Genomic DNA, 72089 nt, shown 5'->3' with positions numbered 1-72089 from the left:
CAGTAGGTACACTCTGCATTTTTGGAACGGCTATCCTATTTCAGCCTTATTGCCTTTTAGAGATTTAACAGTTTAAAATAAGTTATAAAGCCTCTTTCTGCTATTTAGTATTTTTACTCTTTTTACTGTGGGTCAATCTGCTGTTGGGAACTTTTAACCAAAGGACTCAGTTTTTTCAGTCCACAGGGGTGCTACTTTTATAAATATTGGTTTTGTGGTTTTTACTCTCTTTTTCTGCACCGGTGCCCAATTTTGGGGGCACCTGGTGCATCTCCTTTTACTTTTTATTCGGCAGCCATTAAGGTGCCATTCTCCGGCAGCCATCTTGGTTGCCGGTCTAGCTGTTGGTGCTGGAGCCAGGTCAGGCTTCCCCCATGCTCTTTTTAAATGTGGGCCGCCACCGGCACCAGTAAGTATACTCTCCATTTTTGGAACAGCTATCCTATTTCAGCCTTATTGCCTTTTAGAGATTTAACAGTTTAAAATAAGTTATAAACCCTCTTTCTGCTATTTAGTATTTTTACTCTTTTTACTGTGGGTCGATCTGCTGTTGGGAACTTTGAACCAAAGGACTCAGTTTTTTCAGTCCTCAGGGGTGCTACTTTTATAAATATTGGTTTTGTGGTTTTTACTCTCTTTTTCTGCACCGGTGCCCGGTTTTGGGGGCACCTGGTGCATCTCCTTTTACTTTTTATTCAGCAGCCATTAAGGTGCCATTCTCTGGCAGCCATCTTGGTTGCCGGTCTAGTTGTTGGTGCTGGAACCAGGCCAGGCCTCCCCCATGCTCTTTTGAAACGTGGGCGGCCACCGGCACCAGTAAGAACACTCTGCATTTTTGGAACGGCTATCCTATTTCAGCCTTATTGCCTTTTAGAGATTTAACAGTTTAAAATAAGTTATAAAGCCTCTTTCTGCTATTTAGTATTTTTACTCTTTTTACTGTGGGTCGATCTGCTGTTGCGAACTTTTAACCAAAGGACTCAGTTTTTTCAGTCCTCAGGGGTGCTACTTTTATAAATATTGGTTTTGTGGTTTTTACTCTCTTTTTCTGCACTGGTGCCCGGTTTTGGGGGCACCTGGTGCATCTCCTTTTACTTTTTATTCGGCAGCCATTAAGGTGCCATTTTCCGGCAGCCATCTTGGTTGCCGGTCTAGTTGTTGGTCCTGGAGCCAGGTCAGGCTTCCCCCATGCTCTTTTTAAATGTGGGCGGCCACCGGCACCAGTAAGTACACTCTGCATTTTTGGAACGGCTATCCTATTTCAGCCTTATTGCCTTTTAGAGATTTAACAGTTTAAAATAAGTTATAAAGCCTCTTTCTGCTATTTAGTATTTTTACTCTTATTACTGTGGGTCGATCTGCTGTTGGGAACTTTTAACCAAAGGACTCCTTTTTTTCGGTCCTCAGGGGTGCTACTTTTATAAATATTGGTTTTGTGGTTTTTACTTTCTTTTTCTGCACCGGTGCCCGGTTTTGGTGGCACCTTGTGCATCTCCTTTTACTTTTTATTCGGCAGCCATTAAGGTGCCATTCTCCGGCAGCCATCTTGGTTGCCGGTCTAGTTGTTGGTGCTGGAGCCAGGTCAGGCTTTCGCCATGCTCTTTTTAAACGTGGGCAGCCACCGGCACCAGTAAGTACACTCTGCATTTTTGGAACGGCTATCCTATTTCAGCCTTCTTGCCTTTTAGAGATTTAACAGTTTAAAATAAGTTATAAAGCCTCTTTCTGCTATTAAGTATTTTTACTCTTTTTACTGTGGGTCGATCTGCTGTTGGGAACTTTTAACCAAAGGACTCCGTTTTTTCAGTCCTCAGAGGTGCTACTTTTATAAATATTGGTTTTGTGGTTTTTACTCTCTTTTTCTGCACCGGTGCCTGGTTTTGGGGGCACCTGGTGCATCTCCTTTTACTTTTTATTCGGCAGCCATTAAGGTGCCATTCTCCGGCAGCCATCTTGGTTGCCGGTCTAGTTGTTGGTGCTGGAGCCAGGTCCGGCCTCCCCCATGCTTTTTTTGAACGTGGGCGGCCACCGGCCGCGCAGCGGACGCGTGCAGCAGATGCGCCTAAGGCAAGGCCGTCTGCGCCCGTCCGCGCCCTGACGAGCCAGGGCCCAGAGATGCTGCTCATTTTAGGTATTCAGCTTCACATCTTTCTGCTTTTAGAAACACCCAGAAATGTTCCACTCCTGTGGGGCCTAACCAGTCGTCTGTTTGTCCCCCCTGTTCTAGTTGTTCTTGGGCTCCCAATTTCATCTCGCCTTCTAATACCTCCTCCCATCAATTAGGTAAGCTATTACTGCTTAACTGCCGCTCCCTAGCGGCACACTCCTTACATGTTCACATGCTCCTTGAAGAGCTATCACCAGATGCCTTGTTTCTCACTGAAACCTGGCTGAATGGAGATTCTTCAGCAGATTTATGCAGTACCTTACCCCCTAACTATTCTATAGTTCATTTAGACAGACTTCATATGAGAGGTGGCGGTATAGCTATTATTCACAAAATCTCCATTAAATGCTCAACATTCCCACTGGAAATTCCAGGATGTGAAAGTATGTTCTTCTCTCTGCACTTGTCGTCTACTTATACTTTCTCAGGAATCCTTCTCTATCGCCCCCGACCAGTGTGGAGTCTTTTTAGAAGTTATCCCGGAGGCAGTGGCCAGTTCTATTGGGAAGGCTTCTAACTTAACCGTCCTTGGTGATTTTAATATCCACCTAGACAATCCTAACTGTCCATCAGCTAAATCATTATTAGCCTCTTTTACCTCTATGGGTATGGACCAGCATGTTACTGGTCCAACTCATACGAAAGGCCATACTTTACACCTTTTTTTTAGTAATATCCCTAATCTTACCTTCTCCTCCTCTCTACCTCTACCCTGGACCGATCACTATTTAGTGTCACTTACGTTTCCCTATGATGCTCCTAGAGAGACACAGCCCAGGTGCACCACAATGGGTCGTGCTTGGTCGAAGTTGGTACGTAGCACTTGGCATATGGCACTCTGTGCTTCTCTCTTAGCCAGTGACCATGCCTCCATTAATACGGTGGACCTGTTTAACAAATGGATTTCTACCTCTTTAAACTCAGTTTTGCCTTGCAAACAGAGGGTGAAAAAACCTGCTCATCAGTGTAGTCCCTGGTTTTCGTCTTCTCTATTGGACCTTAGAAAGAACTGTAAAAAATTGGAGAGAATTTGGAGAAAAGATTATAATCCTTCTGCTAAAGAAGCCTATAGATCAGCTATTAGATCTTACCATCATAATATTAAGACAACACAAGCTCTATATTACAGCAGTAGAATAGAGAACTCGTCCACATCTCAGAAAGAAATCTTTCAGATCTTTAAGGAGCTCACTATACCTCCATGCCGCCCTCCCCGGTGGAAGCTTCTATTATGCATAGTAATGTATTAGCGGCTCACTTTCAAGACAAGATTAACAAGATATACTCCGGTTTTCCTCCATCTCCCTCTCAAAATAATCTCATGGGGCATGAGATGAATTCTCCTACGGGTATGACCCAGTTAACCAATTTTTCCCCCCATACAGGTACTCTGATTGGGAATTTTCTTGCTAATATCAAATCGGGTTCTCCCTTTGACCCGGCCCCTCCTTCTATTCTTTTGAAGGCAGCAGATATTGTTGTTTGTCCTTTGACAGAAATACTTAATAATTCCTTGTCCGCTGGTATTCTTCCCAGTTCCCTCAAACATGCAATCATAAAGCCTCTCTTAAAAAAACCTAAGCTGGATCCCTCTGTCTTGGATAATTATCGACCCATTGCCCTTCTTCCTATATTGGCAAAAATTTTGGAGAAGCACGTGAACCTGCAATTGACCAGGCATCTTGAGAGCCACGATCATTTACATCCTTCTCAAATGGGTTTCAGAACCCATCACAGTACAGAATCGGCACTCCTTACTGTAACTGAATCTGCTCCGCAACTTCTAGATCAAGGTGGTCATGCTGCTATTATCCTCCTTGATCTTAGTGCAGCATTTGACACTGTCGATCATACTCTTCTCCTTGATAGACTTTCCAAGATAGGGTTAGGAGGTCCAGCCCTTGCCTGGCTCTCCTCCTTCCTCACGGGAAGATCCTTTCAAGTCTTGGATCGCTCTTTTTTGTCTGACGTCAGGTCTCTATCTTGTGGAGTCCCGCAGGGTTCATCTTTAAGCCCCACCTTGTTTAACATCTATCTGTCATCCTTGGCCACAGTAGTCGCTCCTTATAACCTCTCTATGGTCACTTATGCTGATGACACGCAATTGGTGGTTTCCCTCTCTAGTAGTAGGGACTTCCCCTCTGCCAACCTGGCCGACTGCATGAAAGATATTGGGGACTGGATGACCCTCTCGAAACTGAAATTTAATGACAACAAATCAGAGGTTATGATTATAGGTAATGGCGCCCCTACCACCCCTCTGGCTATGTACTCTGAGGCTTTTAACAGCCTGCCTCCTCCAATAACACAAGTAAAAAGCCTCAGCTTTCTGCTTGACCCACGCCTAACTATGGAGCCACAAGCTAAAAGAATCTCCTCGATCTGCTTCGGCTTAATTAGAAGTGTCAGGAAGATTCTTGGACTTCTGCCATTCGCTGCCAGAAGAATTCTTGTACAAGCCCTAGTTCTCTCCCGCCTGGACTACGGGAACTCTCTATATCTTAGTTCTCCAGATTATGTAATGAAGAGGCTGCAGGTTACGCAGAACGCGGCAGCTAGACTTCTCATGAATACTCCAAGGCAGTTTCCGCTAAACCAGCACTTGCAGCTCTTCATTGGCTCCCGATTAAGCAGCGCATTCAGTTTAAGGCTCTGTGTCTTGTTCACAGAGCCTTACACAATAAGGGTCCCTTTTCCCTTAGAAAACGGATCTTTCTTTACTCGCCCCTTAGACCTCTTAGATCTCGTTCTTCTCGACAGTATTACATCCCTTCGGTCAAGAGATCATGGGGAGGTAATTCGTTCTCCATCAGGGCTGCTCGGCTCTGGAATGCCCTGCCCTTTGAATGCCGTCAGGAATCCTCTGAACTTCTCTTTAGGAGGAAGTTGAAAACCATTCTCTTTCCCAGTTAATCTGCTTCCCCTGGCTCTTCCGACATTCATGGTGTACTTTAGCGCTGGGATGCCCCCGGGTAGCCATGCGCTCTACAAATCTATAAACTAAACATCCTTCTTATCTCCCCACAGCCAAAATCTTTCCACCACTCCCATAAATATGCAAACGTACAGTGGAGCAAGGTGAGCTCCTGTCGCAGTCCTTTGTAATTGGAGGTAGGAAAAGGAGAATTCTTGGTTTCCAATTGTAGTAGACAAATTACTGAGTCCAACCAAGCCTGTACTTAATTGCAGCCCTCGTTCAACCGGATATGTACTGTATAATCATGTTTAATAAGTGGTTGGATGAGGGCTGTAATTAATTACAGGATGGTTGGACTCAATAATTTGCCTCACAGTAATGTTGATAAATGTGCCGGGGGACAAATATCTACTAAGGAACTATCAACTTGCATATGACTTCACAAGCACCCAGGCATGTTATTAACGTGATGATCTCAATATGCAATATGACACACTGTGATGGCAGGGGGCAAACTGTTGAACTCTGAAGTGAATTCAGTCCACTTTCAGTGGCTACTAGATTCTGGCCAATGAGTGGAATAAAGAGTCCATATAATTTGCTATGAAGTAACGCTTGTGTTGTTTACCAGAATTGGAAAAGGCCAATGTGCCAAAATGTATCTTCTGGAGGCAATAAAACTGCTATTGGAACAAAAGAGTGCTCCTTATCCTTAGTGGATGTTTATTTAGAATTAATTGACATGAGGCAATGCTCATGGAAAATGCACCTGCCCACTCAAGTATTCACTGGTAATGTGTGGCACAAGCAGAGGTAGGAGAGGTATGCATGATACAAATACAGCTACTAGACATGTATCTCAAATGTGTCTGTTTGTTTGCACATGGTGAATAAATAAACAATTGAAGGAAACCCAACAGAGTGCAGAGTGCAGAGTGCTCGGGGTTTTATTGAGAATTGTGGCTATTTTATGTGGGAATCCACTCCAACGCTACAGAGCAAACACCTGGGGCACAATTGGAAGTCTCCGAGGATAGGATATATATCCATATATATCTATACATGTATTTATATGTGTAATATATATACATAGCTTTTCCCTGTCGATAAGACTTCCAGGAGTTGCTCAGAACCTAGCGCTGAGCCAAGACGATGACATTGCATCACAAGCTGGTCTGAAGAGGACTCATGATCGATGAAGAAAGAAACAGGTCCAAAAAGCAGACTAAGGCCCTCATTACGACCCTGGCGGTCGGTGATAAAGTGGCAGTAATACACCAACAGGCTGGCGGTAACTACTGCCAAAGTATGACCAAACCGACACCTTTTCTGGGGCAATGACATCAAAAGCCTGGTGGAAACTGAGCTCAGAAGTCAAAGGACTCATCATTGGAGACACAGGGAAGAACCACGCCACCATGGAACCCGAAGCGCATGTTTTTCCTATGATATTCTATGTTCAGCTCCACCACGGACACCAACGCTGGCAAAGACGACGACGGTGAGTACAGCCACCTAGCACACAAGGAAGGGGGCGAGGAAAAGTGACACACACACGCACAACACACACCCCACACACACACACCATACACACAACCAGATACATTAAAAAACAATTTGACCCCGTAACTCAGCTGACTAATGCAAGGACAAAATGATTTTGCAAAAGTGTTTGTAATAAGATCAACAGAGCAGAAATAATAAGTTAGGCAATATAACAGATATATACATATTTACAGAAAAAGGGACACAGCCAAGTCCTCAATTTGTGTGGGCCACATGGCCACAGACCAAAGTCCAAGGCCACACATGTCACATGCTTCAACAGGGAGAGAACAATGCAGGGGCATCAGTTGGTAAATAGGCAGGCACCTCAGGGGGACGGGGGACAGGGGGTACCTCAGCCGGGAGATGTAACAAGACCACTGGTTGTGGAGGTGGCACCGTGCCCTGTGCTTGATCCTGGGTAGTGATGAGCCACAGTCTCACAGTTGGGTGTCATACCCACTGGTTCTGGAGGGGGGCAACGTGCCCTGTGCTCTTTGTCCTGGGGACTGCAAGGCCACAGTCTCACAGGTGGGTGCCGTACCCACTGGTTCTGGAGGGGGCAACGTGCCCTGTGCTTGATCCTGGGGAGTGATGGGCCACAGTCTCACAGGTGGGTGTCATACCCACTGGTTCTGGAGGGGGCAACATGCCCTGTGCTTGATCCTGGGAAGTGCAAGGTCACAGTCTCACAGGTGGGTGTCATACCCACTGGTTCTGGAGAGGACAGGCCGCACAGCAGCCCATGGATGCAGGATTACATACCGTCCGCCAGCAGTGACAGCTGCACAGTGGTGGTGCTGCTGGTGGGGGGAGGCTCCTGCCCATCTCCTGCAACCTCGGACAGCTTCACAGTGGTGGTGCTGCTTTTGGGGAAGGCTCCTGCCCATCCCCTGCAACCTCGGACAGCTGCACAATCATGGTTGGTTGTGGAGGCTCCGTCACAGTTCCTGGTGCAGGCTCCTTGCTCTTCCTGCCTTCTGGTGCAGGCTCCTTCCTCTTCCTGCCTGCTGGGGCAGACTCCTTGGTAGGTCGTGTGACAGGTGCAGGCTTCTTGCCCTTCTTGCCAGCTGGGGCTGTCTCCCTCCCCTTTGGGCTGGCTGGTGCAGGCTCCTTCCCCTTTAATACATGTGGCCTGGATCCCTTTCCACCACAAGGGGGTGCGGTTAGGACTGGGCCCATCAACTGGGTGGCTAAGGTGCTTGGCTGGGTTTGTGATACCCTAACCATACGTGCAGAACGGGGGGAGGGGGAGGGAAGAGGTCCATGGTGGATAGGAACCGTTTTTTAGGGACATTGGGGTGGGAAGAGGGAGAATGTGTGGGAGTGGAGGATGAGGGAGTGGTTGTTGGAGGTGTCTGCTGCTTTTGGGTGCAAGTGCATAGGCTGTATGCTTTTGTGAGGTGGATAGCTGTTGGGTGTCTGAGTGCTTGCGTTTGTGTACTTTAGGATGGGGGTCAGACACGGTGGGAGAAGACACAGGAGATGTGTGCATGGCTGTTGTGGAGGTGTCTGCCAGTGAGGTGTGTGTTCTGCTTGGTGTGGTGATGATGCTGGTAGTGGATGATGATGTAGTGCATGCAGGTGTGAGCGTAGACGTGGCTGGGAGGGAGGTGGTGGAGTGGGAGGAGGGGGATTCAGTAGAAATAGTGGATGTTGGTATGTCTTCAACTGTATGGTGTTTGTGTGAGAGTCTGTTAGATGTAGTGTGGTGCTTGTGTTGCCAGTGACACTCTTGGGTGTTGCCTTGTGTGCATGCTTATCTGTATGTGTGCTTGGGATAGGTTGGGGTTGAGGGGAATTAGACTGTGCAGTGGAAGCTGGAGGGGGGACGGTAGAAACAGAGACAATGGCTGCCATCAGAGAGGAGGCCGGAGGCTGAATCGATCTCTGTTGGGCTGCCAATCCAGTGAATGCCCTCCAGGAATTACTTAGATTGTTGCATCTGGGCTGCCAGCCCCTGGATGGTATTCACAATTGTTGACTGATGGATCTCAGGAGGTCAATAGCCTCCTCACTCAGGGCAGCAGGGCTAACTGGGGCAGGGCCTGAGGTCCCTGCGGCGAAGGAGATGCCCACCCTCCTGGGTGAGCTGGCACTGGAAACTCGATGAGAGGCTGCTGGGAGGGCAGTGCTGGTATGGGAGTGTCTGCCACTACCAGGGAGCTTCCATCGGAGGAGGTATCTGTGTCATCTGTGTCAGAACTGTCCCCTCCAGTCTCTGCCGTGGTGCTCCCCTCGCCCTCCGTCCCACTGGTGCCTTCAACGTTGGTAGACTCTGCCTCCTGGGTCCTGTGGGATGCAGCTCCTTCTGTCGCCGGTGCCTCTGCTCCTCCGCTAGATGATGCTAATGCACATAAGGACAGGATGACAAAACAAAAAAGGGGGTTAGAGAGATAAGGGATACACTGGGTCAATGGCTGCACCAAAACCACCTTTGGCGTACACGGCACACTCACACACAGGGAACAGGCCTACGCAATATGCATAGCACTACCAGCGAAATAGTTAACCACCAAGGCATGGGGAGGGGCACATGCCACCAAATGCAGCACACCTGGGACCCACGCAGCCCTGACCAGTGGTGGATGCCGACGAACTAGGTAGCAACATTTTCCCTCCTAAACCCTAGCCACCAGGGGACCTATGCTGCAATGTCAGGCCTGGCCTAGGGGCACCCACTGACACACATACCCCACCGGATACCACCATATCATGCGTAAGTTGTAATGATGGGCACTGTACTCACCCCCTTGTGGCTGCTGTGATGCCCTCAAGCGCCCATCCAGCTCTGGATAGGCTACTGCCAGTAAGTGGGCCATCAGGGGGGTCAGGGCTCGACGGGCACCCCTTCCTTATTTGGAGGCCATCCTCAGCTGGGCCTCCACCGTCTTCCGTGCCCAGCGTCTCAGGTCCTCCCACCGTTTGCGACAGTGGGTTCTCTGCATGCCATAGACCCCCAGGGTCCACACCTCTTTGACGATGGCATGCCATATACCCTTCTTTTGATGGGTGCTGACCAGCAGAGGCAATACACACAGGAAAATAGAATAGATTTATACAAACAGTCCTGCCTCTTATACCTATGGCCCACCACACCCCTTCACATCACCATTTACACTCACATGGCCCAGCACACAACCTGTACGCCGCCAAGAGGACATCCACCCACCTCCCTTAAACGAGGCCTTCACACACACAATTCCATACATTCATGCCACATGCATTGCGCTCATAGTTTACTCACCTGTTGACCTGGAGGCCCATACAGCAGTCCGTACTGGGGTAGGACCCCATCCACCAGTCTCTCCAACTCCTCCAAAGTGAAGATCGGGCCCTTTCCCCGGTCACATGGGCCATGGTTGGTAGGTTCCAGTCACAGGTCACATCAGCACATGCAGTGTAGGTCCTCTACTATGGAAGGTCAGGTAATAAGTGAGGAATCAGATAGAGAATGGCGGTCACGTCTGCAGTGGTGCATAACGTCACCACCGGCATAGATCACCATTGGCCACAGGTCATTAATCTATGCTCATTCTCTGTACAGTTGATTTGCAATGTTTGTATCTGTTATAATGAATACATGTTTGATATACATGACATACTCCAAGATGCATTTTAAAAAAAGGGTATTTATTGAAGTGCTAATATATGGGGGGGCAAGTGCAATGGGATGGGGTGATGATGGAGGAAAGTCTAGGGTATTGTTCCAGTCTGTTTGTAGCACAGGTGCATTGTCCATGGGGACATAGGAAGAGGAGCAATTGAAGTTCAAGTTGGACAGAGTGAAAGAGTGGGACACAAGGGGGACAATCAAGTAAGTCTCATTTCCTGATGGGGTTTTGGCAAGTGTCTCTGGCTTCTGTCTGGATCGCAGGGAACGTTTGTGGGGTGGTTCACTTTCTGCAGGGGGAGTGGTGCTGGTGACCTGTGAGTCCTGTGGCAGGGCCTCCTGGCCAATAGCGGCAGCGTAAGTGGAAAGTTGTTCAGATGTCTGGCTAGTGGCAGGGGCCCACTGGTGTGAGACTGACTCCCTCATAATGTTGGCCATGTCTGCCAGCACCCCTTCAATGGAGATTAGGGTGGTTGTAATGGCCTGCAAGTCCTCCCTGGTCCCCTGGTACTGCTGTACCTCCTGCAGCCGCCTGTTATCCTGCACATTGTCCAGTATCTGACCTATCGTGTCCTGGGAATGTTGATAAGCTCCCAGGATCTCTGCAAGAGCCGTGTGAAAAGTCGGTTCACTGAGCATCCCCTCCTCCTTGCGCACAGCAGTCCTCCCAGTGTCCCTGTTGGCCTGTGCCTCTGTCCCATGAACTGTGTGTGCACTGTCACTGACCCCAGGTCCCTGATTTTCTTGTGGGCGAGGTGTGCCCTGGGGTCCCTGTAGAGGTGGACACACTGCAGATTGACATGTCCTGGGGACAGAGGTATGGGTACGCTGGGTGGGTGATGCAGTGGTGTTTCCTGAGGGGGGAGGCTCTGTGGTGGTGTGTGACTGGGCCTGGGTAACCGGCTGTCCAGTGGTCCCTGATGGGCCAGGTAGGTCATCCAGATCCTCAAGACCAGAGTTGCTGTCATCAATGGGGGCCTCTTCAGTTGGTGTACTGGATATTGCTGGCACCTCCTATCCGCTGACATTGGCTGGGGTACCTGTGGAGATGTAAATGATGTGTTATTGTTTCTGTGTCTAACATCTTGTACATCTATGGCTTCCCCTCTTTGGTTGCATTTGCCCGGACAGCTTTTACTTGTGTGTGTTAGTGTATGATGGGATTGTTAGTTCTCTATGGTGTGCATGCTTTAGTTCTGAGTGTCCATGCAGGGCTGTGAGGGGTGTCCATTCATTGATAGAGCATGCAGGGCTTGGCATTGGGATTAGTGAAATGTGATGGTGGGGTGTGTGGGAAGTGGTGGAGTGATGGACTGATGGGAGTGACGGTGAAGGTATCTGGTGGTATGCAGGTAGGGGGGTAGTAGTAGTAAAGAGTTGACTTACCAGAGTTCAATTCTCCTCCAACTCCGGCCAGGCCCTCAAGATGCAGGATTGCCAAAACTTGCTCCTTCCATGCTGTGAGTTGTGGGAGAGGAGGTGGAGAACCACCACCAGTCCTCTGTATAGTGAGCTGGTGTCCTGCTGGAATAGATTGTACCTTCCCCCGTAGGTGTTTCCACCTCTTCCGCATGTCATCCCTAGTTTTTGGGTGCTGTCCGACGGCGTTGACCCTGTCCACGATTCTCCGCCTTAATTCCATCTTCCTAGCTACAGATATCTGCTGCACCTGTGCTCCAAACAGCTGTGGCTCTACCCTGACAATTTCCTCCACCACGACCCTTAGCTCCTCCTCTGTGAAACGGGAGTGTCTTTGTGGTGCTATGGCTGTTCTGTGAGGTGTGTTGGTGACATTGTGTGGGGTAATGTGTTGGAGTGTGTGATGTGTAGTATGTGAGGGATGTATGAGTGTGAGTCGTGTGTGGCTCTAGTTGTGTCATTGGTCTTGGTGTCAATCTCCTGCCAGTAATTGTTGTTTGTAAAGGGTTGAGGGTAATGTGGGTGTGTGTTTTATAGTGGTGTGGATGTGTGGGTATGGTTTGTGTATGGGTATCAGGTATGTGTAGTTTGAATTGTCCAATGTTATGTTGTTTTGTAAATGGGTGTCCAATGGATTACTGCTGTTGAATGTCCGCCGTGATGATTCGTGGGTCATAATGTGGTGGGCATAGTTCTGTTGGAGTGACGGTGTGGGTTCTGATACCACCAGTTTATCACTTACCTTTGGTCTGGCAGATTTGTGCATGTAGCTGAATACTGATGGATTGGTGTGTGTGTGTCATAATATGGTGAACGGATTTCTGCCACTGCGGTGGTAAGTTGGTGGCCGTCAGCATTGCGGTAAGTGGGATTTGCCGACAATGTCATAATGAGGGCCTAAGTCAGAAGGTTGCATTTTGACCGAGGCCTGTCGCTCAGTGTGTCTGAATTGGGCTTCATGGTGGACTTCCTCAAATATTACCTCATTAAGTGAGACCAGCTGTCTACAGCTGTCACTTTTTGGCCCATATTTATACTTTTTTTAGCACCTTATTTGCATCGTTTTTTGATGCAAATCAGTGCAAACTTGCAAAATACAATTGTATTTTGTAAGTTTGCGCTGCTTTTGTGTAAAGAAATGATGCAAATGCGACGCTAAAAAAGTATAAATATGGGTGTTTGTTTTTAGGCACTAGAAAGCACATTTTAGGGTTAATTTGTAGAAATTCAAATCTCTGGTTCCCTAAATTGGATTTTTGTTGCTGCACCTACAAAGGTGAAAGACTTTATTACTTTTTGAATGGACTACGAATTTGACTGCCTTTACTATGATGCTTTGGAGTCATACTTTGATGCTGGAGTGTGGGCAGTGTGCTCCCTTTCTTTGAAACTGTCTTATTGACGGCCCCCTTGAGCCACGGCTGACAAAGCTTGGGAGGCACCTGTGCGCCATAAGTGGTACTTATACCAGAGAAGATATTTGGCAGCATTTCATGCAAGCCCCTATTCCATGCTGCTCCCTGCTGATGATGGGCTAAACTCAGAAAAATGTGTACAGGGATATACAGCACTTGCTGTACTTACAGAGGTGAAAGACTTTATTACTTTTTGAATGGACTACGAATTCGACTGCATTTACTATGATGCTTTGGGGTCATACTTTGTTGCAGGAGTGTAGCCAGTGCGCTCCCTTTCTTTTAAACTGTCTTATTGATGGCTCCCTTGAGCCACAGCTGACGAGCCTTCCTCACTGTGCCATTGGAATCAAGCTAGCTTGGCTGATGAAGGGTGTTACCCTGAAACAGGTCCCAGGATGCTTGTTTCCGATCCAGGGAGGACCTGGCCTGGCAGTTTGGGTTGGACTGTTCCCATGAGGGACAGGGTCAAGACTGATTTGCATATGGGTGGGCCCAAACAGGGGTGGCATGGTGAGAAAATGAATGATGGATTAAACCCAGATCTGTGACTAGGGGTGAGTGTTTGTATTTTCAGCACTCTGTCCATCATCCTTTTGTGTTGCTAAAGTTGCCCTAAGTGGGAAGGGTATGCCCAGACATGGGTCTCTTCCTCACTGTGCCATTGGATTCAAGCTAGCTTGGCTGATGAAGGGTGATACCCTGAAACCGGTCCCAGGATGCTTGTTTCTGGCCCAAGGAGGACCTGTCTTGGCAGTTTGGGCTGGACTGTTCCCATGAGGAACAAGGTGAATACTGATTTGTATATGGCTGGGTCCAAACTTGTGTGGCATGGTGAGCAAAAGAACAATGGAGTGTTTGCATTGTTCAGCACTCAGTCCATCATCCTTTTGTGTTGCTATAATTTTGCATCATTTGCAAAATATTTGTGATTATGGAAATATTTTAAATAAAAATCACCGACTCATTCATACACTAAATAATTCACTCATACATGCACTCAGAGACTCAGGCGCCCACTCGCACCCACTCAGACACTCATGTACCCACTCATAGACTCAGACATCCACTTTCAAACAAACTCAGACTCTCACATACCCACTGACAGAGACAGGCCCTGTGGCAAACCTGTCCTGTGCACGGCTAAAGTCAATGCGTGGCACGGGGTTGGGTGGTTATAACGGCTTTGCTGTAAGGGCTGGAATAACATAGTAATTACAATTACTTTACTTCTAAAAAAAACATAGCAAGTCACTGAAACATGCAAAGGTTACAGGGATGTTATAGTTAGGTTCTGAATCTCGTACAAAACCATAGAAATTCAGCAGTTATAGTTAAAGTTCTTTCAAGTAACTATGAAAATATGTATTATTATATTGATAATGTGTTGGAAAACTAGGCTTATTGCAGAAGCCCCCTAACTTCTTGTCCCTGTTTTTCACTCAAATTGGTGTGTTCCTGACTCTGATGGTGCCCTTGGCGCTGCTAAACAGTCCCAGGGCATGTGCTCCGATTAAAATGACAGAGGCACATTGGGCTAATTACAATTGGCTGTACCAACCTACCTATAAGTCCCTAGTGTATGGTAGGGCATGTAGGTTTAAGGGCCTCAGTATAGATTGTACACCCATAGGTGTACTTCTGAGGAGCCTAGTGTCATTTTTACAAGCAGGCTTGCCTTGCTGGCTGCTTTTAGGATAAAGTTAAGACTTTGGAATTAAAAGTACTTCCAAAGTCCTAGGCTACCTTATTTTTTACATATGTCACCCCCTAGGGTATGCCCTAAGTGCCCTCTGGGTTGTTAAAATATGTTTATTAGCCCTGAGGAGGGGAAAACACCCACATTTGTTTTTCCTCATTGTAGTGAATGGGCATCATAGGCTAACATGGACAGACTTTATTTTAAAATAATAAAGTCTTATTTTCCATAGGAAGGAGCTAAATATACTACATTTGTTACCAAGTTAAAACTTAGAATAAATCCTACAACTTGCCACTGTTGCATTTAATATAATTTGGGCAGGGAAAGAGTTTTAGAATTCTTCCTAAAGGTTACCAACTTGAGCCCTGTAGTGCCCTTCTCTGATTGATCAGCCTCTGGGATCCTGAGCCAGGCTGCCTTGATGAGGCGTCAGGTGGCCTGGGCTGAAACAAAGGAAGCATCTGGTGGGAGAAGAACTGCCTCACCAGATGTTAGAACATGATGGGGGAGAGTAGCCAAGCTGGACTTCAAAGGAGGGAAGGACATTTGGAACAGCAACTGGACCTCCCTCATTTCCTGAAGCACTAGGCAGCCAGGTACCACCGATTAGATTAAGGGATGGGCTGAAAAGGGGTGTACTAAGGGAAATTTAGCCACACTAATGGGGCAACTCAGCCAGATCTAAACTCTAAGATTGTATTTTTGCCATCTTGGATTTTAGAGGAATGTAGCTGCCTGGGATTGACTTTTGCCAGACTTCCCAAGAAGTGGTCACTCAAGAGGGTGGTGGCCTGCACATGATTAGACAGGAACACTCACCCACTTTTCACCCCAGGAGCAAGGACTGTAAGAAGAGACAAAAAGAAGAAGGACTGCCTTGCTAGACCCTTGGCCTGCACCTTGACCCTGCACTCAGAATGTTTGGACCAGTTGTCACTTTGGACTTCACATAGAAAAGGACTTTGTCTTACTTCTACAACCCTAGGAAGGGACTCCCTATAAGCAACAGGTACAGAGGAGCTGACCAGCATCCCCTGCATCAAGTTTTGAAAGAAAAGCACAGGATTTGGTTTGAACTATTGAATTGACAATGTGGTAATCAGGTTTCAAATGAGTTATACTTCTAAGATGGCCACCACGAAAGCCCCTTCTGTTTTCTTGCAGTGTCTTTGTTGTATATTTTTTATGTTTGTAGTAAATCTTGTCTGTTTTCAATGTTGATGAAGATTTCATTTAAACTCTTGTGGATATTTCATGAATCACTCATGATCAAGGCGTTGTGACCACTGAAATGCGTTGGGTGTGTTGTGGTTTGATATTCACCAATAAAGGAGATTGAATAGCATCATTGGATTAACTGTAATATTTTTTATAGAGTGCCCCTGCTCTGGAAGTTGGAGTGGTGGTTCATTACATTACCAGGAGCCTCGCCCAGAGGTGCACCATCGCCAGATATATGTGTGTATTTATTTATATATATATATATATATATATATATATATATATATATATATATATATATATATATATATATATATATGCATATATAGATATAGATATATATAGATATATGTGTGTGTATATATATATATATATATATATATATAGAGAGCGAGAGAGAGAGAAAGAGACATTTCTTTAGAGTGCCCCTTGTTCTGGAAGTTGGAGTGGTGGTTCATTACATTACCAGGTGCCTCGCCCGGAGGTGCACCATCACCAGATATATATCTATATATCTATATCTACATATATATATATATATATATATATATATATATATATATATATATATATATATATATACACATATATATATATTTATAGCTATAGATACATATATATATATATATGTATATATAGGGAGAGAGAGATAGAAATAGATAAATATATCTATCTATATATATCACCATTGCTGGTATTTATAGTTCTTCCACACCAATGAACTGGGAATCCAGCCCACTGGTGTGGAAGAACTATAAATACCAGCATGCTGTGTGAATCATGTGATGGTTGAAACCACTTTGAAGAAGACGGAAGTCGAAACCCGTCAGTGGGACCTGATTTTGCCTCTTCCATGAGCAGAATAAAAGTTTTAATGGTTTCAGTTTCCGGGAGTGCAGCGTTTTGCTTCTTGGTGATATATTAGGGCTTGGTCCTTTGCCCTCACGCTGCACCAGCAGTTAGGCACACCACTGCTTAGGACCGTCTGCTTGGATCTATCTATATATAGATAGATGGATAGATATATATATATCTATATATATATATATATTTATATATATATATATATAGATATATATATATACATATATATATAGATATATATATATATGCATATATATATATATATATAGATATATAGATATATATATAGAGAGAGAGGGAGAGAAAGAAAGAGATATAGATCATTGATATATATAGACATAGCTATATATAGATTGGAAGTAGAGGAAAGTATGATTGTGGAACACCTTGAGAAAGAGGGAGTATGGCTCTCAGAGGAGGGAGGGGTCACCCTTCAAACCTAAATCTATATATATTCCTTAGGGAGGAGGAGATCAAATTGATCTAGTCTCCGAGGCAGGGATCAAAGATCTTAAAGAACTCAGTGTGACCCTTTCCAAAAAATGCCATGAAAGAACACAAAGAGTACCTTGGAACACTCCACAATGTCATGTCTAACCAAGAACTTGTAATGTACAGTGCAGATAAAGGGGGAACTATTGTGATCTGGCCATAAGGGACTATATGAAGGAAGCTTATCTCTAATTGTCCGATAAGGACTGCTTTAGAGAGATAGACTATTCCCACTATGAAGGGAAGATGAAGGAATTGACTACCCTCTTAAGGAGTTGGAAGGATACAGGGCTATTGAGCTCAGAAGAGTATAGTTTCCTTATGAATGACACACCCAGAAGGCATGTTTTTTATCTGATGCAGAAGATTCATAAAAATGGCAATAGACCTCCAGGAAGGCCCAATGTTGCTGCTCAAAATTATTTCCTTGAGAATGTCTCTCAATATATAGATTCCTTTCTAAGGTCATTTGTTGAGAGTCTGTCCTTCTTCCACAAAGATACTAGTGATTTCCTTGGACATATTTTTGATATACCTTTGGAGGAGGGATCACTTTTAATAATGCTTGATGTCACCTCACTCTATGCTAGTATCAGGCATGGTGATAGACTCAGGGCAACCAAACACTGTCACAAGTCACCTTTCTCTTACTGCCTCTGTCAGATGCAAGTGGATTATAGCTTCGGATCTTGCACATCTTGTTCTGGCCAAGATAAATGCGACCCCTTTGGGTAGCCATGTTGCTGCTGGCAAGATGCAATCCTAAGCAGTCCGTGCCCTCCAGAAGGAGCTCCAGAGGAAAAACCACCAAGGAAAAAAACTTCAGAAGGGAGCTCCAAAAGATCAGAAAGGCATAGTAGAATTCAGGACTCCAAGAACTGGAACATCAGGACCCTACAAGAAAAAAGAGACAAGAACAATACACAGCAGGAACACACAAGAGCAAAGATCAACACCAAACAGAAGGTTGCAACGCAAAGAAGAAAGAAACTCAAGCTCCTAATATATTAGAAAACAGAAAGTGAGCAACAAGAAAAAGGCAAAATGCCATATTAAGCTGGGGAAATGACATAGGAAATTTAGACAAAACACCATCTTGGAAAAGGACTAATAAAAGGAAAGCATGATGGGAAGAACTGGCATTCTGGAACAAAGAAAGCATGGCCCCCAAGACCAAAGAACAAACAGCCCAGAACCAAAGGAACAGATAAGTATTATATATGCATCATGGGGACCACCCGCGATGCAAGAACAGAGCATGCAGAGACAAACGGTCCGACATTAGGCTGCCCGAACTCACCGTTGCACAAGAGAAGGATGTTGCAGGCGAACAAACGGCCTGCGGCAGGCCCTACAAGCTGAAACTCAGACCGTGGGCCTCCCTGCGTGATGAGAATGGAGTGCTGCAGGTGGATTACCAACTTGCGGCGCAACAGTAGGGCGTCCCCCCCCAAAGCCCCAGGTTTAGTAGGAAAAAGCTGAACAATTCTACGAACAAGAAGGGGAGCATGGACAGAAGAGACATCTTCCCAAGAACAGTCACTAAGAGGGTATTCTTTCCAATGAACCAGAAAATGAAGAGTGTTCTGAAAGAATCGTGAATCACGAATCTCGTGTACCTTATACTCAGGCTCACTATCCACCAGCAGTGGAGGAGGACAAGCATGTTGCCTATGAAAAGGATCAGAAACATATGGGTTCATCTGTGAAACATGGAAAACATGGTGTATGTTCCATGTCCGAGGCAATTGCAGACGGAAGGACACCAGATTCAGAATATGTACGATCTTAAAAAGACCATAATATTGAGGTTTAAACTTGTTTGTAGACAAATGAAGAGGCAAAAATGTTGATGAAATCCAGACCTTATCCTGAACCTGATACAAGGGAGAAGGATGTCGTCTTACATCAGTAGCATTCTTCATTAGTTGCTTTACAGCCAGCAAATTAGAACAAATCTTTTTTTGGACACTATGAAGGTGACGGGACAAAGAAGTTACACCTGGAACAGGGGAAGACACGATGTTCACTTAGGAAAGGTCTTGGGATGATTCCCATACATAAAAAAAAAGGGTTGCCTTCGATGCACTATGCACCGTATTGTTGAATGAAAACCCTGCCAAGGATAGATATTAGGACCAGTCACTTTGAGTTACATAAAAAAACAACAAAGATACTGCTCACGATCCTGATTTAGACTTTCTGTCTGTCCATTAGTTTGAGGATGGAAACCAGAAGATAATAATACCTCAATATGCAATAATTTACAGAATTGTTTCCAAAAAAGTGAAACATACTGGGGGTCTCGGTCAGAAATGATAACTTGAGGGAGACCATGACGATGACAAATTTCCAGTAAAAAAGATGTGGCTCAACTCTTGAGCAGTGGGCAGTTTCTTTAATTCTGTAAAATGAGCCATCTTTAAAAAATAATCCACAGTGACCATGATCATGGTATGACCTACAGAGGATGGTAGGGAACATAAAAAATCAGTAGATATAGTATGCCATGGAAATGGTAAAACAGGCAAAGGCTGTAATACTCCCACCGGTTTGGTACGAGGTACCTTAGCTTGTGCCTATAGTGGGGAAAAAGAATCATAAGTCTTAGGGGGTCATTCTGACCTCGGCGGTAAAATGCCCTTACCGCCGGTCATAAGACCGCCATAACACCGCCGCGGCCGGGGTCAACCGCCACGGTCATTCTGACCCACAACGGCCAAACCTCCAAAAATCCGTCCTCCACTGCAGCCCGCCACATCGGCGGGCAGCGATAAACTGGAGATGACCAAACCTCCACCGTCACGCCAACAGAAATACGCCCATGCCATTACGACCCACGAATCCACACGGCGGTCATTCAAACGCGGTATTTCATTGGCGGTACACACCGCCGCGGTCAGAATACACACACATCAGCAAAACACAGCCACATTGGACAATTTGAAATACACACACCTGATACACATACACACACCACTCCCACACAATCAACCAACTATAAAACACACACCCACATCACCCACAAACCCCTGCGACCCTAATTACTGAGAGAAGGAGAGAGAGACACAGCAGACAATCCATAGCAAGACACACTGAGGCACACTACACCATCACACACACCACATAGTAGCACAAAGCACCACTCACCAACACACTCCTCATCACATACACCACCCCACACCTCACCCACACCACCCCATGGCACCCCAAAGGCACCCACGCTTTTCGGACCAAGAACTCCGGGTCATGGTGGAGGAAATCCTAAGAGTGGAACCCCAGCTCTTCGGCTCGCAGGTGCAGCACACCAGTATAGCCAGGAAGGCGGAGCTATGGCAGCGGATCGTGGACAGGGTCAACGCGGTGGGACAGCATCCCAGGAATAGGGAGGACATCCGCAAAAGATGGAACGACCTACGGGGGAAGGTCCAATCGATGGTCTCCAGGCACAACATCGCGGTCCAGAAGACTGGCGGCGGACCCCCACCCACCCCTCCCGAATTTACATCGTGGGAGCAAGAGGTCTTGACCATCCTGCATCCTCAGGGCCTCGCAGGAGTAGCCGGAGGAATGGACTCTGGTAAGTCCAATCTCAACTACTATATCCCCCCCACCCCACCAGCATGCCAACCCACACCCCCACCCTCACCCCCAACCCCCCAGCACACATCCTCCCTGACAATGTCTCACCAGCACAACCCACCCATCCCAGCACCAACTCCTGCATGCCAACACAAATCATGGGCACCCATCACCTAAGCATGACCACTGCACTAACCCCCCCCCCACTAACTACCCTCACAACACCTCCCTCAAGGGAATGCCTGCACTCGGGGACAAGGGCACCCATAACACGCACGCTATTGTACACACAGAAACAATAACCAAACTCTCTTACCCCATGCAGGACCCGAACGACAACACACCAGCCAGGAGGGTCCAGAAGTGTCCATCCAACCACCGGAACAGGCCCACACTGAGGATAGCAGCTCTGTCGACAGTGAACCTGATGACCAGCCCGGACCATCGGGGACCTCTGGGCAGTCGGTTCCCCTCAGGCAGCCACAGGCCACACCAGACCCGACCCCCTCTGCCGACACCAGCACAGCTCCCACCCAGCGGGCCCATGCCTCTGTCTCTAGGACAGCTCAATCAGCGGTGTGTCTGCCACTACAGGGCACCCAGGCTAACCCAACACCCCAACAACAACAGGGACCTGGGGGCAGTGGTGGCGGGCACACCGTCCAGGGGACAGAGGCCAGGGGAAACCGGGCAGCTCGGAGGGCTGCTGTGCGACAGGGGGGGAGGAGAGGCCCAGGGAACCCACTCTCCAAGAGGCCCTCACCACCATCATGGGGGCATACCACCACTCCCAAGAAACGATGGCGACGGTACTGGCCAGGTTCACTGAGATCCAGGCACAGCAGGAGGAACGCTACATGGGTTTCAGGGAGGAGCTGAGAATCATCGGGACCGCAATGGGGACCATCGTCCTGGCCCTCCACAGGATAGAGGACGCGTTGCGGGACCATAGTGCACCACACAGGGCCCCTGTCACTAGCCCGGACCAGGAACAGCCTACCACCTCCGCCGGCGCTAGTGGACAGGAGGTCCCAACACCTCGACAGCCCCCCAGAACCCCACCTCCTGCTGAAGAACAACCACCCCGTAAGAGGAGCCTGAGACCAAAGAAAAAGACAGAGTAGGATGTCAAGACCCCCGCCTGCAGGACATACCCCCTCAAGTCTTCCCACTGTCCCACATTGCCACCCTGTCCAACCATGAACTGCCTATGCTCCATCCTTCCACAGGCAAAAGGACAATGCACCTGTGAGACTGAGAACTGGACTCTGCCATGGATATTCCTCCACCCCCACCCATCACCCTAAGAATCACATGTACCGATATCTAGCACTGTAAATAAATCACATTTTGCACACAAATCTGTTTTGAGTCATGCTGTATTATTGACAAATGTATTACATATTACTGTTCGATTTCTGTTCTGTCAATTAGTCATGACAACATACCAATGTCAATACGCTGTATTTCATGGGCGAACCAAGCAGAAGTCAGGTACTGAGTCAGACAGCACTGAGAAGGGAAGGGAAAGGCAAAAATCAATGACAAACATCTGTGGGGAACTACAGAAAGTACAGATGCAGGAGGCTATAAGCAATTGTGAAATGGCGTGGGTGATTCTTACCTGGGTGTTACTGGAAATACTGTTGTATCACTCTGTCCCTATTGTCTGTGTCGTCCTCTGAGTCTTCCTCCTCTTCACTCTCCACAGGCTTCACGGCTTTTACAACACCACCATCTGGACCATCCTCCTGCAGGAAAGGCACCTGGCGTCGCAAAGCCAGGTTGTGAAGCATACAGCACGCCACGATGATATGGCACACCTTCTTTGGTGAGTACATTAGGGATCCACCTGTCATATGCAGGCACCTAAACCTGGCCTTCAGGAGGCCAAAGGTTTGCTCAATCACCCTCCTAGTACGCCCATGGGCCTCATTGTAGCGTTCCTCTGCCCTTGTCCGGGGATTCCTTACTGGGGTCAGTAGCCACGGCAGGTTGGGGTAACCAGAGTCACCTATTAGCCACACACGTTGTCTCTGTAGCTGCTCCATCACATAGGGGATGCTGCTATTTCGCATCACATACGCGTCATGCACTGACCCTGGGAACTTGGCATTTACATGGGAGATGTACTGGTCAGCCAAACAGACCACCTGGACATTCATCGAATGATAATTTTTTCTGTTTCGGTACACCTGCTCATCGTCTTTTGGGGGTACCAAAGCCACATGGGTCCCATCAATGGCACCAATGATGTTGGGGATATGTCCAAGGGCATAGAAATCCCCCTTCACTGTAGGCAAGTCACCCTCCTCGGGGAAAATGATGTAGCTCCGCATGAGTTTCATCAGGGCAGAAAACACTCTGCTCAAAATCTTAGAAAACATAGGCTGAGACATTCCAGATGACATGGCCACTGTGGTCTGGAATGACCCACTGGCCAAAAAATGGAGGACTGACAAAACCTGCACCAGAGGGGGAATCCCTGTGGGTTGGCGGATGGGGGACATCAGGGCTGGCTCCAGCTGGGCACACAGTTCATGGATAGTGGCACGGTCAAGTCTGTATCGAAGTATTATATGGCGTTCTTCCATTGTCGACAGGTCCACCAGCGGTCGGTACACGCGAGGATTCCTCCTTCTCATCGCAAGTCCCAGCGGACGGTGCCTAGGAAGGACAACATGGAGCACAGAGTCAGGCAAACCACAGGTACGTACAGACAGCTTGCACAGTTAAAGAATGGCAATGGGTTGAAAGGCGTGTATGTGTGGCAATGCAAGGCCTAGGCCTGTGTGTCGCAGTCAAAATTAAGCCATGTGGGCCCTTGAAATGGCGGCTGCCTGACCTGTGAAGTGGGACAATGGGATGTGAGGTCAATGCGCTGGCGGGGCACACCGTGGCGGTAGGCGGTCGAAGACCGCGGCGCAAAGCCGCATTGGTTAACATTGAAGCCTATGGGTTTCAGGAGCCAATGACGAAGTGCGCCGGCGGTCGCGGTACGCACCGCCGCGGTACGCACCGCCGCGGGCGTGACCGCCATTTTCTATCTGCTTAATCACTCGAGACCTGATCATCCACAGGAGAGGACCTATATTGCAAGTGCTGCTGTGACCTCGGTCTGGAAGATACAATGGCTGCTGCGCCTGGGGAAAGGGCCCCTGCCTTCACGTCTGAAGAGTTGGAGAAGCTCGTGGATGGGGTCCTCCCCCAGTATGCGCTACTCTACGGTCCTCCAGACCAACAAGTGAGTACACCGGGTGCTAATGGAATGGGCTATGCCTGTGTGGATTGGGGTGGATGTAAGTTGGTGGGGTGGGGGGCGAATGAGGAGTGCAACGCCCGACAGATGAGAGCATGTGCCATATGGCAAAGTGGGTGGGTGGGGGCCAATTACATCTAACATGCAGGTCATTGATGATTTCCTCCTTTCCACCCTGTACATGTCTAATAGGTCAGCGCCCATCAGAAGATCGAGATTTGGCGTGCCATCGCCAAGGAAGTCCGGACCTTGGGGGTCCACAACAGACGGGGCACCCACTGCCGCAAGAGGTGGGAGGACATCCGCCGCGGAACAAGGAAGACCGCAGAAACACTGCTGGGGATGGCCTCCCAACCTAGGAGGGGTGCCAGTCGCACCATGACCCGCCTGATGTCCCGGATCCTGGCGGTGGCCTACCCTGAATTGGATGGGCGCTTTAAGACATCACAGCAGACACAAGGGGGTGAGTATCAGCACATTCTCCTATCTTTCTGCGCAGTGGAGGCGTCTGGGTGGGGGAGGAGGGCTGTGGGTGACATTAGGCCAGGGCGCTTTCTGTAGTGTAGTCCTCTCCCTTAGGCATGGCCCTGTGCCCCCGGCCCCCACCTCTGTAGGGTGACAAGTACAGCCATTGAAGGTCCAGCATCTCCCATGTGCGCATTTGACGTCTCTTGGCCTGTTGTCTTAGTCAGTAGTACTGAGTAGTGTACCCCGAATGCGCGGCTTAGTGCATTAGGCACCTGTGTCTGTCCTCTCTGCCAACGGTGTTGACATTGCATGCACTCAACCTGGTCTTCTTTTTTCTCCCCCCACCCTTTCTCTTCATCTTCTTGTGCATGTGTGCATTAGCATCATCAGGCGGAGGAGATATGGCATCGGAGCACGAGGGAGCTGCAGGACACAAGGCCCCGGTGGGCCCAGGAACAGACACCGAGGGCACCAGTGATCCGGAGGGCGAGGGGAGCACCACGACGGGGACCGCTGGTGAGAGCAGCGAAAGCGACACATCCTCGGATGGGAGCTCCCTAGGGGTGGCGGCAACATCCGTGCCCCCCGCCTCTACAGGTACAGCCGCCACCCAGCGCACCAGCCCCGCCCTCCCAGCAGCCCCTCAGTCTTCGCTCCGTGCCGGTTCGCCCAGGAAGGCGCGCGTCTCCTTCGCCCCAGGCACCTCAGCCCCTGCCCCTGTTGCCCCTGCTGCCCTCAGTGCGGAGCTCATTGACCTGGTAAGGACGCTCATTGTTGGGCAGACGACCCTTTTGAATGCCATCCAGGGTGTGCAAAGGGAGGTGCAACAGAGCAATGCGTACCTGGAGGGCATTCATTCGGGTCAGGCTGCCCATCAACGAGCGTTCACTGCTCTGGCCTCAGCACTGACGGCAGCCATTGTCCCTGTTTCCAGCCTCCCTCTTCTGACTGCCTCCAGCCTGTCTCTGTCTCCTGTTCCTCAGCCTATCCCATCCACACCATCAAACCAGCCTGTACACACCTCAACACCCAAGAGCAGCTCATCCAAACACAAGCACCACAGATCCCGCAAACACTCACCCGAGCAACACCCAGATGCAGACATGCCAACAGCCACTGCCATCCCTGTGTCCCCCTCCTCCTCGTCTCCCTCCTCCCTCCCTGTGACGTCTACACTCACACCTGCATGCACCCCAACATCAGCCAGTGCTTCCATCACCACCTCACCCTCCAGTACAGTCCACACTCGTGCAGTCACCACCCCCACTGCCATGTACACGTCCCCTGTGTCCTCTCCCACTGTGTCTGTCACCCCCTCTTCCAAGACACACAAACGCAGGCAGCCACCCACCCAACAGCCATCCACCTCACGACAGCCTACAGCACAAGCACCTTCACCCAATGACAGCACACCTGACTCTCCTACAACCACCTCCTCTACCTCCACTTCCATCTCCACTTCTCCTACCCTTTACCTTGGCCCTAAAAAACTTTTCCTGGCTAACCTTAACCTCTTTCCCCCCGATGACCTCCCCCATCCATCTTCAAAGAGTCCCAAGAGCACCGCAGCCACCACCAGCCCAGCTTCGGGTGTCACTGTTGTGCCTGGGTTCTGGAGCCCACCCTTTGCCAGCAGTGACACATCGATCAGCAGCAAGGACACGTCCAGCCCCCCCCCCCGGCAAGAGGACCCGCAAAACCAAGGACCGCCGTGCGAGGACCGACAGGGCTGCCCCCAAGGAGCAATGTGCGGCCACTTCACCCCCGACACCATCTAGGGGAGGCAAGGGCCCGAGAGCCCCATCAAAGGAGCGGAAGGCCAGCAGGAGCGCGGAGAAGGTGGACCCCACATGCCACATCCCAGCTGGGAAGGAGGACACTAAGGAGGCCAGGAGTCCGTCCCCGAAGGGTCCAGAAACGTCACGGTCCGAGGGCGACTGAGCAGGGAGTCGAGGCCAGGTCTGGCTCCCTTGACCTGCTGGATGAGCACCGCTGAACAGGGCCCCGCCGTGGAGAAGAGCACCGCTGAACAGGGCCCGCGGTGCAGAAGAGCACCGCTGAACAGGGCCCTGCCGTGGAGAAGAGCACCGCTGAACAGGGCCCGCGGTGCAGAAGAGCACCGCTGAACAGGGCCCCGCCGTGGAGAAGAGCACCGCTGAACCGGGCCCCGCCGTGGAGATCGGCACCGCTGAACCGGGCCCCGCCGTGGAGAAGAGCACCGCTGAACAGGGCACCGCCGTCTCAAGCACCGCTCCGCTGGGCCCTTCCTCTGAGGCACCGCTCCGCTGGGCCCTTCCTCTCAAGCACCGCTCCGCTGGGCCCTTCCTCTCAAGCACCGCTCCGCTGGGCCCTTCCTCTCAAGCACCGCTCCGCTGGGCCCTTCCTCTCAAGCACCGCTCCGCTGTGCCCTTCCTCTCAAGCACTGATCCGCTGGGCCCCGCCGTCTCAAGCACCGCTCCGCTGGGCCCTTCCTCTCAAGCACCGCTCCGCTGGGCCCTTCCTCTCAAGCACCGCTCCGCTGGGCCCTTCCTCTCAAGCACCGCTCCGCTGGGCCCTTCCTCTGAGGCACCGCTCCGCTGGGCCCTTCCTCTCAAGCACCGCTCCGCTGGGCCCTTCCTCTCAAGCACCGCTCCGCTGGGCCCCGCCGTCTCAAGCACCGCTCCGCTGGGCCCCGCCGTCTCAAGCACCGCTCCGCTGGGCCCTTCCTCTCAAGCACCGCTCCGCGGGGCCCTTCCTCTCAAGCACCGCTCCGCTGGGCCCTTCCTCTCAAGCACCGCTCCGCTGGGCCCTTCCTCTCAAGCACCGCTCCGCTGGGCCCTTCCTCTGAGGCACCGCTCCGCTGGGCCCTTCCTCTCAAGCACCGCTCCGCTGGGCCCTTCCTCTCAAGCACCGCTCCGCTGGGCCCTTCCTCTCAAGCACCGCTCCGCTGGGCCCTTCCTCTGAGGCACCGCTCCGCTGGGCCCTTCCTCTCAAGCACCGCTCCGCTGGGCCCTTCCTCTCAAGCACCGCTCCGCTGGGCCCCGCCGTCTCAAGCACCGCTCCGCTGGGCCCCGCCGTCTCAAGCACCGCTCCGCTGGGCCCTTCCTCTCAAGCACCGCTCCGCTGGGCCCTTCCTCTCAAGCACCGCTCCGCTGGGCCCTTCCTCTCAAGCACCGCTCCGCTGGGCCCTTCCTCTCAAGCACCGCTCCGCTGGGCCCTTCCTCTCAAGCACCGCTCCGCTGGGCCCTTCCTCTCAAGCACCGCTCCGCTGGGCCCTTCCTCTGAGGCACCGCTCCGCTGGGCCCTTCCTCTCAAGCACCGCTCCGCTGGGCCCTTCCTCTCAAGCACCGCTCCGCTGGGCCCCGCCGTCTCAAGCACCGCTCCGCTGGGCCCCGCCATCTCAAGCACCGCTCCGCTGGGCCCTTCCTCTCAAGCACCGCTCCGCTGGGCCCTTCCTCTCAAGCACCGCTCCGCTGGGCCCTTCCTCTCAAGCACCGCTCCGCTGGGCACCGCCGTCTCAAGCACCGCTCCGCTGGGCACCGCCGTCTCAAGCACCGTTTATGGTTCACTGTGCCCACCATGCCTCCTCCTTGACCAGTGGACACTGTCATCCACCTGATGGACTGGCAGCCCACCCACTGTAGAGACATTGAGAGACTGTGGCTTTGCACTCCCCAGGATGGTCCAGTGGGCAGCCCACCCACTGTAGAGACATTGAGAGACTGTGGCTTTGCACTCCCCAGGATGGTCCAGTGGGCAGCCCACCCACTGTAGAGACATTGAGAGACTGTGGCTTTGCACTCCCCAGGATGGTCCAGTGGGCATGGTGGCTCCTCGTGGATCTGGCGTCGTGGACTCATGTGGCTGTGGTGCCCCCCCCTTCCCTTCCCCCTGAGGTGCCTGTAGTTTTTACATCTGATGCCCCTGCAGTGTTCTCTCCAAAGGACTCAGGTCTCCTGTGTGGGCTTTGCCCTTGTTTCTCAAGACTTTGGCCCACGGACATGCTGAATTCGTAGGATGTGCAGGACTTGTTACTTCAGTTATACACTGATGTGTATGTCATTAGTTTTGTTGTGGATATCTTTCATGGTTGTACTCTAATTTTCTGGAGGTTTTTGGTACATAAATATTTATTCCAAATATGATTACGTCCTGGCATTTTTCAGGGGTGTTTGGGTGGTGTCACTGTGACTTGGTGCTCTGCATTGGTGAGTACATAGTTGGGGGGGGGGGGGGTCGCATATGTGTGTGCCCGTGACCTTTCGTCCTCCCCCTCCCGTGTGTCGTAGGTGCAGTACTCACCGTTGTCGTCTGCGCCGGACTTCGTACTCGTGGTAGATGAGAAGGTAGACGAGAGCAGGTAGGATGTTTAATTCGGGTTCCATGCTGTCCTCCTTCCTCCTGGAGTGCGTAGTGGTGAGCGTTTTCCCGTCCGTAGTCTGTTTCCGCCGTGTTTTTATCGGCGGTGCTCCCGCCCCGGAAAAGGTGGCGTATTGGTGAGTTGGAATAGTGTGGGCGGTACATTGTCTCCCGCCTGTCTGTTGGCGGTGACCGCCGCGCTGTTTGTTTGTACCGCCGTGGCGGTCGGAGTGTTAAGGTGGCTGTCTGTGTTGGCGGTTCCCGCCAGGCTCAGAATCCCATTTTTTTTACCGCCAGCCTGTTGGCGGGTTGGCCGCCGCTTTAACACCGACCGCCAGGGTTAGAATCACCCCCTTAGTGTCTTTCACGACTGTATGCCACTAAAAAGATCGAAGAATTAGTTTTTGAGTTGCCTTCACTCCATGATGACCCACAACAAGTGAATCGTGACCCATCTGTAATGCTTCTATTTGCACCTTTTTGGAAGGAAGGATTAATGCTTTTTTGTGATGATAATGTCCCTTGATCTTCCTCAGTTGGGGATTCAATGTCCCCCATTCTTCTTTAGTAAGCACAGCGTTTTCAGATAACACTTGGCCCACAAAAGATTGTACCACTCCAATGATACAGTGGGGATCAATAACGTGCCGTTCAGGAAAAGGCCACCCTCTGGATAACGATGGTTAAGGCATCTGCTAAAATATTCTGTGATCCAGTGACGTAAGTAATGAGGAAATCATATTGACTGAAGAAAAAAGCCCATCTTGCCTGTCGACTGTTCCGACATTGAAAGTTCCAAAGGCATTGTATGATCAGTCCTGACCTCAAAGAGTTTTTTGGTTCCCACTATGAATTGCCTCCTTTCAGATGAGGCCAAATATAAAGCAAGTAATTTATGCTCCAATACAGAGTAGTTATGTTCAGAAACCACAACAATATGAGATAAATAGAAAACCGGATGGTCTAATCCACCTTCATCGTGTCTTTGTAGGAGTACCGCCCCTAGCACTCTTTCAGATACATCAGTTTCAACTATAAAAATGTTCATGGTTTCGCATGTCATAAACTTGGAACCCGTGTAAGGTTTGTTTCAGATCTCGAAAGGCTGTCTCAATAGATTCAGTACAACAGAATCCATTCCAGAGATGTTCTTTCTTTAAAGTGCCTGTGAGAGAACTTGTTTGCTGAGCAAAATCGTTAATGAATTTCAGATTCAGCAATGCAGAATCTAAACTGAAATTTGAGCACACTGTCTGAGGTGGTGTTTTATGTTCAACAAAATATGTGCAGGGCTTTTCCAGCAATATCTACCCCTTTCTGTGGTCCTACAACATCTAGTCCAACTTCACCTGCCTCAGCCAAAGAAATGGAACCCCTGCCACAAGAGATAACAGCTGCACCAAACTCAGTTCCTACAACTGTGGATTCCTCCACCCCCTCAGGAAGGAACATTCATCTAGACCACCAGGAGAGGATGGGAAGACCACCACCACCAACAAGAGACACAGAAACTAATTTCCTCTGATTGGTGATAACCATTCACTCTGTGGACTATTTTCGAGACACATTTACCTTTTTGATGTCAGTAGTATTTTGTGCCTTGGATTAACAATATTACTTCTACAATAATAGTTTCAATCACCATGATTGATTTTTTTTTTTGTTTTTTCTTTGATTATTTGTTTTTATCCTGTTTCCGTTTATTTGGGTATGTACAATAAACTCAAAACCAACAAAGTCAAAGACTGGTGTATTTTTTCCGCTGCTGATGTTTCATTTATTTCCTTCCATCATACATTTTAAAATGCAAATAATTAAAAAGATAGTAGTAAAAAATGTAATTTAAAAATATAACAATCACAAAAAATCTAAAACTCATATTTTCAGACAATTGTAATAAAGAATTGTTTCTCATAGTTTCCAAAAAATTACAACCCATGCATACCCCAAATGCTCTATGCCATTTTTACATTTACAGGTCCAGACCTTGCCATCATGGAAGAACAGGAAAATATTTCAAAAAATCAGATTTAATAGGCAAACTTTCGTTGATCAGCTGGAGCCAGAACTTCTGCCACACAGTGGGCATCCCACATAAATAACACCAGTAGTCAAAATCATGGAGTACTTCATTTTGTGGCCACAGGATCATGCCAATACTATGAATATTCTGAGCTTATTGCAGAAGCCCCCTCAATTTGTGCCCCATTTTAACTGATACTTGTGTTTTTTTACGCTGATTGTGCCCTGGGCACTTCTAACTACTCCCAAGGCCAGTGCTCTGTTTACAATGTTATATGCAAATTAGCCATAATCATAATTGGCCATGACAAATTACCTATAAGTCCCGAGTATAGTGTAGGCTGTGTAGGTTATAGGGACCCCAGTGTAGTTAGGACACCCCTGGGTTCACTGCTGTGGTCCCTGGTGTCATTAAAAAAGCAGGCCTGCCTTGAAGGCTGCATTTAAATTAAAGTTAACCCCAAATTCGACTTTCGAATTAAAAGTAATTAAAAAGTCCTAAACTACATTATGTTTACATATAAGTCACCCCTAAGCTAAGGTTTGCCCTAGGTGTCCCAAGGGATGGCTGTGGTATAAATATAAGCAGGGGCTTTATAAAATATGTTTTATGAGCCCTGGTGATGGTAAAACTTCCAAATTCATTTTACCCACTGTGTTTCATTAGCTCAAAAGGCTAACATTGGGAGGCTTCATTTAAAAATAATAAAGTGTAATTTTCACTAGAAAAGAGTTAGTGATGTCAAGTAAGACATCAAATTAAAAGTTAGAAATAAATCCAAAATCTTTTCAATGCTGGATTTATTATAACTAATAGAGGGAAAGAGTTTTAGAACGTTTTCTGAAAGTTACCAAAATCAGCCATGTACTGCTGTTTCCTGCTTGGCCTGTCTCTGGCAAGCTGAACCAAACTACCTTGACTGAAACATATGAATCATCTGGTGGGAGGAGAACAGCTGCAGCAAATGTTGGAGCATGAACGGGTGGGGATAGAGTGAGCAAACTGGTTTTCAAAGGACAGAATGTTACCTGGGACAGAAACTGGACCTCCAAATTTCCTGTTCCCCTAGGCAGATGGGAGCCCCAGTAATTAGATTAGGAGAGGGGCTGGAAGGTGTGTGTTAGTGAAACTTAGCCACACCAGTCAGATGTAACCTCCATGGAGAGAGTTTATCCATGTTGGATTTTTAAAGAATGTTGCTTTCTGGAATGTTCTATCAATGGAAGTATAAACAAAACAGCACAACTATCACATTGAACCCCTTCTCTGCCAGGCCTTTGCCCCCTCATGTGCCAGACCTTTTTTTGGCAATTTGGGGCAGTTTGCACTTAGGCCCTCATAACATTTTGTCCACATAAACTACCCACGCCAAAATTAGCCAAATTAGCCAAAATTAGCCAAAATACAGCAAAACAATTGTTTTTCAAAAACAAATGAGAAAAAAAGCTGCGGAAGAAGGCTTGTGTTTTTTCCCCCTGAAACCGGCATCAACAAAGAGTTCACGGTGCTAAAATCACCATCTTCAAAGGCTTTCAGGAACAGGCAGACTTGAATCAGAAAAACATATTTTTCAACACAATTTTGGCATTTTACTTGGACATACCCCATTTGTAATATTTTTGTGCTTTTATCCTCCTTCCAGTTAGTGACAGAAATGGGTGTAAAACCAATGCTGGATCCTGAAGAGCTAAACATTTCTGAAAAGTAGACACACTTCTGAATTCAGAAAGGGGTCATTTGTGTAGCTCCTACAAGGTTTTCCTACAGAAAATAACAGCTGAAATAAAACAATATTGAAATTGAGGTAAAAAACAGCCATTTCTCTCCAGGTTTTACTCTGTCACTTTTTCCTGGGATGTGAGATTTTCAAAAGCAATATATCGTGTCTGCTGAGCTCTTATGGTTGTGGTATATAAAGGGTTTTTAGGTTCATCAAGACGCCTAGGTACCCTGAGACAGTAAAGAGCTGCACCTTGCAATGGGTTTTCATTGTATACAGAGTACACAGCAATTCATTTGGTGAAAGATAAAGAGTGAAAAATAGGTATCAAAGAAACCTTTGTATTTCCAAAATGGGCACAAGATAAGGTGTTGAGAAACAGTGGTTATTTGCACATTTCTGAGTCCCGGGGTCCCAAACTAGCATGTGAATTGCAGACCATTTCTCAAATAGACAGTGTTTTTTACACATTGTCTTACATTTGAAAGGAAAAAATGTAGAGAAAGACAAAGGGCAATAACACTTGTTCTTCTATTCCGTGTTCCCCTAAGTATCCCAATAAAAATAGTACCTCACTTGCATGGGTAGACCTGATGCCCTTGATAGAAAACGCAACATGGACACATCAAATTTTTACATTTAAATCTGACATGTTTTTTGGAAAGTGCCAAACTGTGGATTTTGGCCTCTAGCTCAGCCGGCACCTAGGGAAACCTACCAAAACTGTGCATTTTTTAAAACTAGACACCTAGAGGACTCCAGGATGGGGTGACTTGTGTGGCTATCACCATATTCTGTTACAGAGATTCCTTTGCAAACCTCAAAATCCGGCATTTCGATGATAGAAACTTCTGGAATCTGAGAGGAACGACAAATTTCCTTCCATCCTGCATTACCCCAAGACTCCTGATAAAAATGGTACCTCACTTGTGTGGGTACGCCTAGTGCATGCCACAGGGAATGCCCCAAAACACAACCTGGACATATCACATTTTCCCAAAGAAAACAGACCTGTTTTTTGTAAAGTGCCTAGCTGTGGATTTTGGCCTCTAGCTCAGCCGGCACCAAGGGAAATCAGGCAAACATATACATTTTCAAGAACTATACATATAGGGAAATTCCGAATGGGGGGACTTGTGGGGCTCTCACCGGGTTCTATTACCCAGAATCCTTTGCAAACCTCAAAATACAACAAAAAAACACTTTTTACTCAAATTTCAGTGATAGAAAGTTCTGGAATCTGAGAGTGAGCCACACATTTCCTTTCACCCAGCATTCCCTCAAGTCTCCCAATAAAAAATGGTACCTCACTTTTGTGGGTAGGCATAGTGCCCGCGACAGGAAATGCCCCAAAACGCAACATGGACACATCACATTTTTACATTGACAACTGAAGTGATTTTTGGAAAGTGCCTAGCTGTGGATTTTGGTCTCTAGCTTATCCGGAACCTGGGAAAACCTACCAAACCTGCCCATTTTTTAAAACTAGACACGTAGGAGAACCCAGGATGGGGTAACTTGTGGCACGCTCACCAGGTTCTGCCTTTGAAAATCTCAGAATTTGGCCAAAAAAACACTTTTCCCTCAAATATAAGTGATATAAAGTTCTGGAATCTAAGAATATCCACAAAATTCCTTCCACCCAGCATTCCCCCTAGTCTCCCAATAAAAAAGATACCTCTCTTGTGTGGGTAGGCTTAGTGCCTGCGACAGGGAATGCCCCAAAACAGAACGAGGACACATCACATTTTCCCAAAGAAAACAGGCCTGTGTTTTTCAAGGTGCCTAGCTGTGGATTTTGAGCTCTAGCTCAGCCTGGACCTAGGGAAACCTACCAAACCTGTGCATTTCTGAAAACTAGACACCTAGGGAAATTTAGAATGGGATGACTTGTGGGGCTCTCAACAGGTTCTGTAACCCAGAATCCTTTGCAAACCTCAAAATGTGGCAAAAAAAAACTTTTTCCTCACAATTCAGTGACAGAAAGTTCTAGAATCTGAGAGGAGACATAAATGTCCTTCCACCTACCATTCCCCACTCACTTGTGTGGGTAGGCCTAGTGCCTGTGGCCGGAATTCCCTAAAATATTACATGGACACATCAAAATTATCAAATAAAGAAACTACCTGTTTTGGCGGGGGGTACCCGAGTCTTTGGTCCTTGCCTAAGGGGTCGCTCCTCATCTGTAAAAAATAAAGATAAAAAAAATCCTTATTGCATAGTGGTTTCTGCCCCCCTTGGGGGCAGATCGGCATAATTAAAATGGGATGATCTGCCCCCAAAGAGGGCAGAAGTGGCCTAAAATTAATTTGCCCCTCCAGGGGAGCGACCCTTGCCTAAGGAGTCACTCCCCTTACGTGAAACTGATGTAAAAATAAAAACAAATCCTGGTGTCTAGTGTTTTTTGCCCCCATAGGAGGCAGATTGGACTTAGAAAAATGGGCTGATCTTCCCCCGAGGGGGGCAGAAGTGGCCTAAAAAGAATTTGACCCCCAGGGGAGCGACCCTTGCCTAAGAGGTCGCTCCCCATCTGTAAAAAAAAAAAAAAAAAAGTTACAATCCCTGGTGCCTACTGGTTTTTGCTCCCCTGGAGGCAGATGGGCCTGCTACCAGGGCAGGCAGAAAAAGCCTCATAAATAATTGCCCCCAGGGGAGTGACCCTTGCTCAAGGGGTCGCTCACATTTATTGTTCATGTCAACAAAAAAATATATATATATCTCTGGCGCCTAGTGGCATCTGCCCCCATGGGGGACATAAACGGCCTAATAAAAAATTGCCCCCAGGGGAGTACCCCTTGCTCAAGGGGTTGCTCCATTTCATAGTTTACACATAAATCACAAATCTCTCAGGTGTCTAGTAGCTTCTGCCTCCCCTCTCCCCTTGGTGTAGATCAGCCTTCTTAAAATAGGCCGATTTGCCACCGGGGGGGGCAGAAAAAGTCTAATAAAAAATGCCCCCCGGGGGGGTGACCTTTGGTCAAGGGGTCTCTCCCCTCATGTCAATTACATAACAAAACACAAACAAACACAAAATCTGTGGTGTCAAGTGGGCGTTTCTGCAGCTCAGAGAGACATCAAAGGAAAGGAAAGGCCTTTCCTTTCCTTTGATGCCTCTTCCACCACCAGCCCATGATCGGAAGAGAAATGCTTTTGCATTTCTTTTCTGATCGGCACTGGTAGCTCATGTCGGCGGCCTCTGATGAGATCAGCACATAATCGTGCGCTGATGTCATCAGACATCACTGGTGGGAGGTGCAGGATGGGGGTGGAAAGGGGAAGCGATTCCCCTTCCAGCCCTGCTCTGTGGGGGTGGGGAGGAGGCCCTCAGGGGGAGCACTAGAACTTCCCTCGAGGGCTGGTCCCAGGACATAATGGTTACGTCCGTGGCGCCTCAGTGCTGTGCCAACCATTACGTCGTTGGTGACCAGGGGTTTACCACAGTAATGCTCAATATAATACTGTTTTTGTTTTTTGAAAATGAGTAATATTTACAATTTGTATATGTAAACAGTCTAGCCACCATTTTTAGTGATAGTGAGTCTGAACATTCACAAATACACTGTTCCACAATAAGAAATGGCAGGTGCATCAGGACATTTACAATCAGATGGTCTTTGGCAGAAGCTGACCATTTAGTTGGTAGAGAACTTCATGATGGACACAACCAGAGGCTAACGTGTGTGATAGCAATGTATGAAAGCTACTGGATGTGTCCATCTATGTTGATGATTGTGTATGTCGTGTACATGTAATGGGCATATAAAAAAAAAAGCTCACTTGCCTCCTAGCCACACCGCCTTCACTTTTGCTGGAGGAGCTCGAATTGCTGATTATGGAGGTCATGTCCCTGTGCAGCCAGCTGTATGGCTCACCAGAGGAATAGGTACATGTTTAAAAAACAAATGTATTTCTCACTGACTTGTATTTTTTAAACACCCAGCACCACAGACACAAGCATCACTATCACCACCACAACCATAATCACAATCACCACAACGACCAGCACACTCATAATCACTACTACAGTCACAAGCACACAACAACATCCACTTTAACATCACACTCATCCATACACACTCACACTAACACACACTTACACACAGAACAACACCCACCAAACCCATATGCACACAATCACTGGAAAACCAAACACCTGCTAAACCACACATCCAAACATACACCTGTCATACCTGCATCTGCAAAATAAATAGACACATGCATCACAACCAACCATCCACATCAACAGTACACTCATCCAAACAAACACACTCACACAAAAGCACATACACACCAAACCCAAACTCACACACCAAACACCTTTCAAGAAACCCACACCCAACTATACACCAGACCCACATGCAATTGCAAAACAGGCAGACACACACACATCAACTATAACTGTATAACACAACTGATTTCATCAGTGATGTCACTGACCATGTCATGTGTGATGTAGTATGTGAGTTCATAAGTAGTGCATTACGGGGACATAAGTTTTAGTTAGCTGAAATAACTACTACTAATGAATTTCACTGGTGTGAAATGTGCACCTAACTATAACATCCCTGTAATCTTTTTTCCAGTGAATTTCTGTTTTTTTTAATTATCTTTTCCTAATTGTAATGTCCCTGTAACCTTTGTTTTTTTACTCAGTGGATTTCTATTTTTTTTATTTTAAGTAAAATTTGCATTGCAATGTATGGTTACGAAGGGGGTTTGTACAGGTGCGTATATGTGACTGCGTTTGTTAGTGCATGCATTAGTGTGTATTTCTATCAGTGTATAGCACTGTATGCTGGTGCATGCATTAATGTCAGCCTGGGTGTCTTAGTATATGCATGAGTATGTGTGTGGGTATGTACCTATATGTATGAGTGTGTGTCTGGGTGTTTTAGTGAATGCATCAGTTTGTGTCTGTGTGTATCAGGGTATGGATCAATTGCATGCCTCAATGTATCAGCATATGCATCAGTGTCTTGCTGCTGTCATGGTGTATTCATGAATGAGTGTCAGGGTATGTTAGTGTGTAGATTAATGTGTGCCTGTATGTGTGAGTGTGGGCATGAGGGTGCTTCTGGGCGTATGAGCTTAAACATGAGTGTGTCCCTAGTTGGTTTACCGTGTGCATCAGTATGTATGTGGGTGTGCATGTTGCAATCCCATAGTGTGAGAAGAAAACATAGATTACGTACTTATAACATTTTCAAAAACATCAAATAGAAAGTAGCAAAAAATAGTGCATACAATAAGAAGGCTATCCAAAAATGGCAGGAAATACAAGATGAAAGTTGTAAAAATGAGGAGATAAGAAAAAGAATCCATACCAAATAACCTCGCAAAAAAGTAGAAAGTAATGAAAATTAGGTAATAACAATGAAAAGACAGTGAAAAGCAGATGAAAAAGCATGGAGGACGGGTTAATTATGAGGTGGAAAAAAACAATTATTAAAGTATTTGTAAAATTTAAGCATTTCTATTTCCATTGTAGTCAATATTCCCTCATTTATTTTTTTCCAATCCGCGGATTCTTCAATGCTGCTGAGAACCTAGATGGTCAGTACTCTATGTTTTTCTGTGTGATCGGGGAGGATCCGTGGCCCCAGATCTGGCGAATTTCCAAAATATTGATTACATGTATATGCAGTACCTTAAATTTATGTACAAAGCTACTGTACTGTGTATATATGCAATGCAGATCCACGGATTTACTTGGGGATCCATGGATCTATATGATACCACAGTACAAAAGTATTCCCTTTATTGGCTATAATAGTACCATATCTTTTTTTTGGAATAAAACCCCATCCAAAAGATTTCATTTCTTCTTGGGCACTGACTAAGAAGCACACTGTTCAGAGAAGCTACTATTTTTTTCTATTTCTATTTCTATTTCCATCTGATAGGCCCTAGAAAATCTTTGGAATGGCTGCAGCACCATAGCCTGTAGAGCAGCCAAACCCTGTTCTTTTGGAAAGAGGAGGAAGAGGAAGATATGCCACCAACAAAAAGGGCCGGATTTAAAAGACCCTAGCACCTCATGGTGCCACATTATCTTCATTTGTTTTTAGCTACTGCAGCTCAAGGAGGCAAACTTTGCAGCCCCTTGCACGACATTATGTGTGCATCAGGGATAATGTATGCCTAGGGGCACTACAGCATGAGGAGGCCCACAAAAATGGTGTAGGTTTTAAAGTGATGCACCCATAGCAATCAATGGGCCTCCTTGCCCTTTGCTACACTAGCGTCAAAGGTTTTGACACTAGTAGAGCAAACCACCACAATGGCATAAACCATTTTAGTTTGATGCTATTGCTATACACCATGGTGCACTGTATTGCAAATACCGGCACCTATGGTGCCGTTAGGTGGCAGTTGGGGCAAGCAAGAAAAGTGGCGCATCAGTACTGATACCCCACTTTCTTGTAAATCTGGCCCTAGGTGAGGTGTGGAAGTTTTTTGATATGCCTTCAAGGGAGAAAAAGTTTATGACAAAAATTGTTAAGTGCACTATTTGTGGAAAAGAACTGTCACGAGGTACCAGCAAAAATTATAGCCACAGAACATCGTCAATGTGGAAACATCTGAAGACGATTCATGAAAGATCTTAGCAATGATTGGTTCATCAAAGTGAACATGCAGACCATCCTTTTACATCAAGAGCAAGTGTGGCAATACCTTAGATGTCTGGAGTAGTAACAGTGGCAGCTGTGTGTCCTAATTTGGGGCACATGGCTACACATTACCTACAATGCCAAATGCCAGTTGGCTTTAAAATTACTATTTGGATGCTATTAGCAATCATCAATGCTAATTTTCTTTTCTTCCACTTCTCAGAGTTGATGACAGTAGCTATCAGTCAGAAAACATGTTTGTTTTCATTTTTAATGTTTGATAAAAGTTATGTACCACATTTGTTTGGGAACAGTTTTGCTTGAAAAAAATAACAAAAGTATTAACAAAATGTTCTGTTGAGATCCACACCAGCTATTAAAATAAGAGCTGTGTTTCTCCTTTTTCCATTTATTTTTTGTATGGTGTATAAATCTTTGTTGGGTGTGTTACAATATGCATGAGTGACAGTTTGTTTAGTCTATGTATCAGGGTGTTTTAGTCTATGTATAAGAGTGTGCTTGAGTGTGATCATTGTTTGCTTGAGTGTGTTAGTGCATGGGTCAGTGTTTGCCAGGGTATGTCAGTGTATGAATCAGTGTCTGCCTGGTCAGTTCAGCATGCATCTCAATGTGTGCCCGGCTATGTCAGTGTTTGGATAAGTGTGCCTGGGTGTGTTAGTGGATGTATCTCTGCTTGCCTTGGTATGTTAGTGTATTTATCAGTGTTTGCCTGGGAATGTCAGTGTATGCATCAGTGTCTGCCTGGGAATGTCAGCATATGTCAGTGTGTGTGTGGCTGTGGCAGTGTATGGATAGGTGTGTGCCTGAGTTTGCTATTGTATGTTTCACTGTTTACCTAGCTTTGTTAGTGTATGCATCATTGTGTGCCTGGGTGTGACACTGAATGCATCAGTGTGTGCCTCTGTGTGATATTGTAGGCATCAGTGTGTCCCTTGGTGTATCTCTGAGTGCATCAGTGTGTGCCTGGGTGTCTTAGTTCATGCATCAGTGTGTGTCTGGGTATGTCACTGTGTGCATTGGCGTGATCCTGGGTGTGTCAGTGTATATATCACTGTGTGCCTGAATGTGTCAGTTTGTGGCTAGGTTTGTCAGTGTATGCATCAGTTTGCCTCAGTCTGTTAGTGTACGCATCAGTATCTGCTGGCCTCTGTCACTGAATGCATCAGTGTGGGCCTCTGTGTGTCACTGAATGCATCAGTGCATGTCTGGGCATGTTAGTGTATTCATCAGTGTGTGCCTGTGTTTGTCACTGAGTGCATCAGTACGTGTCTGGGTGTGTCACTGAATGCATCTTTGTGTGCCTGGGTGTCTCAGTGTATGCATCAGAGTATGTCTGTGTGTGTCACTGAATGTATCAGTGAATGCCTGGGTGTGTTAACGTATGCATCAGTGTGTGCCTAGGTGTGTTAGTGTGTGCCTGGGTGTGTTAGTGTATGCATCAATGTGTGCCTTGTTATGTCACTGAGTGCATCAGTAAGTGTATGTGTATGTGAGAAAAAAAGGCTGATTGCAGAGGCCCCCTAACTTTTCTGCCCCCATTTGTTACTTTTTGCTGGTGTTTTCCCGACTCTGATGGTGCCCTGGGTACTTCTAACCAGTCCCATGGCCTGTGCTCTGTATCAAATAAGTATACAGATTAGGCTAATATTGATTGGCTATGTGAACCTACATATACATCCCTAGTATATGGTAGGGCATGTAGGTTTAGGGACCCCCAGCATAGATAGTGCAGCCATAGGTGCACTGCTGAGGTGCCCAGGATTATTTTAAAGGCAGGCCTGCCCTGCTGGCTGTTTTTAAATTAAAGTTATATGCAAATTCGACTTTGGAATTGAAAGTACTTCCAAAGTCTTAAACCACCATATTTTTACATATGTCACCCCTAAGATGTGCCCTATGTGCCCTTAGGGCTCGGTGACATGTAACTATAAGCAAGGACCTTATAAAAATAGTTTTATAAGCCTTGGAGTGGTAAAACAGCCACATTTGTTTTCCCTCATTGTAGTGAATGGCCTCCATAGGTTAGCATGGGGGTGACATTATTTTAATTTACAAAGTCCCCTCAAGTGTCAGATACATCATGTTTGGTATCAAATTAATTGATATAATAAATCCCACAAACGTACAATTGTTGGAATTAATATAACTTGTTCAGGTAAAGAGTTTTAAACTCTACCTAAAAAGTTGCCAACTTCAGCCCTGTAGTGCTCTGCACTGATTAGCCAGCCTCTGGCATCCTGGCCAGGCAACCTTGATGAGGTGTGAAGTAGCCTGGGCTGAACAAAAAAGAATGTGCATGGAGAAGGAGAACTTCCCTCAGCAGATGTAAAAGCAGGAAGGGGGAGAGCTTCCAAACTGGTCTTCAAAGGGAGGGAAGGACATTTGGAGTAGCCCAGCACCTCCCTCACATCCTGCGACCCCAGACAATTAGGTGCCCCCTTGATTAGATTAGGAGAAGGCAGGATAAGAGTATGTTTAAGATTTGTAGTCACACGAGTGGGTGGGCTCAGGCAGATGTAAACTCCAAAAATCACTTTCAGCCATGATGGATTTTTGAAGAATGTTGCTCCCTGGGATTGATTTTTGCCACATTTCGCAGAAAATGGTCATCATGGGGGATGGACCCTGCATCTGATTGGAGAACCAGGACACCCCTGTTTTCACCCAGGAGCAAGGATAAAATTGGCAGAGCTACACCCACACCTCAGATCCCTACCAGATCCCTACAAGGAAGAACATCAGCCGAAGGACTGTCCTGTTGGACCACTGAGCTGCACCAGGACACTGCACTCTGAAGGACTGCACCAGCTGAACACTTGGGCTTCACCACCAGAAGGGCTTTGCCTGGCTTCAACTAGTTCAAGCAGGGGCTCCCTGTTTGCTACAGGGGAAAAAATGCTAACTAGAGTCCCCTGCACCAACTCCTGAACAAACTGACCAGCTGACCACTGTCCAGAGGCCAATTTGCAGTTTGTGCCAGGTGTATTCTGGGAGTTGTAGTCCACACCCTCACGGAGCATCACAGAGCTTCTGCAACCTTGGGATGAGCTGTGGCCCTCAGAAGAACCTTATAAGAACATCTGGGAGAAGATCAAGAAGTTTGGAGAAGGTTGTCAAACTTTTGGAAAAAAGCTCCATAAGGGGAATGACCCGCCACGGCAAATCTAGCGGGCTTGCCTCACCGGTGACCCGGCCTGACTTGCAGGTTCGTCCCGGTGAAGAAAATCTCCTAAAAAGTGAATACGTCCGAATGGAGAAAATTGACCAGGACCACCCTGGAAGTGTATCCGTAGAAGGTTCCAAGGACGTCGGATCAAGATTCAGGGTTGCCCCAGTCAAAGGATTTTCATCTTGAAAAAATGACTAAGTCAGAAGGTAAAAATCTCCACAGAGGACTCCTATGATACGTATCTGAGGAAGAGTTCCAGGAGGTCGGATTGAACTGGCGACTTGGTCCTGCTGAAGAAAATCTTCAAGAAAATGACTAAGTCCGAAGGTAAACTTTTGACCGAGGCCTCCCACGGGCTGTAGCTGAGCAGTGCTTCATCGTGGTCATCCTTAAACTTTGACTTTACCCTGGTCAAGTTGTGATCAGATGACCATATTGGTGCTATTCGTTTCTAAGCGCTAAAAAGCATTAATTCTTAAAAAAATCACATCTCTGGTTACCGTTTCCGATGTTATTTATTTTGGTGTCATTTTAAAGATACAAATGTAATCTATTGTTATAAATTGGTTTTGAATTTTTGTCATGTGTTGTGATTTACTTATTTACTGTTTTGTGATTGATAAATGCTTTACACATTTGCCTCCTAGGTTAAGCCTTGTTGCCAAGGTCCCAAGGGCTGAGCTGGGCTTAATTTATTAAAACCTAACTGGACCTAAGTGGAGGTTAGTGGTCTATTGCTAAGTGTAGGTACTTACCTGCCCTTACTAATAATCAATGTTTCAACCGTGTATGTCTCTGAGTGTGTGCATGAGTGTCAGAGTGTCAGTGTATATGTAAGAATGTGTGTGAGAGAGTGTTTCTGAGTCTGAGAGACAGTGTGAAAGTTTCTGGATGTGCCACAGTATGAGTGTCTAACTATGAGAGTGTGTGTGTGAGAGGCTGTCTTAAGGTGAGAAAGTGGGTGAGAAAGTGTATGTCTGGATTTGAGAGTGGGTGTGAAGGACTGTGTCTGTGTGTGACAGCTTGATTCTGAGCATCAGAATTTATGTGAGACTGTCTTTATGGGTCTGAGAGTGGGTGTGAGACTTTCTGTATTGGTGTGAAAGTGGGTGTGAGAGTGTCTTTGTTGGAGAGAAAGTGGGAGTCAGAGTGTGTATCCGGATGTGAGCCTGGGTGTGAGAGTTTCTGTCTAGGTGTGAGAGAGGGTGTCCGAGTGTCTGTGTGTGAGAGTAATTGTAAGAATATCTTTCTGGCTGTAAGAGTAGATGTGAGAGGGTATGTCTTGTGAGATTGGGTGTGAGAGTGTCTCTGTTGGTATTACAGTGGATGTGAGAGTGTCTGTCTTGGTGTGAGAATGGATGTGAGTGTGTTTGTCTGGATGTGACACTGGGTGTAAGAGTGCCTTTCTTGGTGTGAGAGTGTCTGTCTTGGTGTGAGAGTGTCTGTCTGGTTAGGAGAGTGGGTTTGAGAGTGTCTGTCTTGCTGTGAATTTACAACTTATAGCTTTTATCAACAGTATCCATGCTACCATCAAATTCACTGGCAGCAATACTAAACAGAAGCATCAGCTCCCTTTTCTGGATGTGTTACTCAGCATTCATGAAAATAAAAATATAATTGATCTGTACCAAAAGCCTATAGATGTCCTTTTGTATTCAAACTGGACTTCATGTCACCCACGCCACACTAAACTCAGCATCATCTACAGCCAAGCACTCATAGTAAATCGCATCTGCAGCAATGAAGACACCAGTAAAGACCATCTACAGGAGTTTGTTACAATATTTAAAAAGCGAGGCTATCCTCTGTGTATCATTCTGCAACAAATTGACAAGTATTTGCAGTTACACAGGGAAGTACTTATATGGAATACTAACAGAATAAACATAAATTACAGAATCCTATTTGTGGTTGACTATCATTCATCAGCTCCCAAATACAGAAATATAATACAAACAACTTTTCCTTTAGTGACATTTAAGATGCTGTCTTATTCTATAGGTCCTTCTTGTTACAGCGCTAGTTACTGATGATGTTTGCAAAAGGTATTCACACGTGATGCACCTTTTAGAATCAAAGCAAGGAACTCCTGCATTTGTTACAGCTTGCTTAAATTCAGCTCTCACAATAAGCAATCATAAATTGGCAGCTCTGCAGTAAGCAATGACTAGAAGTTTTGTAAAAAAAAAGCTTATGGCATTGTTCACAAGTAGATAGTAATGTGACAGTTTACTATATGCTTTTCTTACTGAAAAGTATTAAGTAAAGTACATCTTGACCAAATTGTCTATAACATGAAGATGAAGTATATATGTGAAATCACCCATATTTCATAGGAATTATGCTCTTTGCTTCTGGTACTTGTTAGACCTGACATCCTTGGCACAATGTCCCTGTAGTCATTTTGACTGCACTCATCCTGTTTTGCTGAATTTGTTTAGTTGGCTTTAAGACACTTTGTCCACTTTACCACTTCTAACCACTGCTAAAGTACGTATGCTATCTCCTTTAAACATGGAAACATTGTATACACCCAATTGGCAGATTTAACTTACTTGTAAGTCCCTTCTATAGTGATAATACATGTACCCAGGCCCAGTAATTAGAATGCTACTATTGGGCCTGCAGCACTTATTATGCAACCCACTTAAGTGGTATTTATAAAATCTGTATCAGATCTGCCATCAAAGTCTGTGTGTGCAGATGTAAACTGCCATTTTTGCTGGGCATAATAAACCTTTTGCCAGACCCAAACCTTCCTTTTTAATAAAAATAATTCAGCCCTAGGGTGGCCTTAAACAGCCCATAGGGCAAGGTGCATTATATTTAAAAGGTTGGACATGTATTTTTAATATTTACGTGTCATGGTAGTGAAAAACTCTCAAATTCATTTTTCACTACTGTGTTCCCATCGGATAACATTGGGTTACAGAATTACATTTAGTAAGTGATAGCGTTTGTGTTGGATCAGGTAAGAAGGTTATGTTTGATATTGTTGAATTGTTATTTTAATGGAAAAGTCAGATTGTAAGTCACAGTTCTGTAAATGCTACTTTTAGAAAGTTGTCACTTTCTTGTCCTAACCATTTGGTACCTGAAGTCTGTTCCTGGACCACATGATTAGATATAGTGGGCAGTTGGTCTTTGTGTATTACACCCAGACAGCCTCACAATAGAGTGAGTATCTGGGTGTTGGCAGGATAGGCCATCCTGGCTTGTTTGTGGTAGCTGGGGGTGGGTGGGGTGTAGCTGCCACCTACCACAATTGCACTTCAAAGCACTGGCCCAACTCACACACAAAGGACTTCACATTAGCCTGTTGTGCCTCCAGACAGATTAGGACCAAGGCAGGGAGATAGGAAATTCCATGCACTTTTGCAAGAGGAGAACCCTAGAAGCTTCTCTGAATTCAAAGGGGACACCAGGTATGAAAATAGGACATTCACACCCAGGCCTCAGTACACTCCAGGACTTGTAGATACTTGAGAAGAAGGACTAGCTGGAGTGACTCCAAGGGTCAGCAGACTGAGCTCATGTTCTTAGCTATGGGGACACCTTCAGAGGCCTCTCTACAACTGCCAACCTAACCTGCTGCACTGGATCTTCCTGGACCTCCCTGAACCCTGCTGGTCTCTGCTGAAGTAAGTTCTTGGCCCTCAGGTGGTGCCTCCCAGGTCCTAGAGCCTTTGTTTGGCATTAGTTGAGCTCCTCCATTAAGAAAAGGAGAAATCACAATGTTTTGGACTCTGCATGAACAGGCCCTTTCGCACCAAGATCTTGCCACCTGTGCTGACCGCCAATGCAAAGCTCTGATGAGCACGACTCTTCACACTATAGCCATTACCAGTGATGACCAGAAACACAAGATCTGTACTTCATGCTACAGTACTGACAGACCATGCTGATTGGCAACATGAATCTCCAGCAATGACAGTCCACAAGGCCTGACAAGCTCTTCGTGCCAAGCACGATGACCATCCGTGACAACCCACCTGCTCTTCATGCTACAATGACAATCGTCGGTGATGTTGTCCCTGCTCCTAGTAGCCTCCTTCATTGTGAATAGAACTCTTTCAGCTGGACTTTAGAAGGTTAGGGCCGTATTTATACTTTTTGGAGCACAACTGCGCCAACGCAGTTGTGCGTCAAAAAATTTAACGCCGGCTAACGCCATTCCAAAGCACCATGCGGGCGCCTTATTTATGGAATGACGTTAGCCGGCGGAGCTGCCTGGTGTGCGCCCAAAAAAATGACTTACACCAGGCAGCGCCGGCGTAGGGGAAAATGGAGCTTGGGCGCCAAAAAATGGGGCAAGTCAGGCTGAGGCAAAATTTTCGCCTCAACCCGATTTGCGCCATTGTTTTTGACTCCCAACCCCCATTGAAATGACTCCTGTCTTAGCAAAGACAGGAGTCATGCCCCCTTGCCCAATGGCCATGCCCAGGAGACTTATGTCACCTGGGCATGGTCATTGGGCATAGTGGCATGTGGGGGGCACAAATCAGGCCCCCCTATGCCACAAAAAAAAAAAAATATATATACTTACCTGAACTTACCTTAAGTTCCCTGGGATGGGTCCCTCCATCCTTGGGCGTCCTCCTGGGGTGGGCAACGGTGGCAGGGGGTGTCCCTGGGGGCATGGGGGGGCACCTCTGGGCTCCTTCCGAGCCCACAGTCCCTTAACGCCTGCCCTGACCAGGCGTTAAAAAATGACGCTAAAGCAGCTGGACGTCATTTTTTTTGACCCGCCCACTCCCGGGCGTCATTTTTGCCCGGGAGTGTAAATACGGCGCACATGCCTCGGAGTCATTTTTTAGACGGGAATGCCTACCTTGCATATCATTAACGCAAGGAAGGTGTCCACGCTAAAAAATGACGCAAACTCCAAGATCTTTGGCGCTAGAAGAGTCTAACGCCAAAGTATTAATATGGAGTTAGTTTTGCGTCGGATTTGCATAAAAAAAAACGACGCAAATCCTGTGCAAACAGAGTATAAATATGCCCCTTAGTTTCTTAGCTGGACAAACCTTGCCCCTCTATCAGGATGTTGGCCTTAACTTGTGACTTTCACTCGTCTTGCACAACTACATAACAGCAAGTGGTATTTTGTGCTTTTAGGCACTAAACCTGCCTTAAATTGTGGAAATTGCATATCTCTGGTTCTAATGACTGGATTTTTCTCTTTTGGTATCAAATAATTAAATAATTTTTGCACAATGTTTCTAAATTGGTGTGGTTATTTTTATTATGTTGGTTTTCACTCTATTGTTATTTAAGACCTGCATAAACACTAAAAATACTTTACACATTGCATGTAAGTAAAGCCTGACTGCTTTTGTGCCAAGTTACCAGAGGGTAAAGCATAGGTTAATTTGGCAACTGCTGCACCTCCTTCCCTTATGCTACCAAAGGACCCTTCACCTGCCACCCTGGCCACTTCACCTACAAAACAAGACCACCAGCCCACACAGATTCCTTTACCACATCTGCCTGGAAGACCACAAACTACCCAGAGCCATTCCAGTGTATCCTGCTCAAAGCCCGATCTCTGTGCAAGTATGCCACGGAACTCTGGGACTCCATCAGCACCCTATTTACCAACGTACCGTTCATCCTTTATCACCAAAACATGGCTCAACCCCTCCTCCAACCATGACATAGCCACTGCCACACCTGCCAGCTACAAGATGACAGACCGAGACCACACCAACAAACAAGGTGGAGGCATCACCATCATCTTCAAGGAAACATCCACTATATCACCACTGATGATGCCCCCTTTCCTCTCAAGGAACACCTCAACTTCCAGCTACAAGCCAATGCCAAGACAACTCCAAAGAGGTACCCTCATCTACAAACCTCAGCACCTTGACTGGCCTTCTGCGATGCAATCTCCAACCTCCACACTTCCCTATCCATCGACTCCAACAACTACATACTACTCGGTAACATCAATTTCCACATTGGCGACCCCAATGACACCAACTCCACTACTTTCCTGGAAAACATGAGTATCATCAGCCTCAACCAACTGGTCACTGAACCCACGCACAAAGTCAGACACACACTCAACCCCAGCTTCATTTCTAGTAGCAACGTCAAATTCATCCACGTCACAGAACTCACCATAGTTCACTTCACCATCTCCAACATTCAGCACACCAACATCATGTGCCACAACCCCTCCCACCATAGCTTGGGACAAGGTAACAGAGGCACAGTAGACCCAGGCCCTCAGCATCTCCTAACCTAAAGCTTCATCAGATGTGAAACAGGCCACCCAGAACTCTTCCATCTGAATCACCAAATATGCCAACAGAGTAGCCCCACTGAAGCCAACCAGAACCAACAAAACCTCAAGGCAAGTCAGCTGGAACACTCCAGAGCTCAAAACCACAAAGCACAGCTGGTACAGACTTGATAAACAATGGCAAATCACCATAAACCCCTCCAACAGAGCCACCCGCAAAGCAGCCCTTAGCAGCCACCACTGGCAAATCAAAGAAGCCAAGAGAGCAGCTATCACAGCGCACATCGAAATAGCAGCCAACCACATGAAGGAGCTGTTCAAATTCATCAAACAATATTCCAACCTAACAGCCACAGAGTCAACAATACACCCTTGACAAGAACTCTGCGACATCGTCTCAGACTACGGGCACAGCAAGGCTGAGACCATATAAAATAATTTCGACCCTCAACACATCGTCCTTGATCTCAGCAATGTCAACCAACCAGCGCACACCAGCCAAACGATCACCACCTGAACACTGCTCACTTATCAATCCACTTCAGCCATCATGCCTTCCATCCACTCTGGAGCACCCTTCCACCCTTACATCAACCTCGGAACCAATCACATCAGAGAAGAACTCACTCATCTCCTCAACACCTCCATCACCACAGCAGTCTACCTGGACAAATGGAATCTCACAGAGATTAGGCCTGTTCCGAAAAAATCATCAAGACCCTAGCAAACTCAAAAATGATCGACCGATCTTGCTGCTCCTCTACCGCACCAAAGCACTCGGGAAGGCCATCAATCAACAGCTCAATAAATACCTGGAGTAAAACAACCTGCTTAACATCTCCCAATCAGGATTCAGAGCCAACCACAGCATGGAGACCGCACTCATCACAGTTGCAGACTACATCAGAACACTCCTCGATCATGGGAAGACTGCAGCCCTGATCCTCCTCGACCCCTGAACAGCATTTGACACCGTACCCCATCACACCCTCATTAACAGACTACACAGCATCGGCATATAAGCAAACACCCTCAAATGGCTCACCTCCTTCCTGACAGGACTCACCCAGAGCATCCAGCTGTCTCCCTTCACCTTGGAACCCTAGGACATCATATGTAGTATACCCCAACGATCATCCCTCAGCCCTCCACACAACATCTTCATGAGCCACTGGGCAGATATCATCAGATTCCCAGGGCTCAACATCATATCCTGTGCGGATGATACACAGCTCATCCTCTCATTCATTGAAGACACGCCCACAACCAGGAGCAGTTTACATAATGCCATGCCCAATGAAGGCTAACTGCCTTAAACTCAACTCTGACAAAACAGAAGTCCTAATCTTTTGGAGAAACACATCAATCGGGGACCACAGCCGGTCCATGCACTCAACCTTTGCATCATCCTAGAACAGTGGTTCCCAAACTTTTTTTGACCCGTGGCTCCCTTGACCTATTGGCCATTGGCTGCAGCTCCCTGTTATGTCACTTTTTTTGATGGGGAAGGGGATGTAAGCCAGGACTCAGGAGCACTTCCATTTTTCTACCTGAAAAATAATTGGGATGAAGCCGATTAAGGGCTTCTGCGATAGGGACTTGTCTTTAGTGACTTGGGGCCAGATGTACAAACCGTTTTGCATGGCGCAAACTACGATTTTTGCAGTTTGCGCCATGCAAAATGGCCATCGAGATGCACATTCTCATTTTGCGAGTCAGTACCGACTCGCAAAATGGGAATGCTACTCGCAAATAGGAAGGGGTGTTCCCTTCCTATTTGCGACTCGCACCGCGATGTAGAATTGCTTTGTGACCGAGAAAGCGGTCGCAAAGCAATTCGCAGTTAGCACCCACTTAAAGTGAGTGCTAAATCATTCGCAAAAGGGAATGTCGCTATAAATGTTTTTTCAGAGCAAGCAGTGGTTCAATGGACCACTGCCTACTAAAAAAAAATGAAACCAAATGGTTACATTTTTTTTTTGTATTGCAACTCGTTTTCCTTTTAGGAAAACGGGCTGCAAATCAAAACAAAAAACTGCTTTATTTAAAAAGCAGTCACAGACATGGAGGTCTGCTGTCTCCAGCAGGCCACCATCCCTGTAAGTGCCGGGAATCTCAAGGGGGTCGCAAATTGCGACCCACCTCATTAATATTAATGAGGTGAGTCTTTGCAACCCCCTTGAGATTCGCAGAAGGTGTCTGAGACACCATTCAGCATACGATTTTGCGAATCTGAAATTGCGAGTCGCACCGACTTGCAATTTCCGATTCGCAAAACCGAATTTTGCTACATCTGGCCCTTGGAGTACGCACTGCCAGTAATCTGCTGCTGCAGGCCAGTGCACAACATTTTTGTCATGCTCTTTCTGCCTGCCATAACGCTTTCTCCTTGTTCCCGGCAAGTTAAAAAAAAAAGCACATTAGCACTTTTGATCTCAGATCCTGCAGCACCACGCTTGGAAGTCCCACATATGACAATAGACCTGATCAGACCTCAAGGGAAGAAATACATTCTCCTGATTCTTTTTTTTTAATCTCCCACTTTCCTCTTAAATGTTGACATTTTTGTAATTTCATGATTACCTTCTTTTCCTGAGTAGCTGCAGAACACGGACAGAAGTAACACTCCATCAATGTCCTGACTGTGCCTTACCCTGCCTAAACAGACACGCTCTTTATTTACTACGCAAGATGTCATGCTCTGGTCCATACCATTCCAGATGCTGACAGCTGTGGTTTCCATAACATCCCCACATGGCATTCCCACATGGGTTACTCAGGACTGCAAATGCACATTACAAAACTCCAACAAGTTTGATTTTTGCACTGTGATTTTTTCTTTTTCATACTACCGTACGCCTCTGTCCCAGACATACTATCTTTAGAAAGGAGCCGCATGGCAGTATGAAAGAGAAAGAATCGCAGTTCGAACAGTGCTTCATTTGAGCCAGTGTTTTCCACGGGGCTTAATTTGAGCAGGTGGTTTCTGGTGTTCTGCAACTGATATTTATTAATAGCAAAAGATACATATGGGGAACGTGGAGGAAGAGAAAAACTAAAAAGCATCACTAAGGGAGAAAATAGAAAGCTACATGAGTGAGCTGAAGGAGTAGGGAGTGGCTGTAAATGGATTAAAGGGGCCTGAGAAGGCTCGCACATTTAAATGCAGCATCCGCTTATTTCAAAAGAGAGCTTTGAGCACCAGCACATTTTTATTTACAGACTAAGCACTGGGTTTCCAGCAGGGGCACCAGCACTTATTTTTAAGGATTGGCACTTAGGCCCATATTTATGAAAAGTTTGTGCCGCATTTGCATTATTTTGTTACGCATAAGAGGCACAAACTTACAATACATAATAATATTTTGTACATTAGCGCAGCTTTTGCATAAAAAAATTACGCAAATGCGTAAATATCGGCCTTAGTTTCCTGCATCAGGCATTTACTGTGAGCAAAGGCACATATGGGAAAGACGAAGGAATAGAAGGATGGAAAAGCTCCACATTGGGAGAAAGCTGCAAGAGTGAACTGAAGGGACAGGGAGAGGCTGTAGATGGATTAAAGAGACCCAAGATGGCTTTAGGAATACCGCTGCCTCATTGTTCTGTGTATGCATATTTATTTGCAGCAGCCACGTGTTTCTGAGGAGAAACCATTGCAGGAACTTGATGAGTTTTATAATTTATTATGTAACATTGCAAATCCTAACAAGTTTTATTTATTTCCACTGTTATTCTTTCTTTTTCATACTAGTGTTCGGCTCCGTTCTAAACTTAACTTGTCAATTAGAATGGAGCCGCACAGTAGTATGAAACAGAAAGAATTGCAGTGCATATAAATCAAACTTGTTAGGTTTTTGCAATGTTACGATATCTATTGTAAAATCCATCAAGTTTGGTTTGTTTCCACTGCAAGTCTTTCTCTTTCATAATAGCATGCAGCTTTGATAGCTGTACTGTAGTATGAAAGAGAGACTCACAGTGGAAACAAATGAAACTTGATGAGTTTTACAACTTACAACATAACATTGTAAAAGCCTAACAAGTTTGATTTATTTCCAATGTGATTCGTTCTTTTTCACACTAGTGTACAGCTCCATTCTAAATGTGATGTATTTTTAGAATGGGGTGGTACGGTAGTATGGAAATGAAAGCATTTCAGTGTTCCGTAGAGGTGTGAGGCACCCCTGGTGAGTTCTGATGGTGGACCAGGGATCCGCATCGCACACTTTGGGAAACACTGTCCTAGACAGTGAACTGACCATGAAGTGGCAAATACTCGCAGTCGCCTCCTCCTGCTTCCACACCCTTCGCATACTACTCAGGATCTTCAGATGGATCCAAATCAACACCAGGAAAACTGTCACGCCGGCCCACTGCCTTGACTACAGCAGCACACTCTATGCCAGCATCTCCATCAAACTCCACAGAAGACTCCATACCATACTGAATGCAGCAGCTCAACTCATTCTTGGCCACCCCAAACATGCCTAAATCACACCCACCTCAGAGTTGTCCACTGGCTTCCTATAAAGAAGAGATGCCAGTTCAAAATCATAATGTATGCCTACACAGCCTTTCATGACCAACTACCAGCCTACTTCAACCACCGAATGAACCTCCATCAACCTGCCAGACACCTGTGCTCCTCCTTGCTGGTCCTCATACACATGTCCTGGAATCTGTCACAGTCACAGGTGGCCGCTCCTTCTCCTATATTACCTCCAAGGCCAGGAATGACTTGCCGCTCCACCTCCATACAGCACCCTCCCTAGCGGACATGAAGAAGAAACTCAAGACCCGGATCTTTGAGGGAGACCTCACACCCCAGCACCCAAATTCCTCCAGGGGTGACAGTGCTGCACTCTACAAATAACTGATTGATTGATTGATTGAGTGATTTTTTTGTGGTTTACCTTTGCCCAGTATTCATATGCATATGAAAAGCAATATGTCCGAAGATAATATTGAAATCATCAATTAATGTAAGAGTAGACTTTGAGGTATAAGTTACTCACAAGTGTACGTTACCTATGGGAATTGTGCTGTTAATGTCTCTGTAGACATTATTGCGATCAGCAATTCGTACAAACTTGAATATCTTTCAAAAGAGAGTTTGATGATTATTTACCTTAATAAGATGTACCTGTAAATACCTCATGTGACATAGAATTCTAAGTCAACTGCTTCACATTTATGTATTAGCCACTGATGTAGCATGCAAAACCAGGATCCGTGTAGAACTCTATGTAGTTTATAAAAATACCTTAGACATATTCCTGAATTCATTATTCATTCAACAATTATTAGCAATCTGAACTGTTTTGTCTTTTCTGAGTGGAAAATGTCATACCTTGCTTCACAACACAACAAAGGTACAAAATGGGCAGAAACAGTGCAGCTTTGCCTAATGCAAAAAATAAAGAAAAGCAGTAGAAATGTCATACCATTCGCTCACACGTACTGAAGAATACAGTTAGCTAGTACTCTAAAAAGGGAATAAAAGGATTTAAAGGACTACTGTACACGCTCCATAAATATACATAAATATACATGAATCACAGCACACTTGTAAGAAAGAGCCAGATCTCTAATATAGTTAGCATATATTCATGTGCTCCAATTGGATGATGATACCCACTTATGTACTGTGGTATGGTTCAGCATTGGGCTCCACATCTAGTACAGTAAGCATCCAAGAGTACTACTGTTCACTGATAGCACAGACTCCTAGTTTTAGGTATCCTAGTTTTTTTAAGTTCATGTCCCTTATGTCAACATGTATGTTTTCCCTTTGCTAAACTATCAGATCTACATAAAAATTGTACACATTGTTTACACACTCATATCAAATACCACAAGATTAAAAATAGAGGGAAGAGCAACAGTCTCTGCTTTCCTTTCTTATCAGCATGTTTTGTCACATGAATAGTGCCTCAATGGGGACAGAAATGTTCTCAGGGCTGCGGGCATCTCACATAAAATTTTGTGGAATTGCCTCGTTTCATAAGACATGTAATACAAGTGCATTCTATACATACTTTTCCTTCATAATCAATGGATAAACCTCTTCTTCTTAAAACAGGTATGCATAGGTAGAGCTAGGGCAGACAGAGCACAAGCTTTTCCAGTCACAGAACACATGCAATTCAGATAGCAGAAGTGGACTCCTTGCTTCATTACAGAACTGATATAGAATGGCAGTAGCAAAGAAAGCTTCCCACTCTCACAGAAAGCAGCAAGTGCAATCTTCCAACCGCTATAGACCAGATTTAGCAAGCCAAAGTAGTGCAAGCTTTCATCACTCACAGAACATATCCATTTGAAGGCATGAGTGGCAAACAGGTTCGAGCAGCGGTCTCTGAAATTTAGAGTAGTGAGAGCTACTTCTGGTCTAAAAGAACCATCTTGAACTACTGCCTTGTATATTGATTAAACAACAGTACAAAAAGGGCATGCCACTTAAACTCTGTCCCTAGATCCCCCAGTCATGCTGTAGTCAACACACACATTAATGGCAGAGGAGATGTAACAGGAAAGGTTTATCTGTGTGTTTTCTAAGGACCAGTTATGTCTTTTTACACTTCTTTATGAAACCTGTGAGATTCAGTTGTCTTACTAGGGCGTGTGGCTCCTTGATCATGTAATACATGGGATGACACTACTCTTATTATGAAAACTAAGCTTGAAAGACTTTAGTTTTCTGTCCACTTACATGAAAGTCCATTGGTTGATTTCCAGAAAAAGGTTCTGCCTTAACAATGAAGATTAGGTTTAGGTATATGCAAATGTCATCGTGCTCTAGTAGTAAATACATCACTGCAGCTGCCCTACTACTGGTACGTACACCTCTGAGCCAAAGTTGAAACACAAAGTAATCAATTAAGTGTTTGCTTAAGGAATTTAAGCATCTTTAAAGGATAAGTTGAAGAAGAGAACGAAAGAAAGAAAGATGGAAAAATGAAGAAGGTAAATTAAAATAAAGATCAAAGGGGAAAGGAAGAAGAACAGAAAGATAAATATAGGAAGCTGTTGGGAGAGAAAGGAAATGAAGAAAAATAAACTATGGAGAACAGAGAGAATGAAAGATGAGAAACAACAGAGAGAGATGAGGGAACTGGGGACAGAAAGGAGATGGGTAAATGAAAGGAATATGGAAGATGAAGAAGGAATCAAGAAAAAGGAAAAGAGGAGAGGAGAGGATGGAAGAAGAAAGAAGGAAAAGGTGGATGGTGAGATAAAGGCACATAGTAATGAAAGAAAACATGGAATGAAGGAAACAAAGAAAAAAATGACAAGAGACAGAATAAAAGGAAAGAAGAACCAAAGCAGAGAATGTGGAAGAAAAAGAATGCCCAAAGACAAGATGAGAAAGAAAGGAAAGAAGAAGCAAAAGTGAGATGGATACAAATAGCATGAAGGAAGGTAAGAAGTGTTAGAGATATCATTATAATTAAAATCCATATAATTAATGACCCATTTGAGTGACATCTAGGCCTCACCAAAAGCCACATTTAGACATGCACTTTCCAATCTAAACTTTGTATGGCCCGTATTTGCTTTACTTGCTTGATTTGCTAATGTTAACAAATTCCAATTTCTTTTAAATTCAGCTGAAATGTTTCTATCGTAACCTTTGCATGGCCTCTGCATGAGGCAAACTTCCTAAACTAACAAAGAAAGTTAAGTTATTATGGTGGTCATTACAACCCTGGTGGTCGGTGTTAAAGCGGTGGTAAGACCGCCAACAGGCCGACGGTAAAGAAATTGCTATTCCAACCGTGGCGGAAACCGCCAACAAAGACAGGCACTTTAACACTCCGACCGCCACGGCGGTACAAACAAACAGCGCAGCGGTCACCACCAACAGACAGGCGGAGGACAAAGTAATGCCCACAGTATCACAACCTACCAATCCGCCACCTTTTCCGGGGCGGATTCAACGCAGATAAAACACGGCGGAAACAGGAAACCCGAAGGAAAAAAGCTAACCTCTACACACCCCACGAGGAACGAGGACGCCATGGATCCGGAACTCCAAATTCTACCTGCAATAGTCTTCCTGCTCCTCTACCAGGAGCACGAACGCCAGCGGCGAAGACCACGGTGAGTACTGCATCTACGACACAGGGTAGGGGGGAGGCAAAAAACAGGGACACCCAACACGCAACACCCCCACCCTCACCCACCACAACACACACACTAATGCATTTCAATACATCACAGTTACACCCCCAAACCCCCAGAAGAATGCAAAGACAATACAAAATGAGTGTAACCATTGTAATATATTAAAAGAAAGTAGGCAGAAACATATACATACACCATGTACAAAATATATACCAAGCATAGTAGTCCAGGTAGTGCTCTAATAAAGTCTGTGGAACACTGGGACCACACGGTATGGGCGAGGCACCTCAGCCGCTTGAGTGCACGACGCCAAATCCACGAGGGGGCCACATGCCCACTGTTCAATCCTGGGGAGTGCAAAGCCACCGTCTCAAAGTGGGTGGTTTGCCCACTGTTCAATCCTGGGGAGTGCAAAGCCACAGTCGCTCAAGTCTCTACAGTGGGTGGTTTGCCCACTGTTCAATCCTAGGGAGTGCAAAGCCACAGTCTCTCAAGTCACTACAGTGGGTGGTTTGCCCACTGTTCAATCCTGGGGAGTGCAAAGCCACAGTCTCTCAAGTCTCCACAGTGGGTGATTTACCCACTGTTCAATCCTGGGGAGTGCAAAGCCACAGTCTCTCAAGTGGATGACAGTCTCCACTGGTTCTGGAGGGGGCTTTGTGCCCAGAGTGCTTCATCCTGTCAAGGACAGAGGTAGTAGATGCTTTTCACCACTGGTTCTGGAGGGGGCTTTGTGCCCAGAGTGCTTCATCCTGCCAAGGACAGAGGTAGTGGATGACAGTCTCCACTGGTTCTGGAGGGGGCTTTGTGCCCAGAGTGCTTCATCCTGCCAAGGACAGAGGTAGTGGATGACAGTCTCCACTGGTTTTGGAGGGGGCTTTGTGCCCAGAGTGCTTCATCCTGCCAAGGACAGAGATAGTGGATGACAGTCTCCACTGGTTCTGGAGGGGGCAGGGTACCCAGAGTGCATCATTCACCCCGTGACGGACTCAGTTGCGTCAGTGCCCTTGCCGCTCATGGGCCAGCGGTGCTTGAGACGGCGGTGCCCTGTTCAGCGGTGCTTGAGATGGCGGTGCCCTGTGCAGCTGTGCTTGAGACGGTGGTGCCCTGTTCAGCGGTGCTTGAGACGCCGGTGCCCTGTGCAGCGGTGCTTGAGACGGCGGTGCCCTGTTCAGCGGTGCTTGAGACGGTGGTGCCCTGTTCAGCGGTGCCCGAGATGGCGATGCCCTGTTCAGCGGCGCTTGAGATGGCGGTGCCCTGTGCAACGGTGCTTGAGGCGGCAGTCTCCATTGCAGGGACTCGGCTTCTGGCGGTCCTTCATGGCCCAGCAGGGCTTTTGCTGGCGGTCCTCCATGGCCCAGCGGGGCTTTTGCTGGCGGTCCTTCATGGCCCAGCGGGGCTTTTGCTGGCGGTGGCCTCCTGGGCAGGTGGGCTTGTGCTGGCGGGCCTGTCCTGGGCAGCTGGGCTTGTGCTGGCGGCCTGGTCCTTCTTTTTACTCTTACGGGAGTGCCACAGGAGGACAGGAACTCGGTTCTCCATTATTTAGAATTAAAATGGGTGTGTACACACACCATTATGAGCAGTACAGCATAATTGTGGACTGCACAATACGGGAAACCTATATAAGTTTGATTGTGATGGGGATTCCAGGAGAGCTTATTTAGCTTCTTTGGCTCTGAAGTCCCTTCAACTATTATGGAAGCCCAGATGAAGTCTTTGAGAATATTTGTCTCATAGGACGAAACACGTGTTGGCTGTTGTTGCATTAATGGATATTGTTTTCCAAGGACGGTTATTGTTGCCCTAATAGATATTGCATTCCAAGATTAAATTTAACTTTTGCCTACTATCCTGGTCCGACTTATACTTGATGATTTTGAACAAGACACCAAGACCTGACACATATGGAGGATTGAACTTTTATTCATGAGTGCCCTGACATCTGTTTGTCGCTGTCCTGAATAGGTGGGCTTGCGCTGGCGGTCCTGTCCTGGGCAGGTGGGCTTGTGCTGGCAGTTCTGCCTGGGCAGCTGGGCTTGTGCTGGCGGTCCTGTCCTGGGCAGGTGGGCTTGTGCTGGCGGTCCTGTCCTGGGCAGGTGGCTTGCACTGGCGGTCCTGTCCTGGGCAGGTGGGCTTGCGCTGGCGGTCCTTGTCCTGGGCAGGTGGGCTTGTGCTGGCGGTCCTGTCCTGGGCAGCTGGGCTTGTGCTGGCGGTCCTGTCCTGGGCAGGTGGGCTTCCGCTGGCGGTCCTGTCCTGGGCAGGTGGGTTTGTGCTGGCGGTCCTGTCCTGGGCAGCTGGGCTTGTGCTGGAGGTGGCCTCCTGGGCAGCGGGGATGATGGCGGTCTTCTCCGCCGTGCTGCTCTTTCCAGACTTTCCTGGTTTCTTGTGGCCCTTCCCCACCTTGGAAAGTGTCACAGCTGACTCCACACTCCCACCGGGACCCCTGGGAGCGGCTTTGGTGGCTGGAGTCTTCCCCCTCTCCCGCCGGGCACTGGCCAACTTCTGATGCTTCATAGGTGGGGGACTGTCTGTGCTGTGGCTCTGTGACACACTGGCTGCCCTGGTGGCCGGTGCCCTGGTGGCCGGTGCAATCCAGATTCCAGACACTGGTCCCAGAGATGTTGTGGCTGAGGTGCTAGTTCGGGACCTAGGAGACGGAAGGGGTGGGGGAGGTGTGGGAAAGAGGTCAAGGTTGGACAGGAAATGTTTTTTTGACACACTGGGATGGGTCCCTGGAGGGGGTTTGGGAGTGGAGGAAGAGGTGGTGGTTGTTGGAGGTGTTCGTTTGCTGACTTTGGGTGAAGGTGCATGCGCTGGAGGCTGTCGTGAGGTGGATGGCTGTTGGGTGGGTGTGTGCCTGCGTTTGTGTATCTTGGGAGGGGGTGTCACCGACACACTGGGAGAGGACACAGGGGACGTGTGAATGGTAGTGGGGGTGGTGACTGCACGTGAGCGGGGTGTGGTGGTGGGTGTGCTGGAGAGGGACGTAGTGGCTGTAGAGGTAGTGCATGCAGGTGTGAGTGTAGACGAGACTGGGAGGGAGGAGGGAGACGACGAGGAGGGGGACACAGTGGAGGCAGTGGATGTTGGTGTGTCTGCATGTGTGTGATGCTTGAGTGAGTGTCTGTGGGATGTGTGGTGCTTATGTTTGCCTGAGCTTCCTTTGTGTGATGAGGTGTGTGCATGCTGGTCTGTAGGCATGCTTGGGATAGGCTGAGGTACAGGGGATTGGGTCGGGGTGGATGAAGTTGGAGGGGGGAGGCTGGACACAGGGACAATGGCTGCCATTAGTGCTGAGGCCAGAGTCTGAAAAACTCGCTGAAGGGCCACCTCACCAGAATGCATTTGTTTGTTGCAACGGCCTTTCTACACCCTGGATGGCATTCAAAATGGTAGACTGTCCAACAGTGAGGGACCTGAGGAGGTCAATGACCTCCTCACTGAGGGCAGCAGGGGTGACTGGGGCAGGGCCTGAGGTTCCTGGGGCGAAGGTGATGCCCACCCTCCCGGGTAAACGGGCACGGGGCGAATGCTGACGGGCTGCTGGGAGGGCGGTGCTGGAAGGGGGGGTGGCGGATGTACCTGTATGTTGCCGCCACCACAAGGGAGCTCCCATCAGAGGACGAGTCCATGTCACTGGTCTCAGCTCCTGTCTCTGCCGTGGAGCTCCCCTCGCCCTCCGACCCACTGGTGAAGTCCGGGTCCGTAGTGTGATCCTCATGGCCATGTGGGATGCTGCCCCCTGGTGCTCCGGTGCCACTGCTCCTCCGCCTGATGATGCTAATGCACACAAGAACAGGGAGACCACAAAAAGGGGGGGGCAGAAGAAAGACATGTTGAGTGCATGCATTACTGCTACCGTTGGCGGACACGACAGACACAGAAGCCCCCTGCACTACGCCGTGCTCTTGGGCTCCACTGTTCAATTCCTGGGAAATGCCCTACAAGGCTATGGACAACATCTGCACACATGGATGACACAGGGGCATGATTAGGTGTACTTGGCACTCTACAGAGGTGGGGTGCCACATGGCCTGCCTTACGGAGGGACCTTGCCTACGGAAACTCGCCCTGGCCTAGGGAAACCCACAGCCCACCTCCCCCACCCAGAACCCACCACTGCGCGCAAAGTCAGCAAAATGAGAGTGTTCTCACCCCCTTGTGGCTGCTCTGATGCCCTCAAGCGCCCATCCAACTCCGGGTAGGCCACTGCCAGGATCCTGAACATCAGGGGGGTCATGGTGCGACGGGCACCCCTCCCACGTTGGGAGGCCATCCCCAGCTGAGCCTCCGCCATCTTCTTGCTCCAGCGGCGAATGTCCTCCCATCTTTTCCGGCAGTGGGTGTTCCGTCTGTGGTAGACCCGCAGGGTCCGGACGTCCTTGGGGATGGCACGCTAAATATGTTTTTTCTGGTGGGTGCTGACCTACATGAAATGTACAGGGGGAAGAGTAAGTTATTACCAACTACACCGTCAAAATGATTGGCCCCCCATCCCTACCCTTGCCATGTGGCACATGCATTCACAGTCGTTTCATGCACGCAGCACTCTCCCCCCTTCCTTCCTACATCCAGCCCTCTCCACACAGGCATAGCCCATACAGCATGCTCCCAGTGTACTTACCTGTTTGTCTGGAGGACCGTAGAGTAGTGTGTACTGGGGGAGGACCCCATCCACGAGTTTCTCCAACTCCTCCGATGTGAAAGCAGGGGCCCTTTCCCCAGACACTCGAGCCATTGTCTCTTCTAGACCGAGGTCACAGCAGCACTTGCAGTGTAGGTCCTCTCCTGTCGAAGATCAGGTATTGAGTGATTGAAGAGATAGAAAATGGCGGTCACGTCCACGGCGATGCGTACCGTCACCGCCGGCGTACATCGTCATTGGCTCCTGGGACCCATGCACAATGCAGTTGTTTGACTCTGTTCTCGCTGTTGTCTTTTATAGGCACCGTCCGCTGGGACATGTGAGGAGATGGTGGCATCCTCCGTTGTACCGACCGTTGGTGGACCTGTCGACAATGGAGGAGCGACATGTGATTATAACATACAGGCTTGACCGTGCCACAATCCAGGAACTGTGTACCCAGTTGGAGCCAGACCTGATGTCAGCAATCCGCCATCCCACAGGAATCCCCCCTCAAGTGCATGTGCTGTCAGTGTTCCATTTCCTTGCAAGTGGGTCATTTCAAACAACAGTGGCCATAGCATCAGGGATGTCCCAGCCTATGTTTTCCAACGTGTTGTCCAGAGTGTTGTTTGCCCTTCTGAAACACACGCAGAGCTACATCGTTTTCCCTCAGGGGAGGATTTGCCTACAGTGAAAGGTGATTTCAATGCCCTGGGACATATCCCCAACATCATAGGTGCCATTGATGGGACACATGTGGCTTTGGTCCCCCCCACAGGAGTGAACAGGTGTACAGAAACCGGAAGAGTTATCATTCAATGAATGTACAGATGGTATGTTTGGCCGACCAGTACATCTCCCATATGAATGCCATGTTCCCTGGCTCAGTGCATGATGCCTAAATCCTGTGGAATAGCAGCATCCCTTATGTGATGGGGCAACTCCAGAGGCACTGTGTGTGGCTATTAGGTGAGCACCTAGGAGCAAGACAGTGGGAATGGTTGTCTGGGTCTGGGGATATCGCTACAGGTTAGTGCGTGTCCAACAGTTGTCCCTTGCCATTTGCAGGTGACTCTGGTTACCCCAACCTGTCATGGCTACTGACCCCAGTGAGGAATCCCAGAACAAGGGGAGAGGATCGCTACAATGAGGCCCATAGGCGAACTAGGAGGGTGATCGAGCGAACCTTCGGCCTCCTGAAGGCCAGGTTCCGGTGCCTCCATATGACAGGTGGATCCCTATTCTACTCACCAAAGAAGGTGTGCCAGATCATCGTGTCCTGCTGTATGCTTCACAACTTGGCTTTGCGACGACAGGTGCCTTTTCTGCAGGAGGATGGTCTAGATGGCGGTGTTGTGGCAGCTGTGGAGCCTATGGACACTGAAGACGAGGAAGGAGAGGAAGAAGACATAAACAACAGGGTCTCAGTGATCCAGCAATATTTCCAGTGAGACACAGGTAAGAGTAAAGACCTGCCTACTACATGTACTTTAACACAACTACCTCTCTGCTGTCTGTCTTTTTCACCCAGTGTATGGTCACTGAGTTGTCACTTTCCCTTACGATTTCACAGATGTGGGTCCCACTGTGTGACATCTGCTTTGATTCCTCATGGAGTAGAGCTGTGTGACAAAGGTATGTTGACATTACAATTGTAAGAGCATTTTGTCACTGTCATTACTAGGACACTATTTCGAAATCACAGACATACTCCAGATTGTTTTGTGCTTTAAGGGCGTTTATTTAACTGCTCAATATTGGAGGGGGTAGTAAAATGGTGAGGGGTGATGGCGGAGGAATGTCCATGGCAGAGTCCAGCATTAGTCTCACAGGTGCATTGCCCATATGGGCATAGGAAGTGGAGCTGGGACAGTTTAAGTATGGACAGGGTGACAAAGTGGGACAGTAGGATGACAATCAGGGTGGTCTCATTTCTTGGCAGGGTTCTTGGCATCGTGCTCTGTCTTTGTCCTGTATCTCAGGGACCGTTTGCGGGGTGGTTCTCCCTCTGCAGGGGGTGGGATGCTGGTGTGGTGGTTCTGTGGCGGGGCGTCCTGTCCACTAGCGCCGGCGGAGGTGGTGGGCAGTTCATCGTCCATGCTATTGTCAGGGGCCCCTTGTAGTGCCACAGTGTCCCTCCTGGTGTTTACGAGTTCCTTCAGCACCCCTACGATGGTGCCCAGGGTGGAGCTGATGGTTCTGAGTTCCTCCCTGAAGCCCATATACTGTTCCTCCTGCAGGCGCAGGGTCTCCTGAAACTTGGCCAGTACCGTTGCCATCGTCTCCTGGGAGTGGTGGGAGGCTCCCATGATGGAGGAGAGGGCCTCGTGGAGAGTGGGTTCCCTTGGCCTGTCCGCCCCCTGTTGCACAGCAGCCCTCCGAGTTCCCCTGTGTTCCTGGGCCTCCGTCCCCTGGACCCTGTGCCCACTGCCACTGCCCCCAGGTCCCTGTTGTTGTTGGGGTGATGGGTAAGCCTGGGTTCCCTGTAGTGGTGGACACACAGCTGATTGACGTGTCCTGGGGACGGAGGCATGGGCCCGCTGGGTGGGTGCTGTGCTGGTGTGTCCAGAGAGGGGAAGCTCTGTAGTGGCCTGTGACTGTGTCAGGGGAACCGACTGTCCCGAGGTCCCCGATGGGCCAGGCTGGTCAACTAGATCCAATTGGACAGAGCTGCTGTCATCACTGTGGGCCTCTTCTGTTGGTGGTGTAGACATGTGCGGACCCTCCTGTCCGGTGACGTTGGGTAGGGGTCCTGCTGGGGTATAAAAGGATGGTTATTACATCTGTGTGTGCCATGGTATGCAATAGGTGGTTGACCGTGTACCCCAGTGCTTGCATTCCTGTGTGGGACCTTGTGTGATGATGGTTTAGGGGGTTTTATGGGTATGTGCAGTGGAAATGCTTTAGTGATGGGTGTCCATGCTTTGTTGTTGCATGCAGGGCTTGGTGTTGGGATGGGTGGTTTGTGATGTTGGGACATATGTGAGGAGTTGGAGTGCTGGGGGTGAGGGTGAGGGCGGGGGGGATATGTGCTGGCAAGCAGGTAGGGTGGGGGATGTAATAGTTAAGATTTGACTTACCAGAGTCCATTCCTCCACCTACTCCTGCGAGGCCCTCAGGATGCAGAATCGCCAAGACCTGCTCCTCCCATGTTGCTAGTTGTGGATGAGGATGTAGGGGTCCGCCGCCAGTCCTCTGAACCGCCAGGTGGTGTCTTGAGACCACCGAACGCACCTTCCCCCGTAAGTCGTTCTACCTATTCCTGATGTCCTCTCGATTTTTTGGGTGCTGTCCCACTGCGTTTACCCTGTCCACGATTCTTCGCCATAGCTCTATCTTCCTTGCAATTGAGGTGTGCTGCACCTGTGATCCGAATAGCTGTGGCTCTACCCGGACGATTTACTCCACCATGACCCTGAGCTCCTCCTCCGAGAACCTGGGGTGTCTGTGCAGTGCCATGGGGTGGTATAGGTGATGTGTGGGGTGGAGTGTGTGGTGATACGTGTGCTGATATGTTGTGGAGTGTTGTGTGAGGTACGTGGAAGTTATGTGGGTGATGGTTTTGTGTGCCTGTGGATGCTGTTGTTCTTGCTGGTGCTGTCTCTCTCTGGCCTTCTTTCGGAATTTTTGGTCGTAGGGGTTTGTGGGTGATGTGGGTGTGTGTTTTATTGTATTGGGTGTGTGGGAGTGGTGTGTTTATGTGTATCAGGTGTGTGTATTTGGAATTGTCCAATGTGGTAGTGTTTTGTGAATGTGTGTGTATTTTGATTGCGGCAGTGTGTACCGCCAATGGAATACAGCGGTTGAAAGACCTCCACGTGGATTCGTGGGTCGTGATAGTGTGGTCGTATTTCTGTTGGCGTGACGGTGGAGGTTTTGTTTTCACCAGTGTATCACTGACCTTTGGTGTGGCGGACTTGTGTGGGTGTCTGAATTTTGGCGGATTCCGAACTGTGGATCATAATAGCTGTGGTGGAATTCCGCGGCGGTGTGTTGGCGGTCTTCTGCACGGCGGTAAGCGGCTTTTACCGCCATTGTTGTAATAAGGGCCTATATTCTTTTTCATGATATCACCTGCATCAGAATTCCTAGATGTGCTAAACTAATCTAAAACGTACTTCTTTATGAATAGGTTTCAGCGTGGAGTTGTATAGGAACAAGTAGGAGCAAATGTTATTAATGCAAAACATCTACATCAGTGTTTTTCCTTTCAAGGACCAAGATGAGTGGACAAATGTAGAAATGCTGTTGAATGTATCTTCTAGTAGTACTGTCTTTGTTAGAAGTTGCCATCTCTGCAGAAGATGTCTTCATCCCATGGCTTTGTTGTCGATAATTGGCTGTTCTATATCCTGAATGGCAACTTGTAATAAAAAAGTGCATCTTTGTATGTTATGTATGGTCCGCTCTACTGATCTCGCCCTTGCAACGGTCCCACGGGTCCAAATACCTCTTTACCTTTAGGAAACTTCTCAAGACCTGGCTGTTTGAGCAGTAGCAGCACCTCCCTCACCTTCTCCTCCCTCCCCACCCCAGCTCCTTGAGACCCTCACGGGTGAGTAGTGCGCTTTACAAATTCCTGATTGATTGATTGATGTATAAAAGTGTCCTAGGTAAAAAAACAGATAGCATAGCACACACTCTCTGAGTCTTAGGGCCTGATTTAGGTTTCGGGGGAGGGGTTACTCCGTCGCAACGGTGATGGATATCCCATCAGCCGAAATCTAAATACGATTGTTTTCTGTAACAAAAGAAAGATACCAAAGCACACTACAATACCATAAAATAAGAATTAAGTCAGACAATAAAGTTCTTTGCTTTAAAGTGTTGGTTTAGGCGCCACAATAGGTGTTGACAAATTCTTCTCAAAGCAGCAGCCGACGTGTTCATCCCATGGACTTTCTCAAGGCTGCAAACACATACACAATAACCCTTGTAAATGTATAATAGTGGCTACAACAATCATAGATGCTGTAGATATAATATGCCAAACCACATCCTTTGCGATTTTGTGAAACAAAACAAACTGTTAATGCAATATGTGAAAAATAAATAGCTAAGTTGTCAGGCAAAATGGCAACATGGACTAATTGGAGAAGTTCATGTATCTAGTAGTGTGCGTCTAGAACAGTCAAGAGATGTATGTCACAGTGATCCATCAAATACCAAAAGTGCAAGAATCCAATAAGTCCTAGAAAAAGTGAGTGAATAGTAAGTGAAACGGAGCCCGAATATAAAATCCCAAGATTGGGACAAATACTTTCTCAAAGAATGATAGAGAACATAAAACAATAAACGAGGACCTGAAGAATGCAATAAATAGGAGTTCAGAGTAGCATGATGTAAGGGAATCTGTGTATCACTGAGTGAAAAATGGCCATGGTATTCCTAAAACTAAAGTAAAAAACTGATAAGCTAAAAGCATTGAGATGGTTGCAAAAGTACATTACATATGACACAATGGCATGGAAATTAAGGGCCCACTGGTAAAGGGATAACAAAAAAGAATAGTGAAAGGTGGCCATATTTAAACGGCCCTTATTTAAATTGTTTTGATGATGTTTTGATTTGCAATTATTATGGTTTATGTTTTATGTGCTTTGTCAAAGAGGTGAAGAGGTTATTGGACTAAGAAATAGTTTAAGATCCCAGGAAAGAGATAAAAATATATGGAGAAAAATAAGTTATTCTTGTCTGCTATGAGAACTGTAAGTTATGAGATGTCATTGACTATACACATAGAGAGGGACATAACAGTCTGTTGTGATTGTACTAACTTTAATCAGTGCTTGTGAAATCTGATGCACAAAGGAAATGGAACACTGATTAGGTGATTTTCCGCAGCTCGAGAATTCATCGTTGTGAGTGTGAAATTCTTTGCAATTGGTAATGATGAAGGTGTAAAACCTAGTCCCAATTGTTGATTTATGCTATTGGGTTTTCTTTAGAAGAAGCAGACAGAGATTAATGTCATTATATGTTGCTCAGACATTAGATTAGTCTTTTGTTCGTTGGAGAAGAAAATTGTAAATGAGGGTGAACTGCTGCAAGGAGTTGCTGCATCATACTTTGTAGTACTGGTATTGATCAATTGCTGTAACTCCGTGCTGTGATTGGTTGAATCTTGGAAAAAGTTGTGAAGTAATTAGTAGATTGAATTACTAAACTGTAGTGTAATTTGATAAAAGGAGCACTGTGTTCTGATGCATATGGAAAAATTCAAAACATTTGAAATGCTGTAATTTTGATTATTGAATTGTTGAATTAAATTTGAATCATGAAGTTTTCAAAGCTTTGAGGAGTCAAATGAGAGGTGATGTAATGGTTCCAGTTAAGGAGGGTGAGGAAACACCTCCTGAGGATATATCCGCATAAAATCTGATGAGTGAAGAAGGGTTACATACATTTTTGTGGCTCCATCAGTGCTGCAAGATCACTGAAAATGAAAGGGAGTTGAGTTTTCCTGGATGGGAGACATTTCATTTAGGAGATTTTGGCAGATTACAAGAAGTTTTACAAAATATTAAGCCACCTCCTAGACCTATACAATTTGAACCACTTAGTGCATCGGAGAAGATGGAACAAATTAGGGACAGAGAAAGTTTTCAGAAATGAACTAAGAGGGCAATGAGAAATTATGCAGATGCCGTTTGGGATGAACAAGTACAGGTATGGAGAAAATCTGTAGAGGAAGAAACTAGATTATATCCTGTGCATAAAAAGGAAGAAAATACAAAGGCTAAAGAATCTAAAAAGCCTGTAATGAAAAAGATTAAAAGGGGATAAAGAGGCGAAAACTGAAACAAACTTTGATCCTGATTCGGGTGATGATATATTAGATGAACTCTTGGCTACACGTCCAGCATCATAGGCAGTTCTTATGCCAAATGATGGACCTCAATTTGTAAATAATGTGACCATAGATACAGCTCTGACAGGTCCAGGTGTTTCTCAAAATATTAATTGAACACAAACAGTACAACCTAAAAATATGCAACCTGTAATGACTCAGCTGATTGTTTCACAGAGAGTTATAACTCTACTGATTGCTGCACAGCCTGTTATTGCACAGCATGTAACTCAGCAAGCAGGTATGAGTGTTCCAGCACTGATAAGTACAGCTCATACAGTAACACAAACAGATGCTCCAGATACTGTGGATATAACTCCAGCACAGGTTGCTGAAATGATTTCTCCTCATACAGTGCCTGCATAGATTACTCATGCTCTGGCTACAGTGGTTCAGGGAACAACTGGGGGGTACACCAGTAAATGGGCTTATCCTAATGTCACAAAAAAACATGTTACAGTATTGACAGCTCCACAAACCATTCATGCACTAGGAGAAGGAAGGCAATTTGTTTTTGCCACACAAACTGTACCAGGTGAATGTATTTAGAAGGTGGTTTATTTCCTCCATAGTTTGAAGAAGCTGCCAGATATTGTGTGAAAGTACCATTATTTCCTAAAGGATTTAAATTTCAGCGGGCAGGATATCTGTCACCAATGTGACAGAGTAACCTATTTGCCAATATCTCAAAAAGGCCCTACATCTGAATAAGGTACCAAAAATGAATCAATCTGTGATGCAGGTTCAAAATCAAAATGTAGTCCAGCAGTTTCTCATGTTTAAAAAAATTGAGTTGTTAGACTAAGGCTCGTCACAATGATGGTGCCTGATAGGGGAGGTAAATTACGTTCTTGGTGCAGTTTTAGATGTAGAACAGAGTGGATCTGACCAACAGGTGTAATTTCTGATTGACACAGGAGCTACTCATTCCACTATGAGTAGAGTGGAAGCACCAAACCTACCCCTCTCTGGAAACAAAATCCACGTTATAGGAGTTACAAACAGAAAAGTTATTAACCCAATTTAAAGAAGTACTTGTAAAAATAGGTTTCTTTGAAAAAAGTAATCAGTTTGTGTGTGCGATTCAGTGTGCGATGCAAGTCCTGTTAACCTGCTAGGGAGAGATTTGTTGTGCAGGTTAAATTGCACCATCTATTCTACACGACAAGGAGTAGAATTTGAAACTCATGATAAGGACATAGATTTCAAATTTGTTCAACAAGATAAGGTAGGAGTCTACCCAATATATTAACGACAAAAGATTTACCTGCAGATTTATTTGGAAAAGTTAAGTCAGAAGTGTGGGATTTCACAGGAAAATAAATCAGACTAATCAAAGGAGTTGAAGCAGTCGGAATAAACATAAGGCCAAATGCAGCTTTCCCTAAAACACTACCCTATCACATGACACCTGAAGTGATAGAGGAATGACACCCTAGATTAATGACATGCCAGCAAAGGGCATTTTGAGTGAGATAATTGGGAGTCCATGCAGCTCACCAATTTTAGGATTGTGAAAGCCCAATGACAAGTTTAGGGTGTTGAAGGATTTAAGAAAGGTGAGTGACATCATAATCCCATGTTGTCCTGTCGTACCAAATGAAACCGCCATGGTTTATCAAATTCTATTCACAGGTGAGTGGTTTACTGTGATTGATCTCCGCCAAACTTTCTTCTCCATTCCATTACACAAAGAGACCCAGTACTTGTACTCCTTCATGTTCAGAGAGAAAGTATTAGATGTGCTGTGTCCCTTCAATTATGAACCAGATATTGAAAAAGAATCTGTAAACACTGAGGCCCTCATTATGACCCTGGCGGATGGGGGAGAAGTGGCGGTAAAAGCGCCAACAGGCCGGCGAAAAAAAAATTGAATTATGACCATGGCGGTTACCGCCATGGTAATCCGCCACTTCTCCACTCCGACTGCCAGGGTGGTGACGACCGCTGGCCTGGAGACTTCGGTCTCGAGCCCAGCGGCCGTCACCAGACCGCTGGCGGTATCAGGACCCTGCATACCGCCATGGATATTGGGTGGTTTGGAACCACCACAACGTCCATGGCGGTAGGCACTATTAGTGCCAGGTAATTCCTTCCCTGGCACTGATAGGGGTCCCCCGCTACCCCCCACCCCCACTCCTGAGTCCTACCCCCACACCCACCACCCCCTGCGACCCCCCAAAGGTGGCAGGACCCCCTCCCCACCCCCAACATGCACAGACACACACCCCTACACACACACATACCCCACAACAACACATACCAACACTCATTCAAACAAACATGCACACAGACCGACCCGCACACATTTTCCAGACACACAACACACCCCTGCAAACATACACGCACTCACACACCTCCTCTACATACTCACATGCACACCCCCATGCATGCACACAACACACAACACCCCCCACCCATCTCCCCTAACAGACGATCAACTTACCTTCTCCGTTGATCCTCCGGGAGGGGGCGGGATCCATCGGGGCTGCTCCGCCGCCAGCTCCCAGTCACCAGAACACTGCCACACCAAAATATGGAACGTCATTCGATGAGCGGTGTTCTGATGACGGGGTGGTGGAGGTGGAGCAGCCTCCACTTCCCCACCGACCGCCAGTATGGCTGCTGGCGGTTCCCCGTCCGAAAAAGGACGGAGGGCTGCCAGCAGTCATAATACGCCACGTGGAAAACCACCTGCACTGGCGGTCTTCAGCACGGCGGTACCTCAGCGGTCTTTGAAAAAGACCGCTGAGGTCGAAATGAGGGCCTGAGTCTATCCAGAAGTTCAGTCTTGGTGCAATATATATCTTACTTGTTGCATCAAGGAAAAAAAAACTTGCAAAGTTGACACCATTGCAGTGTTGAATCATTGTGGAGAAAATAGACACAAAGTTTCACCAAATAAACTGCAGTATCGTCAAAAAGAAGCCCAATATTTGTGACATGTCATTGAAAAAGGAACAGGAAAAGTGTCTAGAGAAGCAGCTAAAGCTATCCTGAAAATGAGTCCACCTAAAATGCAGAAAGAGGTCAGACTGTTTTTTTGGAATGGTTGGCTGCTGTAGATAGTGGATACCCAATTGTTACTTGGTCGCAAAATCTTTACCGACATTGACACAAAGATGTACCAGATCCGATTCCATGGGACAATTCCATGAGAGTGTTCCTAGCGCTGAGGGAAAGTCTCTGCCATGCCCCAGCACTGGGAGTGTTATGTCACATAAAATATTTTATACTGTTGTGCAGTAAGAGGGAGGGCTGTGTTCTCTCATTGATAACCCAAGTTCATGGAGATATCAAAAAGCCTGTGTTATAATTAACCGTAACTCTTGTAGCTGCTGCTTTGCCTGGTGGCCCTAAAGTTGTGGCTGCAGTGAGTATAAGCCTTAAGAAGTGTGATAACATTGTAATGGGACAACCTTTAATTGTCATGGTCCCTAACTCAGTTGAAGTATGACTTACCAGAACTAAAACACAATGCCCCACTAACCCAAGACTATCCCATTATTAGCGGATTCTGGCAGGAAGCAATGATGTGCTGAGAAGATGTCAAGTACTGAATCCTAGAACATTGTTACCCATTCTCAAGGTAGAAGAATGTGATTATTTTGAACATGATTGCCTTGATGTCGTGGACTTATGCACAAAACCCAGACCAGACGTAAAAGATGAACGTTTAAAAAGTC

Source organism: Pleurodeles waltl, chromosome 2_1 (genome assembly GCF_031143425.1).
Source record: "Pleurodeles waltl isolate 20211129_DDA chromosome 2_1, aPleWal1.hap1.20221129, whole genome shotgun sequence".
In the NCBI taxonomy this organism is placed as follows: Eukaryota; Metazoa; Chordata; class Amphibia; order Caudata; family Salamandridae; genus Pleurodeles; species Pleurodeles waltl.
This window is presented reverse-complemented; position numbering follows the sequence as displayed.